Source organism: Lissotriton helveticus, chromosome 1_1 (genome assembly GCF_964261635.1).
Source record: "Lissotriton helveticus chromosome 1_1, aLisHel1.1, whole genome shotgun sequence".
Classification (NCBI taxonomy): Eukaryota; Metazoa; Chordata; class Amphibia; order Caudata; family Salamandridae; genus Lissotriton; species Lissotriton helveticus.
This window is the reverse complement of record NC_136057.1, coordinates 1,591,740,232-1,591,812,320: the sequence shown is the minus strand read 5'-3', so window position 1 is coordinate 1,591,812,320 and position 72,089 is coordinate 1,591,740,232.

The following is a 72,089-nucleotide window of genomic DNA, read 5'->3' as shown; positions in this document are numbered from 1 at the left end:
TCGTGTCAACTGTCTCCAGAAGATTCATCAAGATCTTGCGAGCTATGGTTACTTCTGCTGCGCTGTCTAGCATTGTCTGGGCCGACTCTCCGTTTTTCAGTTGTGTCCTCAATATCCTCGGCATATTTTATTATTTTAATACTAGCTACCTTCTTTCTTGGAAATTGTAATTTTTTACTTTGATGAGCAGGTTCCTTGTCTTTGGACTTGACGTGCTCTTCCTTGTGTTCTGACCGTCCTCTTCTTTCCGATTTCTGTGAGGAAGTCTGAAAATATCGAGAGGGACGTGTATCAATATCTTGATATCTGTCAGGTTTTCTCAATTTATCCCTATCTCTAAGGTTGTATCTTTTTTCAGAGTGCTCCCTCTGGGGAGACTTGCCACCTCGTTCTGGAGATCTATCTCTCCGTTGAGGAGACCTTCCTCTGGACTCGAATCGTTTTTCTTTGGGAGTGGATTGTTTATTTCCATCCCAACTCTTTTTTGGAGTGTTTAGATTATTTTTAATAAATGTTCTTTCAGGATTTTCAAGTAGTTGGGGTTTTACTGGTTTCCCACCCAAACTATCTCTACCTAGTTCTTCATAGGATTTTTCTATGATTCTGGCAAGTTCAAAAGGTTGTTCTGCTATATCTGTTTCTTTCAATTTCTGGCGGATCGCCACAGATGCTGCTTCTCCTTTTATGTTGGCTAATAATATAGCCGAGGCCTGCTTGAAGTCTTTCAGTAATTTCATACCCAGAGTTAAAGCAGGTTCTGGACCGTATTCATTTTGAATCTGTCTTAATATGTCTGGTATAACCGCCATGAACGGAACACCATGTGTTTTTGTGTATATCGAAGAAAAGACTGTGCCCCAAGTGTCACAGTCCTCCACATGTGGTGCGATCCCCATTGGAAGACAGATAGTCAGAATTCTGTGTTTCTCAGTAGGTGTAGTATCAGGAAATACTGCCTGTATTTGAGTGCTTTTTTGTGCTAACCAGAATGGAATTTGTTCCCGTTTTGCGGGTATTTTGCCAATGGCTGATTGTATATTTTGTGGTGTGATTTTATTTGTGTTCCCCTGGTGAGGGAGTGGTCTGTGGAATTTGTATTGCTGGTTGGACTGTTGAAGTCCACATTACATATTGGACTAATTGTCTAAGTATTCTAATTAGCAATTTTAGCTGATCTAAAAGTTCCTGGTCTAACATTGTTTCAATGTCTGGATGTGGTGTGTAGCTGGCTAGAACCGGCCACGTGGCTCCTGGTCTACCTAGTGGACCGAGCCTGCTGATGTGATTTTGATGTTTTAGGGCGCCATTAAACCAGAGCAGGTGCTCTTGGTAAGTTAGTGGGATTTCAACGTCCTCGAAAGGAGCGTATTTATCCGGAGGTTCCCCTATTTTGTAATAGTGGAATTCGTGTGTCACAGCGTGTGCTGCTGGAAAATTTATCCATGAATAGAATACCTCTGTCTGCCGATATTCATGGGCCTCTACCACGAATATTACTGTACCACCTCGTGATGATACTCCATTTTCTATAAGTTTTTTAGTTATAGTTCTTCTTACTTTTACCGGAATGATTATAGCATTCGGGTCTTCATCTCGGAGACTTGTGTCATCCGCTAGGAGTTGAGCTGCTAATCTAGCTCTCTCTGTTTCTTCTTCACTTTCCGTAATTTTTACTTACAGAAAGTTTTTTGTTGCAGATCAAGTTTCAAGGGAAACAAAGATTAGGTGCACAATATTTTGAAACACTGTATCCTTCCACCAAGCTCGGGTCCTGCGATGAGACAACGCCGGACAGAGCGGGGCCTCCTTTTTCCTGAGCTGGGTTCCAGGAGAGGTGAGGTACACTCCCTGTACTATTCAGATGTAAGAGACACCGTTTGGTACAGAGGAACACGATTTTGGACTATTTATGTATATCCTTTACAGATTGTCGTTACGTTCACTTTATGTATGCAGTAGCTAATGCTTAGAACTCTGGCCCTGAAGAAAGCCATGGGATCTTGTCCCTACCGGCTGAAACATGTTGGCCTTGTAAATGCAGTTATATGTTTAGACTGCTTCCTCTGCATTGTTCTTGTTTGTTTGAGGGAAAGGACAAATTACATTAGAGTTTTTCGCCTATTGATCCTTTTACCCCTTGTTTTCAACTCACACATCTTTTGATTTTTGCACTGCACTCGATCCCATCTTTATCATTTGTTCATGGGTACCTTAGCGATTGATGGTGCGACCCAATTGAGTAAGGGCGATGGATGGGTCTCATTGATCAAGAGACATACCACCCCATTTTTGGATGACCAAATGAGAACACTTGATCTACATACCTATTTGATGGGAATCCAACACATCTCTGTACGGGTCTTACCAACAATCTCAGTAGGTCCTTCGACAGGTTTGTCCTGGCACACATTCTGATATAGAGACTTATGTAGCCCTATTAGCGCCTAACTCACTTATGTAGGAGTTTTGCAGCAGCTCGGAGTACTTAAAGCTCCGTTATAGACCCCCGGTTCTTTTGTTGTTAGGACACTGTATCCTTCAACATTGACTAAACCAAAAACTAGTACATAGGAATCTCTTCCTACTAAGTTCCGGCGGATTTTAACCTTTTACCCACTCCAGACGTCTATTGGAGTTTTTACAGGAAAAAGGGTCTGTGTGAAAAAGCACGACTGAGTTACTCTAATGTCTTGCGTTAGATTATCGCCTTACCAAACTTTGGGCGCCATGTAGTGTAGTTCCTATATTCCCAATAGGCTCTGCGCATTGGAATAATATAAACAGCAGTGTGGACATAGGACTGAGGTCAACTAGGTCTCTACTGACTATATTAGACTTAATTAGTTTTGCCAGCTAGCTCAGAGGTCACTAGAAACTTTCTTGAATGTTCAGGAAAGAGTTAACTTGACAACTTTGCTCCCTCAGAATAAAGAGTGTATCTCTAGAGTCGTGTGAAAACAATAGACAATTATTTCACTCAGTCAATCGTGCATACTTAGTTTAACCAGAGTGCAGAGAAATAGAGAGACGGCGTTTTCAATAAAAGGTGTTATTTATTGAGCAGTCTTCTTTCTCATGCATGCAAGATAAATGAATTGCCACTATTGCAATACTTATCACAAAGTAAAGTGCGTACAGTAAAAGGAGTATTATGAAATAATACCGTAAAAGCATTGATATGGTTTCTTAGCCATATGATACTTTAAGATGGATAAAATATATACATACATAAAAACATTGACTACCGTCCTCAACTGGTGCTTCTAATCTACGCCTACCCCGGTGTACCTGACCTAAGCCTAATACGTGGGAAGGAGTAAGTAAGTAGCAGTTTAAGTTAAGTTGGGTTTTTGCCAAGGATCTGAATCAAGAATTCTCTTTAAGGGTTTAGTCAGCTCCGTACCTTGGTAATAGAATGTAGGAGGTCTTGTATCTCTCTCTCAGGACTCGATATCCCAGCAACCCGCAAGGGTGACTGGAAACACCGGAGCTGGATTTTCTCGGCTGGAATAAAAGACAGCGTCTTTCTCAGTGCGTCAAAAGGGAGGGGCGGCTTCCTTCGGCTCCTCGCATCAGCTGGGCTTCCAGCAAGTAGATAGCCGCTCTGCTCCAAACCACCGTGTGTTTGCTAAAGGCAACGTTGGTATATTTATACCTGAAAGGTGCCGGGTTTGGCGTAAGGTTGGACATAAGACGTCACCAAGAACTAACAGTTCTTTCTGACTCTAGGAGTTCTTGTGCAAATCAAAACAAGAGCAGGGGGATTTCCCGGGCTGCTGGAGGCTTGGTTTGTTTAAAGAACGCGTTGTACTTTCTAGGAGTCTAGGGGAGTAGCCATGCCGTATTTGGACTGCATGGGCTATTACTATGGATATGATTCTTATGTCTTTATAAGGATATTATTTATTATAGCCATATAAGGGCATAAATCGGGATATCGAATTAGGGTCCTAGATAGAAACACAACAACACAAGTTCTTTAAATTGAAGCCCAAACACGAGAATAAAAAACAAAAAGAGCAGCAAAGTGTAACAGATCTGTTGGTAGGCCGTGACATACCTGGGATGCAAACTCTGGAAGATCTGATGAAAGAAAATGAGTTGGCCAATGAACAACAGGACAGTATAGGAGTGGCGGGGGTAGTCCAAAAGAGTGCAGAGACATACTTCAAACCGGCATCCACTTTTTTACCACAAATGCCAACAGATATCATTGACACTTTCACAGATGTGGTCACGAAAGAACTTATGATGATGAGATTGAAAGATTGGGGAAGAAACAATCGGCAGAACTTTACCTATGTTTAGTCTCAGGCTATTGAAAGCTTAAAGGGGGACAATACAATTGTATGCAAGCCCTCTGATAAGGGCGGAAATATAGTGCTTCAGACGTATGAAGCATACAACAAGGAAGCCTTAAGACAATTGTCTGACGAGTCATTTTATGAAAAAACTAACAAAAGTGTGTATCTCTCAAGCATTAATAAATGTCATGCAATGTCAAAAAACTGGTATGAAAGAGGAATGATAATTACAGAGGAGTATTTATTTTTAAAAACTCCAAATCCCATCACACCGTGTTTTTATCATCTGCCTAAGGTCCACAAGGACGCAGTTACACCGCCTGGTAGGCCGATTGTTTCCTCACAATCCTGCCTCTTGGAGCATATTTCCATCTATATTGATCACTTTCTGTCCGAATTTGTACTGTCACTGAAATCTTACATAAAAGACACCAAGGACTTTCTTCAGGCTGTAGAAACAATACAGTGGCAGGAGGGAGATCTATTGATTGTCATGGATATAACGAGTTTATACACATGTATTGCACACCCTGATGGTATGAAAGCTGTCCGGTATTTTCTAGGGAACAGGCCAGTGAAATTCACACACCACAATGACATGGTGTTGGAATTCCTGGAATTCTGTTTACATAATAACATCTTTGTGTACCAAAGCCAATTTTATCGCCAAGTCTCTGGCACGGAGATGGGCACCTGCTTCGCCCCCAGCTACGCAAATTTATTCGTGGGCTGGTGGGAAGAGCAGGTGGCCTGAGCGGTGGATAACAGCAAATGGACCCGGAATATAGTCGTTTGGCATCGATATATCGATGACCTCTTCATTATTTGGAGAGGGTCGATCGAAACAGCTAAGGAATATATCGAAAGATTAAATGCAAACGAAGTAAATCTAAAATTTACTGCAGTCATAAGTTCTTTATCTGTAAATTTTCTGGATCTTGAGGTATGTGTAATAGATGGCAATCTTAATACCAGTTCCGTAAACCCACTGCGGGCAACTCAATATTACATGCACAGAGTAGTCACCCTCCAAAATTAGTGAGGAGTATCCCCTATGGGGAACTCCTACGTATCAAAAGAAATGATACAAGAGATATGGATTTTAAAACCCATGCTAGGGAATGCATGGACAGATTTAAAGCACAGGGGTATGAGGATTCTATACTCCAAAGTGCACTTAGGAAGGTCAATGGAATTCCGAGAAATCAACTGTTTAAAGACAAAACCAAGGTGGTAAAAGAGAGTAAATTTCGGATGATCACAACCTTTTCTGAAGAGGCAGGTGAGTTAAGGCAGATTCTTAAGAAAAACTGGAATCTTTTGAGATTAGATCCAGTTATAAGAATGGATATCCCAGCCCAACCACTATTAACGTTTAGAAAAGCTAGATCGCTGAGAGACTCTCTTACCAACAGTTACCAAAAAGTCCAAGTACCAAACCCGCTGGCCAATAAGTTGCAGGAATTTTATCCCTGCGGAAAATGCAAGGCTTGCGCAGGGAGTAAAAAGGTAAAAGTATACAAAGTTCCGGGACTGAAAAAACCGAAGATGATCAAGAAATTCCTAACCTGTAGCACACCATACACAGTATATTGCCTGATCTGTCCATGTGGGCTTAAATACATGGGAAGCACAATCCATGAAACTAAGAAGAGAGTTCTTGAACATACCAGGGCTATAAAAAACTGTGATATGGCTTGTCCAGTAGCCCGACAATTTCAATTAGAACACAAAAGTGACAGTAATCTTCTGAGATTTTTTGCTCTAGATCATGTTCCCGTACATCCTAGAGGAGGTGACAGGGTGATGACATTAAGGAGATTAGAGTCTCGATATATTATCGATTTACAAACTAGGAACCCTGAAGGTTTAAATACACATGAAGAATTAACAGTACATTTGGGAAAATGATTGTCTAGAAATTTGATGTTTTGTTGAGCAGTATACGAGAAGAGCTGATGAAATTCAATGGTTATGATTCTGTATGTTTGGGAAATAATTGAAAAAGTGCTAGTTAAAAAGAGAACACCCATTCAGGGTGGTATATGAAAATGTTAAGAAGAGACCATGCCCATCATGGGCTTTATGTAATGTGGTATTGTGCGGCATATGATATGCAGTTTCCTTTTTCCCTTTTCTATGAGGCATTGGAGAATTAGAAATCACGTTATACTGACCCATCTAAGGGTTTAATGTATTTAAACACAGATGCATTGATAATGAATTAACATGTTTAAAGATGGCGCCTGTATGCTTTTCAATACAGTCCTCTTTTTATGTTCATGCACTTGTTGAAAATGAAATGACGTGTATATACAAAAATGGCCATTTCGGGCGCGCCAATGTACCATCGACAAAGGCGACTGCCGAAATGCGTCTCGCTACTGAGAGTTCGGAATAAAAGCTTGGAACTCGCCCCTGTGAGTGCTTTCCTTTCTTGAAATACGAGGCAAGGTTGGATCATCGATAGTAGCGGGAGGCACCGCCCGTGAAAGCACCCGTTCCTGAGTGCAGACATTTGGTGCAAACCGAATGAGCTTGAAAATATATATATATATATTCACTGAAAAAACCATAGGTTATAGACCATATATAGTTAGGGATTAGCATTTAAAAAACCTTATTTTACTCACACAAAAGCATTGAAATTCCATACATAGTTAGTTGCACATTTGAGATGTCATCAGTGATGTCATCAGTGATGTCACTGACCATGTCATGAATGATGTAATATGTGACATCATCAGCAGTGGATTGCGGGTGCGCGATATATAGTTAGTGCAACTAACTATATATGGAATTTCAATGGTTTTGTGTGAGTAAAATAAGGTTTTTTAAATGCTAATCCCTAACTATATATGGTCTATAACCTATGGTTTTTTCAGTGAATTTTCAAGGTTTTTTAAATGCTAATTCCTAACTATATATGGTCTCTAACCTATGGTTTTTTCAGTGAATTTCAATGGTTTTTTAATAGCAAATATCATAAGCTGTCGAATGTCAAGTACGTGGTAAGTAAAAACATTTTCGTGTTTATGCACACTGATCTGCTTTGAATGCTGCCCCCCCCTCCCCCTCATTTCTATTAGGAGTACTCTCTCTTTGCAGATAGTGAAGGGTAGTTAACGCAGGCCTTTGCCCCCGTTGTAATCCGTCGTGCCTGCTTCTCTCTCCATTTGATTGATTGTTATCCAAGCATTTACTGTTTTAGAATTGGTTCTCTTTGGTTCATTCTCTATTTACAAACAAGCACAGAGTCGCAATACTCTGTTTAGTCTTTGCAGATAGTGAAAAATCGTGTTAAAAAACAAAAGGAATCGAGCAAAATCAGTAGGCCACTAATGGGATCTCTTTTTGACCTCGCTAAAATAGAAACATTAGGAACAACCCCTCATGAGAAATACGAAACTAGTGAGATGAACTGAGCTCCACACCATGATGGCTGCAAGACAGCTCGGCTCCGCCACCCACCCCGCCCAAAATAACGATAAACTCTATGCAAATATTACAAATATATACAACACACCAGCAAAGTAACAGGGTAAAACATTTTATTAAATAACTATTTACATAACTAATTTATACTTTTTGTTGCCCGATCCGGCTAGCTCAATCGATCGAGCATGAAACTCATGCACTCTGATAATTCAAAGTTTTGAGGAGTGCTTGTAACACTGTCTGAAGCCTATTTGCACTTGCTACAGCTTCACTATTCTCAATGTAAGTGGGGGCTGTTTGAGGACGTGACTGCATTTGAAAACAATGTGATGCGGTGCCACCCTGAACCGCTTGACGGAGGCCCCCGAGGGACGGTGTCATGGCGCGGACTCGGAGGGGGCGCTTGGCTCCGGCCCCCTCCGCAAGTCGTGTTGCCCTGGTGTGGCCTGAGATCGCCCCCGACATAGGTGGCCGGCTCCCGGGGTCAAGCGGAACTTTTTGCCTTTTGGTGACTCTTCCATTCTTGACCTTGTCCCACAATCCGTTTCACCTAAAGACACGCTGTAGTGGGGCGCCCCTTTACCGTTTCAGTTGCCATTCCGCCCGCGTTTGCTACACTGTGCCTCTTCCGCTATTCAGCTGTTTACCGCCTGCTCTTTTGACTACAGCGTCTCGCTCACCATGTACTTGAGTTGCTCCCGCTCTTGCGGTGCAGCGATAGGCGGCTGCCACAGGACTCTCAAAATGGCGGCCGGCTCTTCAGATTTGGGCGTGGTCCACTAAAATGGGCCTGCAACACCTTGGAACTCGGACGCTTGTCTGCTAGGTCTTGGACCCCATTCTCGAAAGCGTCCCCTCAGCCTTGAAGATTCTACAAAAGTCTTGGGGGCCCCCGACTCCCGCAGGCTTCTGGTGGGGAGCGGCTAGCATGATTGCTCGTGGAATGGCCACGACGGAGCTACGAAATGGTGGTACTCTCATGCTAACGCCAGCTTCAGTCTGAAACATCCAGAAACACTGTAGACTACCAATTCGATCAGTTCCGGTAGCGCCCCAACGTGACCCGGTAGAGAAGAACTTGCCCTCCCCTCTTTGACTGATGGTTCTTGTTGCCCGTCCCTTCTGTTGTCATTTAACAGAACTATTTAGCCTGCTGAAAGGGGTTGTGTTCCGACCGCTGGTTGGTGGAGACATTTTGACTATATTCTGGACCTGCGTTGTCGCGTAATGCGTCATATGACGCGCTGCGTTAGCGCATCCGGAAGTGCTCCGGTGCGCGAAGCGTAGCTTCCCGGAAGCGATCTGGGGCACGGCGCGCAGCGCGTAACGTAAGCATAACAGGTCATGTGACTTGTTAATAAAACTTTTCATTGGTTCATTTTACTTTTCTTATTCTAATGATGAAAGGCTTGGTCATATGACCTAAAAATTACGCTTTTTATTACTTTCGAACATTATTTTTTCTTAAACATATGTTATAATGTTCCAGGCTAATGTACTTTCCCGGAAAATTTACAACTGTCCTGCAAGTAAAATATATTCCTTTTTCGAGAAAAAGGGCGTTTCTTTGTCCCATGACGGAGCCGTTGAGCAAAAGAGGCTCGGCCTGCTGTCTTAGTCGCCGATACGCCTGAATATCAGATTCTTATCGATCACTTTATGTTGCAGAAGTAGAAACACAACAGCCCTTGACCATTTATCTTTACTGCGTTCCTGCGTATTATACCTTTTACCCTTCATGTAATTGGACTGCTTTATTTCACTTGCCTTTTACTGATTCTAAAACAGTGACTATTATTAAAAACGTTACCAATGTAAATACTACTACCATGTTTTCTTTTAAAAACCTTTATTGTGAAAATGTCAGTATACAAATACGGCCTATAACCACGTGGGCCGGCCACGGAGCAAACTGTAATCATATATGATGAGTAGACATTTACACTGTAGAGGAACGTAACGGGCGGGCCATTAGGTTGCAAGAACTAAGGTGTCTAACAGTTGCGGAATCGGTGGACGTACATTTTATAATTAAAATACGACAGAGCCAGTTACAATAAAATTATCTAGATATACATTTGCGGGCAAGTACCATGGGTGACGTTAATTCGAACTTTCAATAGTACAGTAATCAATAACACATCAGAACTTAATATCAATAGGGATGTCGAAATATTCAATCAATTCTCGTCCCCGCTCGCCATGTGCTTCAAAACTGCATACGTACCTCGTGATTTCAAGGTTCAGCAACCAGTACACAACAAGGAGTTACGAGTCCCATTTATTCCGGCGCCATTTTGGGCGAGGACGGGCAGGTCCAGGATATAGTCAAAATGTCTCTACCAACCATCGACTATGATGATGTTCATATGCTGTATTTATTAGAGTAACACTCATCTGTCCACATGAAATTAATTTGCCACAATCTAAACATGTCATTTTAATCTTTCCAAAGTTCTTCTAAATATTTGGGACCGTTTCCCTTGCCTCTGATGCTGTCAGTGCCACTTCTTTGGTGAATGTACTGGCAGGTCGGGGGTTCTCCTCCAAATCTCTCTTTTGTGCAGCACTATAATTAATCGGTGCCACCTCTCCATATGACGATGCATGGTATAGTTACCATAACTATATTTTTTTTCGGTTCCTCTGGAGAGTACATCGTGGCAGACGAGGCAGGTAACGTACCGGGCATTTACCTTTTTTGCATGTAGAGGAAAGGAAAAAAAATTCGAGCGTCCGAGTTCTAAGGTGTCCCAGGGCCATTTTAGTGGACCAGGCCCAAATCCAAAGAACAGGCCGCCATTTTGAGAGTCCTGTTGCAGCCGCCTGTCGCTGTAGCATCAAGAGCGGCCGAAACTCAGCTGAATGGCAACTGAAACGGTAAAGGGGCACCCCACTACAGCAGACGAGCCTCCACCTGGGAAGGCCCGTTCACGCCGCCTCCCCCCCCCCTTCGGGCACCCCACGCCGTTATTCGGAGCAGGATTGTAGGATGGCCACACCAGTGCGGCAATTTGCTAGACACCACCTCGGTGCCAACCGAATCTCAGCGCCTTGTGGTGTCTTCTATTCAGAAAACATTGTTGTGCTGCCTTCGGCCTATTCGCCGCAAGTGCGCACGCAACTCAGCTGCATAGAGAGTGAAACACCAAGGGGCGCCCCACTGCAGCCGAGGAACCTTCATCTTGGGGGCGACGCACAGCATCACATTGCTTTCCAAAAACTTTTTTTTCCCAAACGATGAAAGCCCCACCTTGTTTCTGGATGTTTCAGACTGAAGCTGGCGTCAGCATGAGAGCACCACCATCTCGTGGCTCCGTCGTGGTCATTCCGCGAGCAATCATGGCAGCCGCTCCCCACCGGAAGCCTGCAGGAGTCGGGGGCCCCCCAAGACTTTTGTAGAATCCTCAAGGCTGAGGGGACGCTTTCGAGAATGGGGTCCAACACCTAGCAGACAAGCGTCCGATTTCCAAGGTGTCCCAGGGCCATTTTAGTGGACCAGGCCCAAAAAGGAAAGAGCCTGCCGCCATTTTGAGAGTCCTGTGGCAGCCGCCTATCGCTGCACCGCAAGAGTGGGCACAACTCAGCTGAATGGCGGATTTTGACACAGTGTACCAAAAGCGGGCGGAATGGCAACTGAAACGGTAAAGGGGCGCCCACTACAGCAGACGAGCCTCCACCTGGGGAGGCTTGTTCACGCCGCCTCACCCCCCCCCCCCCCGGGGCGCCCCACGCCGTTATTCGGAGCAGCATTGTGGGATACCAAAACCAGTGCGGCAACTTACTTGACATCACCTGGGTGCCATCCACATCTGAGCGCGTTCTGCTGCCTTGGGACTATTCGCACAACAGACCGCTACTGACGAGCCACCCCCCGGGACGCCCCACGCCGTTATTCAGAGCAGCATTGTAGGATACCCAAAACCAGTGCGGCACCCAGGCAACATCACCTGGGTGCCGTCCAGAACTCAGGACGTTGTGCTGCCTTGGGACTATTCGCACAACCGACCGCTACTGACCATTGTTCCTTCTTTTTTCCTAAAAATGTTTAAATGTTTTTACTGTTTTTGTTGTGTTGTTTATATTTATAAGTTATTAAAGTTTTATAATCCTACTACTTTGTTGGAGTGCTATATATTTTTAATGTGACACATAATTGTAAAAACTTTGATGTACAAAGGGGCATCCCTGGAATCTTCCGCTTCAGGCTCGGTCCCCTCCCCAATCACAATACAGGATGGTTTTCAGATAGTAGGAACGCGTGTGGTGTGACGGATCTCATCGGGTGGGGGCCTTGATCTACTGTAACTCCTTTGAAGAGGGGTGATTCTTTACAGCTGGGGCCATAAAGTACATCTGCAGGGCTACCTGATAGCCTGGGACCGGCCTGGACAATCGGACACAGAGGAAGAGGAGTGTCAGAGGGTGCGGTAGTGAATAGGGCGAAAGGGAGGTGTCGGGCGGGCACAGAGTGTGATTCTCAGGGAAGAGCAGCGCAGATGGGGGGAGGTTTATTGCCCATGCATAAGACAGAGAGCGGGGGTGACCAGTGCCTGGGGGAGATGCTTGCGAGGGTGGGGAGCCATGCTAAGGATCGACAGCGTGCAGAGAGTGGGTCTGGTCAAGGCATCTAAAATGGCTGCCGTGCACGACAAAAGTGTTGCATTTGAAAAAAGGCAAGATGGCGCAGACAATGTTTTTCAACACTTCCTGATTTCCTTCGAATCGAACGTTAACAGACGTTATCTCTCCCACACTACCGGTCCCCCTGGGCTTAAACGCCGAAATGGTAGGGACTGCATCCCGTGGAGATAGGCCGAGACGTCACTCAGCAGAAAAAAACCTAAAAAAAAGTCTATAAACATACAATAAGTTAAAAGTCAATCATTCTTGTTTCCTTGTAGTACGCTCCCCAGTCCGCTTCCCGTTACGCTAACCAGGCGCACCCCACCAAAAAAAACGATTTAAAAAAAAAAAAAAATTGCCCCGCGGAGCCCTTTTAAAGCCTCCACATCAAACCTATGGGGTCAGGGAGGATCTACTATGCCCCCTTATGGTCATTTCCCCTTCGCTTTGGCCTCCTCTTGTCTCTCGATCCTACCGAGAGACAAGATGGCGGCCGCTCCGTACTGTTTGGAATGTTTACAGACACCGGAGAGCCAATCAGCTTCGCTTCGCAAAGCTCCGTAACGCGAACAGTACGCGAAACGGAGCGCTACCCGGGACGCTATCACAGATATATATCTTTTTTTAAACGTTAATTTCTCAAAATCCACTGCAGCACATATATTGAGACCCAGCAAAGGCACATCGGGCTACCGGTCCCTACAATTTTGCCAAGTTTCATGCAAATCCATTCACCCGTTCGATTTTTTTTTTTGCCCCGCGGGCCCCTTTTAAAACCTCCACATCAAACCTAGGGGGTCAGGGAGGATCTACTATGCCCCCTTATGGTCATTTGCACCCTTCGCTTTGGCCTCCTCTTGTCTCTCGATCCTACCGAGAGACAAGATGGCGGCCGCTACGGACTGTTTGGAATGTTTACAGACGCCGGAGAACCAATCAGCTTCGCTTCGCAAAGCTCCGTAACGCGAAAAGTACGCGAAGCGGAGCGCTGCCCGGAGCGCTGTCACAGATATATATCTTTTTTTGAACGTTAATTTCTCAAAATCCACTGGAGCACATATATTGAGACCTAGCAAAGGCACATCGGGCTACCAGTCCCTACAATTTTTCCAAGTTTCGTGCAAATCCATTCAGCCGTTCGAGCTAAAAGTGAGTCCAACCGCCCTATGGAAATTAACATGGGAAAAACGCGTTTTGGGACCCCCCTTTTTTCTCGGCCCCCCCTTGACAAACCCCCCCCAAAATTTTCAGGGGCTGCTCAGAAACAAAATGTTCCATTTTCCTGAAAATTTCAGCCAATTCCGTCCACAAACGCCAAAGTTATTAGACATAGAATTTTCAAAAATCCCATAGAGAAAAAATCCTAACTATATATACCTACTGGCGACCGCCAGTAGGTAATTTATATATATATATATATATATCAACTTGATGGAAAGAACAGCACTCACAGGGGGGTAAATCCACGCTAGGATTTATTCACACACTTTGTTGCAAACGCGTTTCGGCGGATCGCCTTCATCAGTGTTGGCGGCCGCCGCATTCTTCGCTCTTTTATTTTAAATCACTGTTATTTACATTGGTATTCAGGCAGTCAGTGATCCGCCATCTTTGAGTGGCTATTTTCCGATACAAGATATGACATTTCGCATCCATCACTGCACTTATTCAAATTCATAGGTGCAAATAGCTGCATAATGCTTCACAATTATAAATTCATTTTAAATTGATTTTACATTTCCCATAATTGCAACACATCTTCTACTTTTAGCACAGAGTTCCACCATATTAGAATGGTAAAGGTAAGCCATTCATTCCATTTGTAAATCAATTTTTAACATGTCATATTGTATATAACATCACACCCTGGATGGGCTATGGCTTCCAATTAATTATTAACCTTGTGCATTCTAATGACGTAAACATAATTGTGTGTTAAATGAGCCCTCAGATGGGCATTGTTCAGATTTCCTTATGGGTCTTTCCTTGCCTAACTCAATCCTTTTGTTTAATGTGATTATGTGTTCCGTTCACTGCCCTTCCATGTTCCTAACTATAAGTGTACCCCCAACTTGTCCCCACTGTTCAGTCCTAAGAGAGACTTTGTTACCATATCCAATATGTATCTTGATTCTAATCTGCATAGTTTTTCCTCCTTGTCACCACCTCTGATGTCCCGTTGTACATGATCAATTCAAAAGTATCAGAGTAGATCTCTGTTACTTTGATAGTGAGTTTGAAAATGCCTTGCAAAGGGGTAATTTTGATCTTTTTTATTTATTGCTCTTTGATGTTCTAGAATACGCATCTTTGCTGTGTGAATCATGCTTCCCACATACTTAAGGTCACATGGGCATATCAGGCAATACACTACATATGGTGTATTGCAATTCATGAATTTTGTTATGCGGACCGGTTCCCGTAGGCCTCGAAACGCATACAAGCTCACTTTTTTGCTGTTAGAGCAGGGCTTACATTTGCTGTAGGGGTAAAAGCCTGGTATTTGCATTCTGCTCCTTTGCAGTTTGGTAGGCGGTAAATAGCTTCCCACTAACTGATCTTTGATAGAGCGCATTTTTCCAAAGGTCAATGAAGGATTAGATGGTATGTCTTGTTGTATTACTATATCTGATCTTAGTATGCACCAGTTCCTTTCTATTATTTTCCTCAGATGACTTGCTTCATTGGAGAAGTTTGTGATCAAATGGAAGTTCCCCTTCCCATCACTCTTTTTGGTCTTATCCTCCTCTCTAAGGAGTTCTTTCCTATTCTTATTTTGTACTCCTTTCATGGCCTTTTTCAAAGCTCCTCTCTCATACCTCCTCACTTCAAATCTCTGTATGCTCTCGCATGCATCTTTTCGAAAGTCTTCTTCCCTGAAGCTATTTTTTTTAATCCTTAGGAGTTCTCGATAAGGGATCCTATTCATGAGATTACACGGATGGGTGCTTCTAGCATGCAGTACTGAAGTGCCTGCTGTAGGTTTCCTATATAGTGCCTCATGAACCTTGTTGTCTTTCACAAATACCTTTAAATCCAGAAAGTTAACTTCGGAGATGCTAATCTCACTAGTAAACCTTAAGTTTAAAGTGTTACAGTTAAGGAGTGTGATGTATTTCTTAGCTGATTCCTCCTGAGCCTGCCAAATTATGAAAACATTGTCAATGTAGTGTTTCCAGCTCACAGTTTACTCTACCCACTTATCATAGGTGTCCTACCATGCCACCTGCATCTCCCACCAGCTGAAGGAAGTGGCCCGATTAGGGTCACCCTGGTCACTCACGACCACCTCTCAGCCTTCCGTACCAAATGAAGAGCTGGTCAGACTGTAGAGAATACAAACCAATAATAGGTTATTCAAAGTACACTCAGAGCGGAGCCCATTCTGCCCAGTCGCTAGGAGTGCTGCAGAGGGACTTACATCAGCAAGCATAACGATACATTATGTACACTACGAAATCAATGAAAACACACCCACCATGGAATTTTTCAGGGAGATGCAGCTGGACAGTAAATTACAAAGAAGTAAGTTTCGATTCTGAGGCCTGGCACACCTAATCTACTATTTAAGGTCACTCTGCTTGTACCCACCACTAGACAAGTGGAAGAAGGCCTATGTCTAGAGGAAAGGTATGCACTAATAAGAACAGTGCATTAGCAGAACTCAGCTCTAAAGAAACATAACCTATAGAAGGCTGTTTCTCAGTAATGGCAAAGGATTCGTTTCGATCATAATACAAAATGGCACCCTTACACAAAATGGCGATGCGAATGCTAACTTACGTAAAATAACGCTAAAGCATATTTTTCTATTCTAACAGACCCTTCTTTTAGCATGAGCTCAACATTTTGTATAATAGTAAAATGATATGCAATTCAATAAATCATGAATAAATTGTTTTAGGAGCACTCCATATCTTCAGCTTCGGGAAGGGAAGCAGTAAGGGGGGAAGATGTTTCAAAAATACCCTCATCTATTTGTATGAGATCTTCTACTTCCTTTTGAATCATAGTTGTTGCATTAGTATCATGAATCAATATTCTCTTAGGAGCAAGAAGGGTGGTGAAATAGGAGCAACATAAGGGAAGACACTAGACCAGGACACAGCAAGGAATCAAAATCACAATGAAATGAATCACCTTTTCAAGGATCCAACCCCATCCAACAAAAAGTGACCAACTCCAGTTCCCACTCTCCATTCCATTTACATTTTCTAGGATGTCTAAAAGGGTTTGAATAATGGTCTTTTCTATATTTGTGATCACGACTACACACTGGTCTCCTACTACCACACACACACCACCGCTCTTAGCTGGAATTAAATCAATGGCATACCTAGTCTGCTCGGAATAGATCCGCATACTTTCCAATTGGGTGATGATGTCACACAAAGCTGCAACTGTGGAAGTAGACAGTATTTGCAGCTTACATCCAAAATATTCTCTAGCTTTTTCACCCCTGGCCATAGCAGTACCATCAAAGGTAATGATGGAGGAGAGAATATACCCGAAAATGATCCCATTACTGTAATAGTTGAATTCCAAATCTGATACTCCATCACAAAACTCCACAGTTAAAGTTCTTTTTACCCACCTTATATTTGGCTTACTGTGTCATGTATTCCTATAGGTTCTGAATCGATCCCCCTATTCCTGACCCTATTCTGGTTAAACTAACTATCAAGTTAACTAACAGTCAGCCCATGAGGCAAGAAAAGCCCCCATGATGCAGATACCGTTATCTGACGCAGTCACACTACGGCACAGGAACGTGTTATCTGATTAGGTCATAACGCTTGAGATCTAATTAGACAAGCGACATTCCTCCAGCCCCTGATAAGGCATACGACGTTCTCATAACAAATCAAACCTATGACAACCTGGAAAATCCGTGCGGCCATTGTTTTGATTTCACAGAGAACTTTAGTAAAGAATGTGCTAACGAGCAAGTCGTATGACATCTTTATTGACGTATCTATGTCCATCCTTACGTCAATCTCGGCACCTTTAAGGTATAAATATTGCCGATCTTGCCCTATGCAAACACACGCGTGGTGACGAGACGGAGCAGCCATACTTGCCGAAGCCGAGAGCAGAAGCAGACCCCGCTGGCAGCAGCCCCGCCTTCCTGACGCGCTGAGAGACGCGCTGCTATCTCAAGCCGAGAGACCCAGCACCGGCGCTTCTGGGCAGCCCTCGCAGGCAGCCTGGAATATCGAGAGCAGAGAAAGAGATACCATTCCTCATTCATCCTAACTTCCAGGTACAGAACTGAATAACCCCTCACAGAGAATTCTTTAGTTATTCACTTGGCAAAAACAAACTTAACTTAAACTGTAACTTTCTATTCCCGCCCACGCATTAGACTTAGGTCAGGTACACGGGGTAGGCGTATTTAGAAACACCAGTTGAGTACGTTTAGTCAAATGTATATGTGTATGTAAATATATTTTAATCATTTTAAACATCATATGGCTCAGAAACCATATCAATGTTTTTACAGTATTATTTTATACTATTGCTTTTAATGTATGCACTTTACTTAACTATAAGTATTGCAATAATATCGATCCATTTCTCTTGTACGAGAAAAGAGACTGATCAATAAATAACACCTTTTTATTGAACACGCCCGTCTCTTCCTTTTCTCTACAATCTGATGAGACTAAGAATGCACGTACTGACTGAGTAAAATAATTGCCTTGTGCTCACACGACTCTCGAGATTGACTCTTGATTAGGGGAGAGCAAAGTTGTCATGTTCTATGGTTGTCAGAAACTAAATCCCTTCTTGTCTAATCAGGGGAGTTAATTCTTTCCTGAACATTCGAGAAAGTTTCTAGCGAACTCTGAGCTACGCTGGCAAACCCAAAACTTAAGTCTAGTATCGACAGTAGTAGACCTAGTTAACGTCTGGCCTAGGCCTTTACAGCTGTAGGTATTATTCCAATGCGCAGAGCCTATTGGGAAGATAGGAACTACACTACATGGCGCCCAACGCGTTTGGAAAGGGCGATAAAACTAACGTAAGACATTTAAAGTAACTCAGTCGTGCTTTCTCACTCAGACCCCTTTTCCCAAATACTCCAAAGACGTCTGGAGTGGGTGAAAGGTAATATCCTCCAAAACCGCACAGGAGGGAACTCCTATGTAAGGTTCTTGGTTTAGTCAACGTTGAAGGATACACTGTTCCAAAATATTGTGCATCTAATCTTTGTTCCATAAGAAACCTGATCTGCAAACAAACAAAATAAGCTTCCTGTCGGTAAAATGGCAGAGAGTGATGATGAAAGAGAGGCAGTTAGATTAGCAGCTGAAATAGTAGCAGCTGATACTGCAGCACTAGATGCAGACGGGGATATAATACTCATCCCGGTCGCCAAAAGGAAATCTATAACCTTAAAACGTATAGAAAATGGACTGACACCTAGAGGTGGCACAGTCATATTCGTAATTGAGGCACACGAATATCGGCAGACAGAGGTATACTATTCATGGATACATTTTCCAGCAGCAAATGCTGTAACAAAGTACTTCCACTATTACAAAATAGAGGTACCACCCGACATTTACACTCCTTTCGAGGAGGTGGAAGTACCACTCAAATTCCAAGAGCATTTGCTCTTATTTGATGGCGCCCTAATACATAACAATCACATTACAAGGCTCGGTCCTTTAGGTAGACCAGGAGCAACGTGGCCGGTCTTAGCCGGATACACACCACACCCAGACATCGAAGGAATGTCTACAGGAGAGCTGTTAATACAGCTAAAACAATTACTAAAAATTCATAGACAATTAGTCCAGTATGTAATGCGGACTTCAACAATTCAGCCAGCGATTAAACTACCACAGCTGACCCCTCACCAGGGGAACACAAATAAAATCACACCACAGAACATCCAATCCTGCCTAGGTAAAGTTCCGGCTAAACGGGAACAAATACCATTCTGGTTGGCACAGAAAATCACCCAAATAGAGGCGGTGTTTCCTGACACCACCCCGCTAGAAAAACACAGGATTCTGACTATATGTCTCCCAATGGGAATCGCACCACACATAGAGGACTGTGACACTTGGGGTACAGTCTTTGCTTCAATCTACACAAAAACGCACGGTGTTCCATCCATTTCGGTAATACCAGATGTGCTAAAACAAATTCAAGATGAATACGGTCCAGAACCAGCTTTAACTCTTGGTATGAAATTACTGAAAGACTTCAAGCAGGTCTCGGCTATATTACTAGCCAACATAAAAGGTGAAGCAGCAAACGTGGCGATCCGCCAGAGGTTAAAAGAGACAGATATAGCAGACCAACCAGCTGAAATTGCCAGAATCATAGAAAAATCCTATGAGGAACTAGGTAGAGATAGTTTAGGTGGAATACCAGTAAAACCGCAACTGACTGAAAGTCCAGAAAAAATATTTTTTAATAATAATTCACCAAAAAAGAACTGGGATGGAAACAAACAATCCAATCCAAAAGAAAAGAAATTCCAGTCCCGAGGAAGGTCTCCTAGGCGAAGAGAAAAGTCTCCAAACCGAAGACAGAGGTCACCGCAGAGTGACCCTCTGGGAATAGATATAACCTTAGAAATAGGGATAATATTAAAAAACCTGATAGATATCAAGACATTGATACACGTCCCTCTCAATCTTTTCAGACTTCCTCGCAGAAATCGGAAAGAAGAGGACGATCAGAACAAAGAGAAGAGCACGCCAAATCCAAAGACAAGGAACCTGCTCAGCTAAAAAAGAAATTACAATTTCCAAAAAAGAAGGTAGCCAGTATCAAGGTAGTTAACAATGCCGAGAATACTGAGGACACAACTGAAAAACGGAGAGTGGGCTCAGACAATGCTAGACAGCGCAGCAGAGGTGAGCATAGCTCGCAAAGTCCTTATGAATCATCTGGAGACAGTGGACACGAATGAATATCTTCAAGTGGAAACTGCAGACACCAGAGTTAGCAAACCCCACAAGATATACGAGATAACATTACGTATAGAGGGAGATAAGACTATGAAAATAAGGGGACTATTTTGGGATAACCTCTCCAAGGGCTATGACATCCTTCTAGCTGAAAAAGACTGGCCACCAGAGTTTGTCAGGGAGTGCCCTCATGGCGAAGAAGTAATTATGCCTGCCTTCTCGAATCAAATCCAGATTCATAAAAAATACACACTTGCTAGAAAGTGGGCAGTGGCCTTAGCACCTGCTTTATATAAAAATCATGTAGGATGGGATGAGGATTCTCCTCCTCACAAAATCCAGTTAAAATCACAACCTACTGCACAAAGGCAGTACCCAATTAAGCAAGAAGCTAAAAAACAGGTAAATGAAATACTAGATCAGCTAGAATACCAGGGGGTGATTGAAACTTGCACCTCACAAATGAACAATCCTTTGTTTCCGGTCTCCAAACCAGACAATACATATCGTCTAGTTTTGGATTACCGACACCTTAACACATGTTGCAAAACCTTTGCAGTGCAAAACTCACACAGTGCTGCACTAATGAATAACATAGTGCGCAAAAAATACAAAACAACCTTGGACATCTCCAATGGATTCTTTTGTCAAAACATAGCACCAGAGAGCAGATATTTAACTGCATTCTCAGTAAATGGCACTCAAAAACAATTCTGTCGGTTAGCCCAGGGGTATAAGAACAGCCCGGGGGTATTCTCAGCGAGAGTAACAGAATTACTACAACTATATGATGATGAAGCATTATCTTATGTCGATGACATTTACTTAACAGATGATGACTTGGATACTCACTTGAAAAGAGTGAACACCATAATACTTGGGTTCGCGGCAGAGGGTTACAAATTCAACTTTGAAAAGTCTAGAATTGCCCATCTGACAGTCCTATTCTTAGGATATGAGTTATCAAGTGAAGGTAAAAGCCTGGCAGACAATTTCCTAGAGAAATGTGCCGTAATCCAAGCTCCTAAAACACTAAAAAACCTACAGTCAATTCTAGGCTTCCTAAATTTCGGAAGAACATACATTGCAAATTACGCAGAAAGGGTCAAACCCCTTTATGATCTAATTAAACCAGACTTTAAAAGATCCAATTGGACTCAAACACACACAGAAATTTTGAGATCCTTACAAACAGACATGCTAATTAAAACAAAATTAGAAACACGTGATAACACACGCAATCTTGTGATTCGAGTCATCCCAGGGAGATGCGGATTCACATACCTGACCTCTAATGAGGGAGGAAAGGTACCAATTGCATTCAAATCACACTTGTATACAGAAGCTGAACAGAAATTCAGCAATACAGAAAAAATCATTCGTGCAGTTCAAACCGCAATAGCTAGAGAAAAAGACATAGCTGACGGTAGACATATCACAGTCAGAACAGCAGAACCAGCCTTTGAGGCACTAACAACACCTTGTAATTTACCAACAACAACATTGAATCCGGAATGGATACAATGGGTGAATTCAATCACAACGGACAAAGTATACTACTACTTTGATCCAGAACTAGAAGAATTAAAAAATCTAAAATATGAAAAGACGTATCCTCTGCCAATCGACATTCTGCCTCTACGACATTACGCCTGTGTAATCTATACAGACGGACATGCTCAACCCTCCGTTTGGGGAGAACATGCATACAACCCCACATGTGAGATTACAAAAGAAGTGTGGCGCGGAGGTAAACTAAGACCTCTTAACAAAATCACACTCAGTAGAAACTAATTCAGAACTACAAACTGAAATAATAGCATTAAAAATGGCGCTAGATAATGCGGATCGCGAATTCCCAAAACTTATAGTGTCAGATTCATATTACTGCGTCAAAGCATATAACAAGGATTTGCAGACATGGATTCAGAACGGTTACAAAGATGACACAGATGCACCAATAAAGCAGAAATTGCTCTGGGAACAAATAGCTCTTTTACAAAAAGAACTACCAAAGACTCACGTGACACACTCACTGAGTCATCAGCGTGATGGCGTTCACGTTGTAGGGAATTCATTGGCTGAAACAGCCGCAGCGGCAGCCACTAAACCGGCTCCCGTAGATCGAAAAAAGCGTACATTAAAATACATTGACGGTGAAACAATGCTGGCGGTGAAAACGTCATCAAAAGGCGACTGCTCAGCGTTACCGATCAACTATCCACTCAATTATACATACATAATCGATGCAAACTCCGTCCCTTTTGCTCGAATCCCTGGAGTGGGGGATAGAGTGATTCCAAACATGGACAGGAGAAGCTTGTTAATCGCAGACGCACACATGGGCGAGGGTCTCAGACACCTCAAACTGAAAGATTCTCTGGAAGAATTACAATCACGGTACTGGTGGCCAGGCATGAGCCTGCATTACACCATGTTTGTAAAAAACTGCCCGAACTGCAACAGAGATCGCAGTGGGGAGAGAAACAGTTTAATACCTCGTCGTATCAAGGGAGATAATATCACCAGTAAAAAGCAGGGCTTGCGATTAACATATACAGGCTAGTTTCCACTTATAATGTAGATCACCAGCACTCGGCTGACGTCCGGACTGTTATACAAAGATTTGCGAGTCTAAATGGCATATACGCTAAGAGCATGCTACGTTCGACCATTGTTTTCACTCAAGCCCTCCGGCCGGGGGGGGGAACATGGCCAAATGAGCACAGCCCAGCGGGAATCTTCTCACTTCCTTCCTGAGGGTACGGGATGGTGTAAAGAAAAAACCAAGGCAGAAAGCAATCTATAATGGAAAGGATATTAGGTTCGGGAGCTGGGTGGGTCAAACATCTAATAAGTGTCCAACGTAGTCTAAATAACTTGCCAAGAAATTCTCTGAAGGGATTCAGTCCGTACGAATTATTGTTTGGAACTAGAATGATTATCTCTGACCTCGACAGTCAGACTTCAGTGGTTAAAGAAAAAAGCTTTGATGTCAAATACCGTTTGGCTATTTTGCAGGACTTAAACAAAACAAGAAAAGACCTGAGCAACATACAGCTGAAACAACAGCCAACAACCACTGAAGAATCACCACCTGTCCCAGCAAGACCTGTCTGGATTCCAAAAGTCGGGGATCTAGTCAGGGAGAAGATCGCGGTAAAGAAGGAATTTGGGCCTTCTTACAGAAAAGCAGTTCCTGTCTTGTCTGTCAACGGGACAAGATCAGTTGTACTACCGCCACTTGCTGGTAAAAAGGAGAACCGAGTTGTATCCATCGACCTGGTAAAACCACAACATGTGGCCGATAACAAACAGTAGGCCAAGTGGACTCCCAATAAGTAGCAGAACACCAAGGTTTGCTACCAGTACAGAGGTCCTAACAAAGAGGCTCATCACATTCGAAACGCCTACAGAAGAACAACAAGGACTATGCAACAATGCAATAGAACTCAGACCTCTGACAACCCAAATAAAAACATTTAGCAGAGACACACCAATCTACAATGAAGTACCAAGTGACAATGCAAGAAACAAAAATCCTGAAGCAATTGGAACAATTGACAGAACTGCATCCGGGTACTTCATCAACTTCGATGATTCCTCTGAAGGCTTCAGTGAATCAAAGACACAGCCATCATCAAAATCCTTTAAAGACAAAGCTAAGGAACTTTTGAACCAACTGAAAGAAACATATCTGATTTCTCCATGGATTGAATTTTGGGTGGGTTTTGGTGCATTTATCCTCATACTTTGGCTAATCATGGTATTTACTTTGGGACGCTTCATTGAGGGAAAATATGCTAAAATGGACACAGCAAGTCAGAACATCAACTTGGTCCTCAAACCACACACATCTTCACACGTCGAGAAAAGAGAACTTTCTTCAGCCAACTTCACAGCCAATCCGATACCTGGTGGGGTAGCCTGGGACAACACTGACTATGAAATTTATGGTCCGGTCGAGATCCTGAAATATCCACACCAAATCAAGATCTCCTTGAGTGACTTTGCAAAACCAAACTCATTTGCTGATGATTGGGACTTCGAAAACATTAATAACATGATGTCTGACTTAGTAATGTCTGCTAAATTTACAAAACATGATTATTTGCAAGGTTCCACAAATTATGACAGTATGTATTGCTATAACCACTATGGTAACCATTTTTTACATAAATCTGCACAACCTAGAAATGTTTTAAATTATAATCAATGGGAACATTGTGCTACACCTCCAAAAGGGAGCTCAAGAACCGTTTATGACAAATATTCATATTTTTCAGGTTTTAACACAAGTAATGCTGAAACATTTTATTTTAAATTGTCAAACAAGACAGGGATGAAAACCATGATAACCAACACAAAATTGATATATTCAGATTCATTCTTCGAAAAAATGAATACTTTTGGATTTGATTATTGGGACAAAAATGTTGATTTGAAAAGTGTTTGGGGTACAAAAGATTGGCAAGTACAGGGTTTAGAAGCTTTGTTAAGAGCCTGCATGATCCCAGAACAAATGATATTTTTAAATGACACTGTTCAACAAACCACCTGTCTTGGCTTAGCCAAAATCAAAGATTTAAATAAACCGTCTATTCCAAAGCCAACAATGTTTAGCAATAACTCTGATACAGATGAAGAGATAGACGTAAACCATATATTAAACCAAAACAGAACACATCCTGATTGGAAACAATGGTTGATCTGGCCCACAGATACAAATAACTGTCAAGATAGATTCCTGAACAAAACACAGGGTTTCAAAATGACCAGGCCAGACCCTAGATATCCCCAGAGACATCGCCCAGGGATAATAACAACCTACAGTGTGGGCAAATTATGCCTTCAATGGCTACAAACTTCCACACTGCCTGAAATTAAGCAACACCTAACTTTATTTACTGATGGTGCTGACTTGCGTGATTTCATAATGGGACCACGCAAACAGCGTCAAAAGCGTTTCATAGCAGCCTCTGTATATGCAGCATACAATGAGGCCTGGAAGGTTACTCAAATTGAGACAGCAGAGAGAATACGGGAAATTGACCGTATTAATTTGGAAAAATCACTTTCTGTAGTGGACAATGGGTTAATGACTCTGTCCTCCAGAATTTTTTCTTTGGACAGCATTGTGTCTTCAGCAATCGACATATTATCGCAAGACTTACTGTTATTACAACATGGTCAGTCACAATTGCGTTCTATTGTACAGCTTGGCTGGACGTTACAAAATCTGCGTTCAGGCTATGTGCCTTGGCGTTTAATCAACACAACGTCACTATTCCAAATCTTTAACCTTACTGATAGACAAATCGGTATGGCGCAAAAGGGTGCTGATTATACAATCTTGAGCATTGAAAAACTAGAAAGATTACCAATGACAATGTCAGAACGACCTGTCAGTGAATGGATAATCCACGGAATCATAAATATTCCAATCTCAACCTTCAGGTTTCAATACTGCCAAAAATATATACAGGCTGGCATGTACGAGAAATTGGGAAAGGGGTACCTTAAAACAACTTGGAACCTGCCCTATTCACATGCATGTGTCAGTAATAAAGGACAGAAAGTGTTTCTTAGTGGCAACAATTGTGCTATGTCACTAAGCGGCACGCTTCTGTGTAACGGAATTAGTTTGCATGGAGCCTGTGAAGGAAATTCATACAACCTTTCATGTCACCAGCAAGGCGCACCTGCAACTGAAATAGAACCATTCTTTCAAAGACTCTATAATGGGAGTTACATTCTTATTGTAGACCGCAGATGTTGTAGTCTTATGCCCGGGACTCCTTATCTTGTCACTACGACTGCGAAGGTCAAGTGCTGTGGACGTTCTTTGTTCCCCAGCTCCTTTCCAGACAGGGAGGCAAGGGCATGGCCCAGTTTGAAAATTACTTCTATTCGAATAGATACTTTAAGCAGAATGAAAACAGTGCTTCTTCAGACGCCTACAAGGCTCACGTCATCAAAAGAAACGTATGATCTACAAGTCGCAAGGACGACTGCAGAGATACATACATTATTATCAACTAATTCCCCCGTACATTTCGCGGAAATCCTGAGCGAAATCTTAAATATTTCTGATACCACTGGGGTCTCAAAGGTATTTAAGACAGTATTTTCGATGGCATTAACACCATTCAAAGCCATACTGGGTATTTTTCCAGATTTCGTCCATTCGATTTTTGCCGGACTTCCCCTGATCCTGGGACTAATTGCAGGAATCCTATTCTTAGTCCTTATTTTTCGTTATGGCAACCCATGTCACAGATCAAACTCTCGCGACAATGGAAGACACGATCCTAGCCATTGGATACCGGGACCGGATATCAAAAATCCTGGGACTCTCCCGGCTTAGAGACCTAAACATGACTTGGTTTCTATCATTTCGACCGATGTGGCAAAGGTGTGTTTTACCTGTATTGAGATGTCTGCTATGCGGAGAAGAATGCGTGTTAGACACCTGTCTGACGCTACAATCGGATGCGCCAGTGGATGCAGATACATTGTTGGTTCCTACCAAGGTTCACGCTTTGTGCTGCCCTCAAAGGCTGCCAATCCTGATGACGGCATTCCTGGAATCTTCACCACTGCGATTGAAGAGTAGTGAAGTTCAAGATGAAAGCAGCATCGAACAGGTACGACCTTCTGTCAGCAATGCGAATCAGAATGTCAATGGAGACAATCATGCGCACGAATGCATGGTTACACCTATTTCCGACTTAGTGGAACTTTCCCATGAAGCTGTTGACAGTTTTTTCGAAAGCCTTAATGATATGATGTTCTCTCCAGAACAGAAATAGAGACTTTTGAGCAAGCTCGCACACGGCGTTCCCTGAATTCGGCCTTCAACTTTAAAAATAAAGTCACATGAACAATTTTTCCCACCAGTTCACGGACAACAATTTTTTAGCAGCCCCAAATTATTTTTACAAAATTTTCGGGACTCTTATCTTCTGCTTAAAGTAAGAAACTATTCCTAGAGAACTAAGATTTCTATTTTTAGATACTTTATAAACTTTAGTTGCCCGCTGGTATGTTCACAAATATTTTATTATGTGATGAAATGGTCTCGGACTTTCTTTCTGTATAGCCATATTAAGAGCCATTTCATGTGTATTTCTCATATACCAAATAAGCAATAATGTCTACAAATGCGTGTTTACTTTAGCGTTTAATTCATAGCTAAAGTGCATACAATATATATGACTGCAATTTTTCAGTATATTTGAAAATTTCAAAATGCATTTATGTATTTTGGGGTGGTAAGGTATACACTATACTCTGTAGTATGTTGTACTATGTTATACTATGCATAGATTAGTAAATATGACCATAGTTAGCGTGGAGTGGGTGTCATGTATTCCTATAGGTTCTGAATCGATCCCCCTATTCCTGACCCTATTCTGGTTAAACTAACTATCAAGTTAACTAACAGTCAGCCCATGAGGCAAGAAAAGCCCCCATGATGCAGATACCGTTATCTGACGCAGTCACACTACGGCACAGGAACGTGTTATCTGATTAGGTCATAACGCTTGAGATCTAATTAGACAAGCGACATTCCTCCAGCCCCTGATAAGGCATACGACGTTCTCATAACAAATCAAACCTATGACAACCTGGAAAATCCGTGCGGCCATTGTTTTGATTTCACAGAGAACTTTAGTAAAGAATGTGCTAACGAGCAAGTCGTATGACATCTTTATTGACGTATCTATGTCCATCCTTACGTCAATCTCGGCACCTTTAAGGTATAAATATTGCCGATCTTGCCCTATGCAAACACACGCGTGGTGACGAGACGGAGCAGCCATACTTGCCGAAGCCGAGAGCAGAAGCAGACCCCGCTGGCAGCAACCCCGCCTTCCTGACGCGCTGAGAGACGCGCTGCTATCTCAAGCCGAGAGACCCAGCACCGGCGCTTCTGGGCAGCCCTCGCAGGCAGCCTGGAATATCGAGAGCAGAGAAAGAGATACCATTCCTCATTCATCCTAACTTCCAGGTACAGAACTGAATAACCCCTCACAGAGAATTCTTTAGTTATTCACTTGGCAAAAACAAACTTAACTTAAACTGTAACTTTCTATTCCCGCCCACGCATTAGACTTAGGTCAGGTACACGGGGTAGGCGTATTTAGAAACACCAGTTGAGTACGTTTAGTCAAATGTATATGTGTATGTAAATATATTTTAATCATTTTAAACATCATATGGCTCAGAAACCATATCAATGTTTTTACAGTATTATTTTATACTATTGCTTTTAATGTATGCACTTTACTTAACTATAAGTATTGCAATAATATTGATCCATTTCTCTTGTACGAGAAAAGAGACTGATCAATAAATAACACCTTTTTATTGAACACGCCCGTCTCTTCCTTTTCTCTACAATCTGATGAGACTAAGAATGCACGTACTGACTGAGTAAAATAATTGCCTTGTGCTCACACGACTCTCGAGATTGACTCTTGATTAGGGGAGAGCAAAGTTGTCATGTTCTATGGTTGTCAGAAACTAAATCCCTTCTTGTCTAATCAGGGGAGTTAATTCTTTCCTGAACATTCGAGAAAGTTTCTAGCGAACTCTGAGCTACGCTGGCAAACCCAAAACTTAAGTCTAGTATCGACAGTAGTAGACCTAGTTAACGTCTGGCCTAGGCCTTTACTGCTGTAGGTATTATTCCAATGCGCAGAGCCTATTGGGAAGATAGGAACTACACTACAACTGTACTTGCAAGGCATGCCCAGAGGGAGCACCTTCCCTAGAGCAACATCATCTGTACCATTATAAACATTTGAATAAGTACCATTGGAAAGAAAATATGATCCTGGACCTTGGTAATCTACAGGAGCATATCTTGTGCCCATTCCAAAAGTACTTGGATCCTTCTTTTTCACTAGAGACATTTTATTTTTTTTAAATATGATTCCAGAAAAATTGACATACAAAAATGCACAAGTACAATTTACTATCGGAACACATGCGGGATAATAACCAGCTATTCGAGTAACCGTTAAATCTTGGTAATGCCAACCCACTAAGGTAATGTTCTGCTATCTCATGTACAAATTATCACAATACGTGTTATTATCACACTCGCATACCCCTTTCCTCGTGGCTTTCTATAATACAAACAAGGACCATGATACCCCATACCAAACTCACCCCTTACCTCTATGAAGTGAGCTGGGCAAGTAAACGTATACTTGCCAAGTGACAATGGGTAAGCATTCCATAAACTTGTAACAGTTTCGGTGGGATAACAAGCTGTACCTGCTCCGAAAAATCTTTATGTGTGTCTAGAAATACATTACTCTGGCCTGTCCTTTTTGCGCAGACTTGGGAAATAACTTTATGTTTAGTACATGATGGTGCATCCTTATCACATTCCAAAACCCAGGACACCCCACCCAGAATCCATAGCAGTAAAATCACAAAAATAGCACTATATATCTTTTTCTTGGTAGACCAAAATATGCGTGTATGAGCAAGGGGAATCACTGGCTGCTCTTCATCAGCAACCATTCTGCCAAAGGGATGCATAGCAAATGATGAAGCAAAGGGGCAAAATGCCAGCACGAGAAATATACAAGTTCCCAGTGTCCGATACTTTCAGGGAGGTGGGAGCGCACCAGACACGCCCCAACGAAATTACCTTTTGCATGATGGTTCATGTAGTTCATTATTTCTCGCTCAGTTCAGTACAAAGTGTTCATAGCCAGTGCTGTATTATTAGTTTCAATTTGTATCCCTAGACACGTGTTTCATGATTCCTCAATCGTCAGTAGGAAAAAAAAAGCAAAGTTCATACGTTGCAGGGCATGCTGCCTTATCTCTCTGGACCAGTTCCACTCACAGCATGAAGGTGCAGGCTCCCGAGCTCGTCAGCTCACAGGAATTTGATACTTTCAGGGAGGTGGGAGCGCACCAGACACGCCCCAACGAAATTACCTTTTGAATGATGGTTCATGTAGTTCATTATTTCTTGCTCAGTTCAATTCAAAGAGTTCATAGCCAGTGCTGTATTATTAGTTTCAATTCGTATCCCTAGACACGTGTTTCATGATTCCTCAATCGTCAGTAGGGAAAAAAAGCAAAGTTCATAGGTTGCAGGGCATGCTGCCTTATCTCTCAGGACAAGTTCCACTCACAGCATGAAGGTGCAGGCTCCCGAGCTCGTCAGCTCACAGGAATTTGATACTTTCAGAGTGGTGGGAGCGCACCAGACACTCCCCATTGAAATGACCTTTTGCATGATGGTTCATGTAGTTCATTATTTCTTGCTCAGTTCAATTCAAAGTGTTCATAGCCAGTGCTGTATGATTAGTTTCAATTCGTATCCCTAGACACGTGTTTCATGATTCCTCAATCATCATTAGGGAAAAAAAGCAAAGTTCATAGGTTGCAGGGCATGCTGCCTTATCTCTCAGGACCAGTTCCACTCACAGCATGAAGGTGCAGGCTCCCGAGCTCGTCAGCTCACAGGAATTTGATACTTTCAGGGAGGTGGGAGCGCACCAGACACGCCCCAACAAAATTACCTTTTGCATGATGGTTCATGTAGTTCATTATTACTCGCTCAGTTAGTTTCAAAGTGTTCATAGCCAGTGCTGTATGATTAGTTTCAATTCGTATCCCTAGACATGTGTTTCATGATTCCTCAATCGTCAGTAGGGAAAAAAAGCAAAGTTCATAGGTTGCAGGGCATGCTGCCTTATCTCTCAGGACCAGTTCCACTCACAGCATGAAGGTGCAGGCTCCCGAGCTCGTCAGCTCACAGGAATTTGATACTTTCAGGGAGGTGGGAGCGCACCAGACACGCCCCAACGAATTTACCTTTTGCATGATGGTTCATGTAGTTCATTTTTTCTGGCTCAGTTCAATTCAAAGTGTTCATAGCCAGTGCTGTATGATTAGTTTCAATTTGTATCCCTAGACACGTGTTTCATGATTCCTCAATCGTCAGTAGGGAAAAAAATCAAAGTTCATAGGTTGCAGGGCATGCTGCCTTATCTCTCAGGACCAGTTCCACTCACAGCATGAAGGTGCAGGCTCCCGAGCTCGTCAGCTCACAGGAATTTGATACTTTCAGGGAGGTGGGAGCGCACCAGAAACGCCCCAACGAAATTACCTTTCGCATGATGGTTCATGTAGTTCATTATTTCTTGCTCAGTTCAATTCAAAGTGTTCATAGCCAGTGCTGTATGATTAGTTTCAATTCGTATCCCTAGACACGTGTTTCATGATTCCTCAATCGTCAGTAGGGAAAAAAAGCAAAGTTCATAGGTTGCAGGGCATGCTGTCTTATCTCTCAGGACCAGTTCCACTCACAGCATGAAGGTGCAGGCTCCCGAGCTTGTCAGCTCACAGGAATTTGTTACTTTCAGGGAGGTGAGAGCGCACCAGACACGCCCCAACGAAATTACCTTTTGCATGATGGTTCATGTAGTTCATTATTTCTTGCTCAGTTAAATTCAAAGTGTTCATAGCCAGTGCTGTATGATTAGTTTCAATTCGTATCCCTAGACACGTATTTCATGATTCCTCAATCGTCAGTAGGGAAAAAAAAGCTCGTCAATTCACAGGAATTTCATACTTTCAGGGAGGTGGGAGCGCACCAGCATGCATTGCAACCTATGAACTTTGCTTTTTTTCCCTACTGATGATTGAGGAATCATGAAACACGTGTCTAGGGATACGAATTGAAACTAATAATACAGCACTGGCTATGAACACTTTGAACTGAACTGAGCGAGAAATAATGAACTATATGAACCATCATGCAAAAGGTAGTTTTGTTGGGGCGTGTCTGGTGCGCTCCCACCTCCATGAAAGTATCAAATTCCTGTGAGCTGACGAGCTCTGGAGCCTGCACCTTCATGCTGTGAGTGGAACTGGTCCTGAGAGATAAGGCAGCATGCCCTGCAACCTATGAACTTTGCTTTTTTTCCCTACTGATGATTGAGGAATCATGAAACACGTGTCTAGGGATACAAATTGAAACTAATAATACAGCACTGGCTATGAATACTTTGAACTGAACTGAGCGAGAAATAATGAACTACATGAACCATCATGCAAAAGGTAATTTCGTTGGGGCGTGTCTGGTGCGCTCCCACCTCCCTGAAAGTATCAAATTCCTGTGAGCTGACGAGCTCGGGAGCCTGCACCTTCATGCTGTGAGTGGAACTGGTCCTGAGAGATCAGGCAGCATGCCCTGCAACCTATGAACTTTGCTTTTTTTCCATACTGACGATTGAGGAATCATGAAACACGTGTCTAGGGATACGAATTGAAACTAATAATACAGCACTGGCTATGAACACTTTGAACTGAACTGAGCCAGAAATAATGAACTACATGAACCATCATGCAAAAGGTAATTTTGTTGGGGCGTGTCTGGTGCGCTTCCACCTCCCTGAAAGTATCAAATTCCTGTGAGCTGACGAGCTCGGGAGCCTGCACCTTCATGCTGAGAGTGGAACTGGTCCTGAGAGATAAGGCAGCATGCCCTGCAACCTATGAACTTTGCTTTTTTTCCCTACTGTTGATTGAGGAATCATGAAACACGTGTCTAGGGATACGAATTGAAACTAATAATACAGCACTGGCTATGAATACTTTGAACAGAACTGAGCGAGAAATAATGAACTACATGAACCATCATGCAAAAGGTAATTTCGTTGGGGCGTGTCTGGTGCGCTCCCACCTCCCTGAAAGTATCAAATTCCTGTGAGCTGACGAGCTCGGGAGCCTGCACCTTCATGCTGTGAGTGGAACTGGTCCTGAGAGATAAGGCAGCATGCCCTGCAACCTATGAACTTTGCTTTTTTTCCCTACTGACGATTGAGGAATCATGAAACACGTGTCTAGGGATACAAATTGAAACTAATAATACAGCACTGGCTATGAACACTTTTAACTGAACTGAGCGAGAAATAATGAACTACATGAACCATCATGCAAAAGGTAATTTCGTTGGGGCGTGTCTGGTGCGCTCCCGCCTCCCTGAAAGTATCAAATTCCTGTGAGCTGACGCGCTCAGGAGCCTGCACCTTCATGCTGTGAGTGGAATTGGTCCTGAGAGATAAGGCAGCATGCCCTCCTACCTATGAACTTTGCTTTTTTTCCCTACTGACGATTGAGGAATCATGAAACACGTGTCTAGGGATACGAATTGAAAATAATAATACAGCACTGGCTATGAACACTTTGAACTGAACTGAGCGAGAAATAATGAACTACATGAACCATCATGCAAAAGGTAATTTCGTTCGGGCGTGTCTGGTGCGCTCCCACCTCCCTGAAAGTATCAAATTCCTGTGAGCTGACGAGCTCAGGAGCCTGCACCTTCATGCTGTGAGTGGAACTTGTCCTGAGAGATAAGGCAGCATGCCCTGCAACCTATGAGCTTTGCTTTTTTTCCCTACTGACTATTGAGGAATCATGAAACACGTGTCTAGGGATACGAATTGAAACTAATAATACAGCACTGGCTATGAACACTTTGAACTGAACTGAGCGAGAAATAATGAACTACATGAACCATCATGGAAAAGGTAATTTTGTTGGGGCGTGTCTGGTGCGCTCCCACCTCCCTGAAAGTATCAAATTCCTGTGAGCTGACGAGCTCGGGAGCCTGCACCTTCACGCTGTGAGTGGAACTGGTCCTGAGAGATAAGGCAGCATGCCCTGCAACCTATGAACTTTGCTTTTTTTCCCTACTGACGATTGAGGAATCATGAAACACATGTCTAGGGATACGAATTGAAACTAATAATACAGCACTGGCTATGAAAACTTTGAACTGAACTGAGCGAGAAATAATGAACTACATGAACCATCATGCAAAAGGTAATTTCGTTGGGGCGTGTCTGGTGCGCTCCCACCTCCCTGAAAGTATCAAATTCCTGTGAGCTGACGAGCTCGGGAGCCTGCACCTTCATGCTGTGAGTGGAACTGGTCCTGAGAGATAAGGCAGCATGCCCTGCAACCTATGAACTTTGCTTTTTTTCCCTACTGACGATTGAGGAATCATGAAACACGTGTCTAGGGATACGAATTGAAACTAATAATACAGCACTGGCTATGAACACTTTGAACTGAACTGAGCGAGAAATAATGAACTACATGAACCATCATGCAAAAGGTAATTTCGTTGGGGCGTGTCTGGTGCGCTCCCACCTCCCTGAAAGTATCAAATTCCTGTGAGCTGACGCGCTCAGGAGCCTGCACCTTCATGCTGTGAGTGGAACTGGTCCTGAGAGATAAGGCAGCATGCCCTCCAACCTATGAACTTTGCTTTTTTTTCCCTACTGACGATTGAGGAATCATGAAACACGTGTCTAGGGATACGAATTGAAAATAATAATACAGCACTGGCTATGAACACTTTGAACTGAACTGAGCGAGAAATAATGAACTACATGAACCATCATGCAAAAGGTAATTTCGTTGGGGCGTGTCTGGTGCGCTCCCACCTCCCTGAAAGTATCAAATTCCTGTGAGCTGACGAGCTCGGGAGCCTGCACCTTCATGCTGTGAGTGGAACTTGTCCTGAGAGATAAGGCAGCATGCCCTGCAACCTATGAACTTTGCTTTTTTTCCCTACTGACGATTGAGGAATCATGAAACACGTGTCTAGGGATACGAATTGAAACTAATAATACAGCACTGGCTATGAACACTTTGAACTGAACTGAGCGAGAAATAATGAACTACATGAACCATCATGCAAAAGGTAATTTTGTTGGGGCGTGTCTGGTGCGCTCCCACCTCCCTGAAAGTATCAAATTCCTGTGAGCTGACGAGCTCGGGAGCCTGCACCTTCATGCTGTGAGTGGAACTGGTCCTGAGAGATAAGGCAGCATGCCCTGCAACCTATGAACTTTGCTTTTTTTCCCTACTGACGATTGAGGAATCATGAAACACGTGTCTAGGGATACGAATTGAAACTATTAATACAGCAATGGCTATGAAAACTTTGAACTGAACTGAGCGAGAAATAATGAACTACATGAACCATCATGCAAAAGGTAATTTCGTTGGGGCGTGTCTGGTGCGCTCCCACCTCCCTGAAAGTATCAAATTCCTGTGAGCTGACGAGCTCGGGAGCCTGCACCTTCATGCTGTGAGTGGAACTGCTCCTGAGAGATAAGGCAGCATGCCCTGCAACCTATGAACTTTGCTTTTTTTCCCTACTGACGATTGAGGAATCATGAAACACGTGTCTAGGGATACGAATTGAAACTAATAATACAGCACTGGCTATGAACACTTTGAACTGAACTGAGCGAGAAATAATGAACTACATGAACCATCATGCAAAAGGTAACTTTGTTGGGGCGTGTCTGGTGCGCTCCCACCTCCCTGAAAGTATCAAATTCCTGTGAGCTGACGAGCTCGGGAGCCTGCACCTTCATGCTGTGAGTGGAACTGGTCCTGAGAGATAAGGCAGCATGCCCTGCAACCTATGAACTTTGCTTTTTTTCCCTACTGACGATTGAGGAATCATGAAACACGTGTCTAGGGATACGAATTGAAACTATTAATACAGCAATGGCTATGAAAACTTTGAACTGAACTGAGCGAGAAATAATGAACTACATGAACCATCATGCAAAAGGTAATTTCGTTGGGGCGTGTCTGGTGCGCTCCCACCTCCCTGAAAGTATCAAATTCCTGTGAGCTGACGAGCTCGGGAGCCTGCACCTTCATGCTGTGAGTGGAACTGCTCCTGAGAGATAAGGCAGCATGCCCTGCAACCTAGGAACTTTGCTTTTTTTCCCTACTGACGATTGAGGAAACATGAAACACGTGTCCAGGGATACGAATTGAAACTAATAATACAGCACTGGCTATGAACACTTTGAACTGAACTGAGCGAGAAATAATGAACTACATGAACCATCATGCAAAAGGTAGTTTTGTTGGGGCGTGTCTGGTGCGCTCCCACCTCCCTGAAAGTATCAAATTCCTGTGAGCTGACGAGCTCGGGAGCCTGCACCTTCATGCTGTGAGTGGAACTGGTCCTGAGAGATAAGGCAGCATGCCCTGCAACCTATGAACTTTGCTTTTTTTCCCTACTGATGATTGAGGAATCATGAAACACGTGTCTAGGGATACGAATTGAAACTAATAATACAGCACTGGCTATGAATACTTTGAACTGAACTGAGCGAGAAATAATGAACTACATGAACCATCATGCAAAAGGTAATTTCGTTGGGGCGTGTCTGGTACGCTCCCACCTCCCTGAAAGTATCAAATTCCTGTGAGCTGACGAGCTCGGGAGCCTGCACCTTCATGCTGTGAGTGGAACTGGTCCTGAGAGATCAGGCAGCATGCCCTGCAACCTATGAACTTTGCTTTTTTTCCCTACTGACGATTGAGGAATCATGAAACACGTGTCTAGGGATACGAATTGAAACTAATAATACAGCACTGGCTATGAACACTTTGAACTGAACTGAGCGAGAAATAATGAACTATATGAACCATCATGCAAAAGGTAATTTTGTTGGGGCGTGTCTGGTGCGCTCCCACCTCCCTGAAAGTATCAAATTCCTGTGAGCTGACGAGCTCGGGAGCCTGCACCTTCATGCTGTGAGTGGAACTGGTCCTGAGAGATAAGGCAGCATGCCCTGCAACCTATGAACTTTGCTTTTTTTCCCTACTGACGATTGAGGAATCATGAAACACGTGTCTAGGGATACGAATTGAAACTAATAATACAGCACTGGCTATGAATACTTTGAACTGAACTGAGCGAGAAATAATGAACTACATGAACCATCATGCAAAAGGTAATTTCGTTGGGGCGTGTCTGGTGCGCTCCCACCTCCCTGAAAGTATCAAATTCCTGTGAGCTAACGAGCTCGGGAGCCTGCACCTTCATGCTGTGAGTGGAACTGGTCCTGAGAGATAAGGCAGCATGCCCTGCAACCTAGGAACTTTGCTTTTTTTCCCTACTGACGATTGAGGAAACATGAAACACGTGTCCAGGGATACGAATTGAAACTAATAATACAGCACTGGCTATGAACACTTTGAACTGAACTGAGCGAGAAATAATGAACTACATAAACCATCATGCAAAAGGTAGTTTTGTTGGGGCGTGTCTGGTGCGCTCCCACCTCCCTGAAAGTATCAAATTCCTGTGAGCTGACGAGCTCCGGAGCCTGCACCTTCATGCTGTGAGTGGAACTGGTCCTGAGAGATAAGGCAGCATGCCCTGCAACCTATGAACTTTGCTTTTTTTCCCTACTGATGATTGAGGAATCATGAAACACGTGTCTAGGGATACGAATTGAAACTAATAATAGAGCACTGGCTATGAATACTTTGAACTGAACTGAGCGAGAAATAATGAACTACATGAACCATCATGCAAAAGGTAATTTCGTTGGGGCGTGTCTGGTACGCTCCCACCTCCCTGAAAGTATCAAATTCCTGTGAGCTGACGAGCTCGGGAGCCTGCACCTTCATGCTGTGAGTGGAACTGGTCCTGAGAGATCAGGCAGCATGCCCTGCAACCTATGAACTTTGCTTTTTTTCCCTACTGACGATTGAGGAATCATGAAACACGTGTCTAGGGATACGAATTGAAACTAATAATACAGCACTGGCTATGAACACTTTGAACTGAACTGAGCGAGAAATAATGAACTACATGAACCATCATGCAAAAGGTAATTTTGTTGGGGCGTGTCTGGTGCGCTCCCACCTCCCTGAAAGTATCAAATTCCTGTGAGCTGACGAGCTCGGGAGCCTGCACCTTCATGCTGTGAGTGGAACTGGTCCTGAGAGATAAGGCAGCATGCCCTGCAACCTATGAACTTTGCTTTTTTTCCCTACTGACGATTGAGGAATCATGAAACACGTGTCTAGGGATACGAATTGAAACTAATAATACAGCACTGGCTATGAATACTTTGAACTGAACTGAGCGAGAAATAATGAACTACATGAACCATCATGCAAAAGGTAATTTCATTGGGGCGTGTCTGGTGCGCTCCCACCTCCCTGAAAGTATCAAATTCCTGTGAGCTAACGAGCTCGGGAGCCTGCACCTTCATGCTGTGAGTGGAACTGGTCCTGAGAGATCAGGCAGCATGCCCTGCAACCTATGAACTTTGCTTTTTTTCCCTACTGACGATTGAGGAATCATGAAACACGTGTCTAGGGATACGAATTGAAACTAATAATACAGCACTGGCTATGATCACTTTGAACTGAACTGAGCGAGAAATAATGAACTACATGAACCAACATGCAAAAGGTAATTTTGTTAGGGCGTGTCTGGTGCGCTCCCACCTCCCTGAAAGTATCAAATTCCCTTGAGCTGACGAGCTCGGGAGCATGCACCTTCATGCTGTGAGTGGAACTGGTCCTGAGAGATAAGGCAGCATGCCCTGCAACCTATGAACTTTGCTTTTTTTCCCTACTGACGATTGAGGAATCATGAAACACGTGTCTAGGGATACGAATTGAAACTAATAATACAGCACTGGCTATGAACACTTTGAACTGAACTGAGCGAGAAATAATGAACTACATGAACCATCATGCAAAAGGTAATTTCGTTGGGGCGTGTCTGGTGCGCTCCCACCTCCATGAAAGTATCAAATTCCTGTGAGCTGACAAGCTCTGGAGCCTGCACCTTCATGCTGTGAGTGCATCTGGTCCTGAGAGATAAGGCAGCATGCCCTGCAACCTATGAACTTTGCTTTTTTTCCTACTGACGATTGAGGAATCATGAAACACGTGTCTAGGGATACGAATTGAAACTATTAATACAGCACTGGCTTGAAAACTTTGAACTGAACTGAGCGAGAAATAATGAACTACATGAACCATCATGCAAAAGGTAATTTCGTTGGGGCGTGTCTGGTGCGCTCCCACCTCCCTGAAAGTATCAAATTCCTGTGAGCTGACGAGCTCGGGAGCCTGCACCTTCATGCTGTGAGTGGAACTGGTCCTGAGAGATAAGGCAGCATGCCCTGCAACCTAGGAACTTTGCTTTTTTTCCCTACTGACGATTGAGGAAACATGAAACATGTGTCTAGGGATACGAATTGAAACTAATAATACAGCACTGGCTATGAACACTTTGAACTGAACTGAGCGAGAAATAATGAACTACATGAACCATCATGCAAAAGGTAGTTTTGTTGGGGCGTGTCTGGTGTGCTCCCACCTCCCTGAAAGTATCAAATTCCTGTGAGCTGACGAGCTCGGGAGCCTGCACCTTCATGCTGTGAGTGGAACTGGTCCTGAGAGATAAGGCAGCATGCCCTGCAATCTATGAACTTTGCTTTTTTTCCCTACTGACGATTGAGGAATCATGAAACACGTGTCTAGAGATACGAATTGAAACTAATAATACAGCACTGGCTATGAATACTTTGAACTGAACTGAGCGAGAAATAATGAACTACATGAACCATCATGCAAAAGGTAATTTCGTTGGGGCGTGTCTGGTGCGCTCCCACCTCCCTGAAAGTATCAAATTCCTGTGAGCTGACGAGCTCGGGAGCCTGCACCTTCATGCTGTGAGTGGAACTGGTCCTGAGAGATCAGGCAGCATGCCCTGCAACCTATGAACTTTGCTTTTTTTCCCTACTGACGATTGAGGAATCATGAAACACGTGTCTAGGGATACGAATTGAAACTAATAATACAGCACTGGCTATGAACACTTTGAACTGAACTGAGCGAGAAATAATGAACTACATGAACCAACATGCAAAAGGTAATTTTGTTAGGGCGTGTCTGGTGCGCTCCCACCTCCCTGAAAGTATCAAATTCCCTTGAGCTGACGAGCTCGGGAGCCTGCACCTTCATGCTGTGAGTGGAACTGGTCCTGAGAGATAAGGCAGCATGCCCTGCAACCTATGAACTTTGCTTTTTTTCCCTACTGATGATTGAGGAAACATGAAACACGTGTCTAGGGATACGAATTGAAACTAATAATACAGCACTGGCTATGAACACTTTGAACTGAACTGAGCGAGAAGTAATGAACTACATGAACCATCATGCAAAAGGTAATTTTGTTAGGGCGTGTCTGGTGCGCTCCCACCTCCCTGAAAGTATCAAATTCCCTTGAGCTGACGAGCTCGGGAGCATGCACCTTCATGCTGTGAGTGGAACTGGTCCTGAGAGATAAGGCAGCATGCCCTGCAACCTATGAACTTTGCTTTTTTTCCCTACTGACGATTGAGGAATCATGAAACACGTGTCTAGGGATACGAATTGAAACTAATAATACAGCACTGGCTATGAACACTTTGAACTGAAGTGAGCGAGAAATAATGAACTACATGAACCATCATGCAAAAGGTAATTTCGTTGGGGCGTGTCTGGTGCGCTCCCACCTCCCTGAAAGTATCAAATTCCTGTGAGCTGACGAGCTCGGGAGCCTGCACCTTCATGCTGTGAGTGGAACTGGTCCTGAGAGATCAGGCAGCATGCCCTGCAACCTATGAACTTTGCTTTTTTTCCCTACTGACGATTGAGGAATCATGAAACACGTGTCTAGGGATACGAATTGAAACTAATAATACAGCACTGGCTATGAACACTTTGAACTGAACTGAGCGAGAAATAATGAACTACATGAACCATCATGCAAAAGGTAATTTTGTTGGGGCGTGTCTGGTGCGCTCCCACCTCCCTGAAAGTATCAAATTCCTGTGAGCTGACGAGCTCGGGAGCCTGGACCTTCATGCTGTGAGTGGAACTGGTCCTGAGAGATAAGGCAGCATGCCCTGCAACCTATGAACTTTGCTTTTTTTCTCTACTGACGATTGAGGAATCATGAAACACGTGTCTAGGGATACGAATTGAAACTAATAATACAGCACTGGCTATGAATACTTTGAACTGAACTGAGCGAGAAATAATGAACTACATGAACCATCATGCAAAAGGTAATTTCGTTGGGGCGTGTCTGGTGCGCTCCCACCTCCCTGAAAGTATCAAATTCCTGTGAGCTGACGAGCTCGGGAGCCTGCACCTTCATGCTGTGAGTGGAACTGGTCCTGAGAGATCAGGCAGCATGCCCTGCAACCTATGAACTTTGCTTTTTTTCCCTACTGACGATTGAGGAATCATGAAACACGTGTCTAGGGATACGAATTGAAACTAATATTACAGCACTGGCTATGAACACTTTGAACTGAACTGAGCGAGAAATAATGAACTACATGAACCAACATGCAAAAGGTAATTTTGTTAGGGCGTGTCTGGTGCGCTCCCACCTCCCTGAAAGTATCAAATTCCCTTGAGCTGACGAGCTCGGGAGCCTGCACCTTCATGCTGTGAGTGGAACTGGTCCTGAGAGATAAGGCAGCATGCCCTGCAACCTATGAACTTTGCTTTTTTTCCCTACTGATGATTGAGGAAACATGAAACACGTGTCTAGGGATACGAATTGAAACTAATAATACAGCACTGGCTATGAACACTTTGAACTGAACTGAGCGAGAAATAATGAACTACATGAACCATCATGCAAAAGGTAATTTTGTTAGGGCGTGTCTGGTGCGCTCCCACCTCCCTGAAAGTATCAAATTCCCTTGTGCTGACGAGCTCGGGAGCATGCACCTTCATGCTGTGAGTGGAACTGGTCCTGAGAGATCAGGCAGCATGCCCTGCAACCTATGAACTTTGCTTTTTTTCCCTACTGACGATTGAGGAATCATGAAACACGTGTCTAGGGATACGAATTGAAACTAATAATACAGCACTGGCTATGAACACTTTGAACTGAACTGAGCGAGAAATAATGAACTACATGAACCATCATGCAAAAGGTAATTTCATTGGGGCGTGTCTGGTGCGCTCCCACCTCCCTGAAAGTATCAAATTCCCTTGAGCTGACGAGCCCGGGAGCCTGCACCTTCATGCTGTGAGTGGAACTGGTCCTGAGAGATAAGGCAGCATGCCCTGCAACCTATGAACTTTGCTTTTTTTCCCTACTGATGATTGAGGAAACATGAAACACGTGTCTAGGGATACGAATTGAAACTAATAATACAGCACTGGCTATGAACACTTTGAACTGAACTGAGCGAGAAATAATGAACTACATGAACCATCATGCAAAAGGTAATTTTGTTAGGGCGTGTCTGGTGCGCTCCCACCTCCCTGAAAGTATCAAATTCCCTTGAGCTGACGAGCTCGGGAGCATGCACCTTCATGCTGTGAGTGGAACTGGTCCTGAGAGATAAGGCAGCATGCCCTGCAACCTATGAACTTTGCTTTTTTTTCCCTACTGACGATTGAGGAATCATGAAACACGTGTCTAGGGATACGAATTGAAACTAATAATACAGCACTGGCTATGAACACTTTGAACTGAAGTGAGCGATAAATAATGAACTACATGAACCATCATGCAAAAGGTAATTTCATTGGGGCGTGTCTGGTGCGCTCCCACCTCCCTGAAAGTATCAAATTCCTGTGAGCTGACGAGCTCGGGAGCCTGCACCTTCATGCTGTGAGTGGAACTGGTCCTGAGAGATAAGGCAGCATGCCCTGCAACCTATGAACTTTGCTTTTTTTCCCTACTGACGATTGAGGAATCATGAAACACGTGTCTAGGGATATGAATTGAAACTAATAATACAGCACTGGCTATGAACACTTTGAACTGAACTGAGCGAGAAATAATGAACTACATGAACCATCATGCAAAAGGTAATTTCGTTGGGGCGTGTCTGGTGCGCTCCCACCTCCCTGAAAGTATCAAATTCCTGTGAGCTGACGCGCTCAGGAGCCTGCACCTTCATGCTGTGAGTGGAACTGGTCCTGAGAGATAAGGCAGCATGCCCTCCAACCTATGAACTTTGCTTTTTTTCCCTACTGACGATTGAGGAATCATGAAACACGTGTCTAGGGATACGAATTGAAAATGATAATACAGCACTGCCTATGAACACTTTGAACTGAACTGAGCGAGAAATAATGAACTACATGAACCATCATGCAAAAGGTAATTTCGTTGGGGCGTGTCTGGTCCGCTCCCACCTCCCTGAAAGTATCAAATTCCTGTGAGCTGACGAGCTCGGGAGCCTGCACCTTCATGCTGTGAGTGGAACTTGTCCTGAGAGATAAGGCAGCATGCCCTGCAACCTATGAACTTTGCTTTTTTTCCCTACTGACGATTGAGGAATCATGAAACACGTGTCTAGGGATACGAATTGAAACTAATAATACAGCACTGGCTATGAACACTTTGAACTGAACTGAGCGAGAAATAATGAACTACATGAACCATCATGCAAAAGGTAATTTTGTTGGGGCGTGTCTGGTGCGCTCCCACCTCCCTGAAAGTATCAAATTCCTGTGAGCTGACGAGCTCGGGAGCCTGCACCTTCATGCTGTGAGTGGAACTGGTCCTGAGAGATAAGGCAGCATGCCCTGCAACCTATGAACTTTGCTTTTTTTCCCTACTGACGATTGAGGAATCATGAAACACGTGTCTAGGGATACGAATTGAAACTAATAATACAGCACTGGCTATGAAAACTTTGAACTGAACTGAGCGAGAAATAATTAACTACATGAACCATCATGCAAAAGGTAATTTCGTTGGGGCGTGTCTGGTGCGCTCCCACCTCCCTGAAAGTATCAAATTCCTGTGAGCTGACGAGCTCGGGAGCCTGCACCTTCATGCTGTGAGTGGAACTGGTCCTGAGAGATAAGGCAGCATGCCCTGCAACCTATGAACTTTGCTTTTTTTCCCTACTGACGATTGAGGAATCATGAAACACGTGTCTAGGGATACGAATTGAAACTAATAATACAGCACTGGCTATGAACACTTTGAACTGAACTGAGCGAGATATAATGAACTACATGAACCATCATGCAAAAGGTAATTTCGTTGGGGCGTGTCTGGTGCGCTCCCACCTCCCTGAAAGTATCAAATTCCTGTGAGCTGACGCGCTCAGGAGCCTGCACCTTCATGCTGTGAGTGGAACTGGTCCTGAGAGATAAGGCAGCATGCCCTCCAACCTATGAACTTTGCTTTTTTTCCCTACTGACGATTGAGGAATCATGAAACACGTGTCTAGGGATACGAATTGAAAATAATAATACAGCACTGGCTATGAACACTTTGAACTGAACTGAGCGAGAAATAATGAACTACATGAACCATCATGCAAAAGGCAATTTCGTTGGGGCGTGTCTGGTGCGCTCCCACCTCCCTGAAAGTATCAAATTCCTGTGAGCTGACGAGCTCGGGAGCCTGCACCTTCATGCTGTGAGTGGAACTTGTCCTGAGAGATAAGGCAGCATGCCCTGCAACCTATGAACTTTGCTTTTTTTCCCTACTGACGCATGAGGAATCTTGAAACACGTGTCTAGGGATACGAATTGAAACTAATAATACAGCACTGGCTATGAACACTTTGAACTGAACTGAGCGAGAAATAATGAACTACATGAACCATCATGCAAAAGGTAATTTTGTTGGGGCGTGTCTGGTGCGCTCCCACCTCCCTAAAAGTATCAAATTCCTGTGAGCTGACGAGCTCGGGAGCCTGCACCTTCATGCTGTGAGTGGAACTGGTCCTGAGAGATAAGGCAGCATGCCCTGCAACCTATGAACTTTGCTTTTTTTCCCTACTGATGATTGAGGAATCATGAAACACGTGTCTAGGGATACGAATTGAAACTAATAATACAGCACTGGCTATGAATACTTTGAACTGAACTGAGCGAGAAATAATGAACTACATGAACCATCATGCAAAAGGTAATTTCGTTGGGGCGTGTCTGGTGCGCTCCCACCTCCCTGAAAGTATCAAATTCCTGTGAGCTGACGAGCTCGGGAGCCTGCACCTTCATGCTGTGAGTGGAGCTGGTCCTGAGAGATCAGGCAGCATGCCCTGCAAGCTATAAACTTTGCTTTTTTTCCCTACTGACGATTGAGGTATCATGAAACACGTGTCTAGGGATACGAATTGAAACTATTAATACAGCACTGGCTATGAAAACTTTGAACTGAACTGAGCGAGAAATAATGAACTACATGAACCATCATGCAAAAGGTAATTTCGTTGGGGCGTGTCTGGTGCGCTCCCACCTCCCTGAAAGTATCAAATTCCTGTGAGCTGACGAGCTCGGGAGCCTGCACCTTCATGCTGTGAGTGGAACTGGTCCTGAGAGATAAGGCAGCATGCCCTGCAACCTATGAACTTTGCTTTTTTTCCCTACTGATGATTGAGGAATCATGAAACACGTGTCTAGGGATACGAATTGAAACTAATAATACAGCACTGGCTATGAATACTTTGAACTGAACTGAGCGAGAAATAATGAACTACATGAACCATCATGCAAAAGGTAATTTCGTTGGGGCGTGTCTGGTGCGCTCCCACCTCCCTGAAAGTATCAAATTCCTGTGAGCTGACGAGCTCGGGAGCCTGCACCTTCATGCTGTGAGTGGAGCTGGTCCTGAGAGATCAGGCAGCATGCCCTGCAAGCTATAAACTTTGCTTTTTTTCCCTACTGACGATTGAGGAATCATGAAACACGTGTCTAGGGATACGAATTGAAACTAATAATACAGCACTGGCTATGAACACTTTGAACTGAACTGAGCGAGAAATAATGAACTACATGAACCATCATGCAAAAGGTAATTTTGTTGGGGCGTGTCTGGTGCGCTCCCACCTCCCTGAAAGTATCAAATTCCTGTGAGCTGACGAGCTCGGGAGCCTGCACCTTCATGCTGTGAGTGGAACTGGTCCTGAGAGATAAGGCAGCATGCCCTGCAACCTATGAACTTTGCTTTTTTTCCCTACTGACGATTGAGGAATCATGAAACACGTGTGTAGGGATACGAATTGAAACTAATAATACAGCACTGGCTATGAATACTTTGAACTGAACTGAGCGAGAAATAATGAACTACATGAACCATCATGCAAAAGGTAATTTCGTTGGAGCGTGTCTGGTGCGCTCCCAACTCCCTGAAAGTATCAAATTCCTGTGAGCTAACGAGCTCGGGAGCCTGCACCTTCATGCTGTGAGTGGAACTGGTCCTGAGAGATCAGGCAGCATGCCCTGCAACCTATGAACTTTGCTTTTTTTCCCTACTGACGATTGAGGAATCATGAAACACGTGTCTAGGGATACGAATTGAAACTAATAATACAGCACTGGCTATGAACACTTTGAACTGAACTGAGCGAGAAATAATGAACTACATGAACCAACATGCAAAAGGTAATTTTGTTAGGGCGTGTCTGGTGCGCTCCCACCTCCCTGAAAGTATCAAATTCCCTTGAGCTGACGAGCTCGGGAGCCTGCACCTTCATGCTGTGAGTGGAACTGGTCCTGAGAGATAAGGCAGCATGCCCTGCAACCTATGAACTTTGCTTTTTTTCCCTACTGATGATTGAGGAAACATGAAACACGTATCTAGGGATACGGATTGAAACTAATAATACAGCACTGGCTATGAACACTTTGAACTGAACTGAGCGAGAAATAATGAACTACATGAACCATCATGCAAAAGGTAATTTTGTTAGGGCGTGTCTGGTGCGCTCCCACCTCCCTGAAAGTATCAAATTCCCTTAAGCTGACGAGCTCGGGAGCATGCACCTTCATGCTGTGAGTGGAACTGGTCCTGAGAGATAAGGCAGCATGCCCTGCAACCTATGAACTTTGCTTTTTTTCCCTACTGACGATTGAGGTATCATGAAACACGTGTCTAGGGATACGAATTGAAACTATTAATACAGCACTGGCTATGAAAACTTTGAACTGAACTGAGCGAGAAATAATGAACTACATGAACCATCATGCAAAAGGTAATTTCGTTGGGGCGTGTCTGGTGCGCTCCCACCTCCCTGAAAGTATCAAATTCCTGTGAGCTGACGAGCTCGGGAGCCTGCACCTTCATGCTGTGAGTGGAACTGGTCCTGAGAGATAAGGCAGCATGCCCTGCAACCTAGGAACTTTGCTTTTTTTCCCTACTGACGATTGAGGAAACATGAAACACGTGTCTAGGGATACAAATTGAAACTAATAATACAGCACTGGCTATGAACACTTTGAACTGAACTGAGCGAGAAATAATGAACTACATGATTCATCATGCAAAAGGTAGTTTTGTTGGGGCGTGTCTGGTGCGCTCCCACCTCCCTGAAAGTATCAAATTCCTGTGAGCTGACGAGCTCGGGAGCCTGCACCTTCATGCTGTGAGTGGAACTGGTCCTGAGAGATAAGGCAGCATGCCCTGCAACCTATGAACTTTGCTTTTTTTCCCTACTGATGATTGAGGAATCATGAAACACGTGTCTAGGGATACGAATTGAAACTAATAATACAGCACTGGCTATGAATACTTTGAACTGAACTGAGCGAGAAATAATGAACTACATGAACCATCATGCAAAAGGTAATTTCGTTGGGGCGTGTCTGGTGCGCTCCCACCTCCCTGAAAGTATCAAATTCCTGTGAGCTGACGAGCTCGGGAGCCTGCACCTTCATGCTGTGAGTGGAGCTGGTCCTAAGAGATCAGGCAGCATGCCCTGCAAGCTATAAACTTTGCTTTTTTTCCCTACTGACGATTGAGGAATCATGAAACACGTGTCTAGGGATACGAATTGAAACTAATAATACAGCACTGGCTATGAACACTTTGAACTGAACTGAGCGAGAAATAATGAACTACATGAACCATCATGCAAAAGGTAATTTTGTTGGGGCGTGTCTGGTGCGCTCCCACCTCCCTGAAAGTATCAAATTCCTGTGAGCTGACGAGCTCGGGAGCCTGCACCTTCATGCTGTGAGTGGAACTGGTCCTGAGAGATAAGGCAGCATGCCCTGCAACCTATGAACTTTGCTTTTTTTCCCTACTGACGATTGAGGAATCATGAAACACGTGTGTAGGGATACGAATTGAAACTAATAATACAGCACTGGCTATGAATACTTTGAACTGAACTGAGCGAGAAATAATGAACTACATGAACCATCATGCAAAAGGTAATTTCGTTGGAGCGTGTCTGGTGCGCTCCCAACTCCCTGAAAGTATCAAATTCCTGTGAGCTAACGAGCTCGGGAGCCTGCACCTTCATGCTGTGAGTGGAACTGGTCCTGAGAGATCAGGCAGCATGCCCTGCAACCTATGAACTTTGCTTTTTTTCCCTACTGACGATTGAGGAATCATGAAACACGTGTCTAGGGATACGAATTGAAACTAATAATACAGCACTGGCTATGAACACTTTGAACTGAACTGAGCGAGAAATAATGAACTACATGAACCAACATGCAAAAGGTAATTTTGTTAGGGCGTGTCTGGTGCGCTCCCACCTCCCTGAAAGTATCAAATTCCCTTGAGCTGACGAGCTCGGGAGCCTGCACCTTCATGCTGTGAGTGGAACTGGTCCTGAGAGATAAGGCAGCATGCCCTGCAACCTATGAACTTTGCTTTTTTTCCCTACTGATGATTGAGGAAACATGAAACACGTATCTAGGGATACGGATTGAAACTAATAATACAGCACTGGCTATGAACACTTTGAACTGAACTGAGCGAGAAATAATGAACTACATGAACCATCATGCAAAAGGTAATTTTGTTAGGGCGTGTCTGGTGCGCTCCCACCTCCCTGAAAGTATCAAATTCCCTTAAGCTGACGAGCTCGGGAGCATGCACCTTCATGCTGTGAGTGGAACTGGTCCTGAGAGATAAGGCAGCATGCCCTGCAACCTATGAACTTTGCTTTTTTTCCCTACTGACGATTGAGGAATCATGAAACACGTGTCTAGGGATACGAATTGAAACTAATAATACAGCACTGGCTATGAACACTTTGAACTGAAGTGAGTGAGAAATAATGAACTACATGAACCATCATGCAAAAGGTAATTTCATTGGGGCGTGTCTGGTGCGCTCCCACCTCCCTGAAAGTATCAAATTCCTGTGAGCTGACGAGCTCGGAAGCCTGCACCTTCATGCTGTGAGTGGAACTGGTCCTGAGAGATAAGGCAGCATGCCCTGCAACCTATGAACTTTGCTTTTTTTTCCCTACTGACGATTGAGGAATCATGAAACACGTGTCTAGGGATACGAATTGAAACTAATAATACAGCACTGGCTATGAACACTTTGAACTGAACTGAGCGAGAAATAATGAACTACATGAACCATCATGCAAAAGGTAATTTCGTTGGGGCGTGTCTGGTGCGCTCCCACCTCCCTGAAAGTATCAAATTCCTGTGAGCTGACGCGCTCAGGAGCCTGCACCTTCATGCTGTGAGTGGAACTGGTCCTGAGAGATAAGGCAGCATGCCCTGCAACCTATGAACTTTGCTTTTTTTCCCTACTGACGATTGAGGAATCATGAAACACGTGTCTAGGGATACGAATTGAAACTAATAATACAGCACTGGCTATGAACACTTTGAACTGAACTGAGCGAGAAATAATGAACTACATGAACCATCATGCAAAAGGTAATTTCGTTGGGGCGTGTCTGGTGCGCTCCCACCTCCCTGAAAGTATCAAATTCCTGTGAGCTGACGAGCTCGGGAGCCTGCACCTTCATGCTGTGAGTGGAACTGGCCCTGAGAGATAAGGCAGCATGCCCTGCAACCTATGAACTTTGCTTTTTTTCCCTACTGACGATTGAGGAATCATGAAACACGTGTCTAGGGATACGAATTGAAACTAATAATACAGCACTGGCTATGAACACTTTGAACTGAACTGAGCGAGAAATAATGAACTACATGAACCATCATGCAAAAGGTAATTTGGTTGGGCGTGTCTGGTGCACTCCCACCTCCCTGAAAGTATCAAATTCCTGTGAGCTGACGAGCTCGGGAGCCTGCACCTTCATGCTGTGAGTGGAACTGGTCCTGAGAGATAAGGCAGCATGCCCTGTAACCTATGAACTTTGCTTTTTTTTCCTACTGACGATTGAGGAATCATGAAACACGTGTCTAGGGATACGAATTGAAACTAATAATACAGCACTGGCTATGAACACTTTGAACTGAACTGAGCGAGAAATAATGAACTACATGAACCATCATGCAAAAGGTAATTTCGTTGGGGCGTGTCTGGTGCACTCCCACCTCCCTGAAAGTATCAAGTTCCCAGTGTCCGTCTGAGCCTCACTGGTACATGCTCCTATTGTCCATCAAAACATTAGTGCTTTTGAGCACCGGGGGTGGAGTTTGCTCTGTTCTAAGCTTGGGTTACCACATCGACCAGGATAATGTACCCACAAGTGGATACTTTCAATCTATCCTGTCTAATATTCAAACAGTGCACAAGTCTCATATCACTTGAAACTAACTCTGTTGGTACTATAGCAAAGTACACCCTAACTTGAAGTCCATCCCTAACTAATCTGATTTCTCCTTTGGTGCACCGTTCCTCAGCCGAGGTCGCAGATTGTACCTAGTGACTCCAGGCACAGAAGGATCAGTGAAAATGGGCTCCTGGATAGTTCGTACTTACGGAGGAACTGCTGCATTCAGCACTTCATCATTTTACTCATCGGTTTTGGTCCAGGTCAGCTTGTCGTCACTGAAGGGGACAAACTGAGGCACCCACTCACACTCAGAATCCCCTAATCCATGCCTCACCTGATAATCGTAGGGCTAGGGTAGAGGTATCCTGTGACAATGAGTTGCGTGCACCCAGTTCTTACTGCCAGCTACCTTGATGGCTGTGCGTGTTGAAAGGAGGTCCTGCTCTGGTCCCTTCCACTGCGGCTCCAAATTCTTCTTCTGCTGGAAGTTGCGCACCAACACAAAATCACCAGGCTGAATATCGTGTCTGGGCCCCTATGGTGTAGCTGCAAGGGCTTCCCGGAGCAGTTGGTGAATAGAATGCAAACCTTCAGTTAACTGGCAAAGATAATCTATCAACAAGGGTACTCAATATCTGAAAACCGCCAAGGGCGCGGGACGCCCCTGACATTTGCTGGGCATCCAAACATGACCTCGTACGGTGGCAATCCTGTCCTACAATGTGCGTTGTTCTTGTCGACAAAAGAGCTAATGGTAAAGCATCTGGACAATGTAACCCTGTGGTCTACTGAATTTTTGCCAGTTTCAGTTTGAGAGTACCATTGAACTTCTCAACCAAACCTGAAGACTTTGCACCAATCACCAGGTGATTGGTGCAAAAAGAACAATTGATGGACAGAATGCAGAACAATGTCATACATTCATCCCAGTACAGAGATCTGGGCCTAAATCCATTGTTTTTTAGCTCACCATGCCATTCCAGTTGGGACCCAGCCATATGCAAATCAGTCTTGACCCTGTGCCCAATGGGAACAGTTCAGCCCGAACTTCCAGGTCAGGTCCTCCCTGAACTGGAAACAAGCATCCTAGGACCGGTTTCGGGCTTTCGGCCCTCATCAGCCAGCATAGCTTGACTCCAGTGGCATGGAGAGCATGGGACCCACGTCTGGGCATACCCGTGCCACTCGAAGTGACAAATGCAAAAAGAAAAACTAATGGACAAATGCAGAACAATGTCATTCAGTCACCCCAGTACAGAAATCTGGGCCTAAATCCATCATTTTTTTGCTCACCATGCCATTCCAGTTTGGACCCAGCCATATGTAAATCAGTCTTGACCCTGCGACCAATGGGAACAGTCCAGCCTGAACTACCAGACCAGGTCCTCCCTGAACTGGAAACAAGCATCCTAGGACCAGTTTTGGGATTTCATCCCTCATCAGCCAGGACAGCTTGACTCCAGTGGCATGGAGAGCATGGGACCCACGTCTGGGCATACCCGTCCCACTCTGGGTGACAAAGGCAGGTGAAATGGATGCAGGAGTGGTCGGTCCAGTGGAGTTCGGTGGTGTGGTCGAAGGCGACGTGGGTGCTTGTGGAGAAGACGGAGTCCAGCGTGTGGCCGCCGGCGTGGGTGGGTGCGGTGATGAGTTGTCTGAGGTCGAGGTTGGCTAGGTTGTCGATCAGGGTGGCGGAGTTAGCATCGTTGTTGCACTCGAGGTGGTAGTTCAGGTCCCCGAGGATGTAGTCCATGGAGGGGAGTGCATGGGTGCTGGCGAGGTCGGCGATGGAGTCGCTGAACTGAGCCCGGGTCCGGGGGGGGCTGTAGATGAGTTTTCCTCTGAGGATGGTGTTCGGGTCGGTGTGGATCCGGAAGTGTAGGTGTTCAGTGGTGTTGAGGGTGTCGTCTGCGTGGGTGGCAACCTTGAGGGTGGACTTGTGGACGATGGCTATTCCTCCTCCGGTTCCGTTGGCGCAATCCCTGCGGGTGATCCTGTAGCCGTCTGGGATGGCTATGGCTATGTCGGGCGCCAAGGAGTCGTTCCACCAGGTCTCGGTCAGGAAGGCAACGTCTGGGGCGGAGGTGTCGAGCAGATCCCAGAGCTCGACGGCGTGTTTGCGTGCGGAGCGGGTGTTGAGGTGTATGCACCGGAAGTGGTTGGGTCCAGTCCTTGGAGGTTTGGTGGTGCTGTCGCAGGTGAAGTTGCAGGTGAGGCAAAAGAAGGGTCCGTGGGTCCTTTTTGGGGTGCCTGGAAGCAGGTGTGGTTTGGGCCGGCGTTGAGTGCGTGGAGGCTGCTGGCGTCGTAGTGGAGTCTGGTGTCGTGGCGTTCGCGGGGTCCAGGAGTTCCGGCGCTGGGCGCGTTCCAGTTGCGGACGGGCGCAGACGGGCTTGCCTTAGGCTTCGTGCAGCTGCCATAATTTTAAGGGGAGGTGGGAGGGAGGAGCAGCTGGGAGGCAGGGGTTAACGAATGGGCACGAGGGCGGGGCCACAGCTGCAGTAGCGGCGGGAATGGCGATCAGGGGCACGGGGCGAGGAAAGACAGTGCCCAGCAATGGGCATCAGAGACCGAGGGTGCAAGGCTCTGGTGGAGCTGAGCTGTAGCGAGGCGGGGAGAGACCTGGGGTCGGGCACAATCAGGGGAGCAGAGGGCAAGAAAACCGAGTGCAATCAGGGGAGCAGAAGGCAAGAGAATGGGCACTGTCAGGGGAGCAGAAGGCAAGAAAAAACGAGTGCAATCAGGGGAGCAGAAGGCAAGAGAACGGGCACAGATAAGAATGCGGGCACAAGGGGTAGACAGGCAACAGCGGTCACAGACACTAGAAGACAGTATGGGCAGTACAGGGAAGACAGACAGACAGCGACAGTGATACAAACCTAAGGCCTACCACTGGCCACCAGGGATGAGGTGCAGGTGGTAGCCTGTGGGTGGAGGAGGGCCTCAACTTCTACAGCAGCGGCAGCTGGGGCAGGATCAGGACACACAAGCGGAGCTGTGTGGTGGGGGAGCGACCTACCAGCAAGGTCAAGGGTCGCTCTACTCACCGTGCAGAGGCCAGCCTATATGGAGAGGTGGGAGGGAGGAGCAGCTGGGAGGCGGGAGGCAGGTGCAGCGAATGGGCAGTGAGGGGGCGGGGCCGCAGGGGTGCAGCAGCGGGAGCGGCGAGGGCAAAATCAGGGGCAGCGAAGGGGAACAAAAGGCAAGAAAACGAGCACAATCAGGGGGCAGAGGCAAGAATAAAACGGCACAATCAAGGGGGCAGAGGCAAGAAAACCGGCACAATCGGGGGGCAGAGGCAAGAAAAAACCGCCACAATCAGGGGGGCAGAGGCAAGAAAAAAATGGCACAATCAGAGGGGCAGAGGCAAGAAAACTGGCACAATCGGGGGGCAGAGGCAAGAGAAAATTTGTACAATCAGGGGAGCAGAAGGCAAGAAAAACAATCAGGGGAGCAGAAGGCAAGAGAACGGGCACAATCAGGGGAGCAGAAGGCAAGAAAAACTAGTGCAATCAGGGGAGCAGAAGACAAGAAAAACAATGCAAGCAGGTGAGCAGAAGGCAAGAAAAACGAGTACAATCAGGGGAGCAGAAGGCAACCCGTCCTTTCGTCTCATCTCCCGTTCAGGAGATACAGTCAAGTTTATCAATCTCATCACTCTCACAAGAGAGTGACAGTAAGGTGGCTGGATTCATAGTGGCACATCTTTTGATGGTGATGTGTTTAGCGAACAATGTTAATTCATAGCAAGTCAGACGTGCACTGGTGAGGTGCTGTGTCTTTGTCTTATTCAAAAGTGTTTCCACAGCATGGGTTCCATAATTGCGAGGTCAGTATCAAGTATGAGTCCAGCCGATTGTCTTATCGAGACGGCCACATCCGCGACTGCTCTTAGACAGCTTGGGAGCGCTCTTGCGACAGGGTCAAGAACAGCAGAGAAATAAGCCCACAGCTGTTGCTTATCTCCAAATTTTTTGTTAAAAAATAGAAAGAGCACAACCAGTCATTTCATGGACGTACAAAACAAACTGTTTGTTATAGACTGGGGTGCCAAGTACTGGAGACGAACAAAGCGCAGTTTTCAATTGCTCAAAAGACTGCTGACATTCAGGCGTCCAAGGCAAGGGCTCATGCACGTCTTTAGTGGTTAGTGCAAGCAAGTGTTTGATTAGTAAGTAGTAGTTAGGTATCCGCTGCTGACAGTAGGAAGTGATACCTATGACATCTTCATGAGTCTGTGGGATTGGCATTTTAACAATGCTACTGATGCCCTCGGGTCAACCTCCTACCCTCCTTCAACAGTAGGTGACCTAAGTAGGTGACCTCCTGTCAACAATCCTGAAAAGTCGAAAGAGAAACTTTATGTCCATGCTGAGTTAAATGTAGCAATAACTTAACTATACTGTCTTTACAACCCTGTTCTGTGTCGGAAGCAATAAGGGGATCATCAACATACTGCACCAATACATTATCTGTGGGAAGTGACAAGGAATCCAACTGACCTTTTAAAGCTTGGCTATAAATGCTTGGACTCTCTGTATAGCCCTAAGGAGCTCGACAGAACCTAAAGCTCCTACCAGCTAGGGTGAACCCAAACAGATCTGCTATCTGGATGAGTAGGAATACTGAAGAACACGTTTTTCAAATCAATGACAGAAAACAATTTAGCAGTGGAAGGAATCATTGTCAAAGAGTAGTAATGTCAGGGACCACTGGAAACTGGGAACCACTATTTTATTAACTTTGTGCAAATCAATTACAAAATGGTAAACATCTTCATGGTCATCAGATGAACCCGAAGGTGTCCGTTTAAGAATGGGAAGAATAAGGCTATTACAAATATTGGCAGTCGCCTCCCCAACCTCTCCCTTCGTGATCAAATCCTGAGTAATTTGCAATAAGGCTAGCTCTCCTGCCTGTGGTATTTTATACTGAGAGATATGGGGTAAAATAGCACCATTCTTAACTTGTATCAAACTGGAGGTATCTGCAGCAGTCCCACGTCTGTATCGCTTGTTCCCCACAGAGTGGGTGGCACAAAACAAATTCAACAGGAAGAGGTGCATCTTTAGACAGACACTGTTTAGCACATACTACATCTCGGCTCATTGTCATATAAACACCTGCCAGGGAACAATAAATAGTAGCATGCAGTTTCTTCAACAAATCTAAACCCATCAAATGTTCACCACAGTCGGATGTCAACAAGAATGGCGAATCCACAGTGAAAGGACCAATGGTCAACGCAAGGGGTCTTGAAATGGGGCTTACAACCGTACACCGAAAAAACCTACCAAAACATTATTATGGCCAGACAGAACTGCCCCAGGGACCATATTTTCAAAAACTGAAATTTTCATCGCACCTGTGTCCACCAAAAATTCCTTAGTCGAACCTTGCAGTTCCGCTGTTACATAAGGGCCATGCTGGTCTACAGTTATCGGAATTGGTCTCCCACTTTGTCCCTGTCTGTCCTAGCTCTCAGACATTCTTGTCACTTCCTACGTATGATAATCATCACGGTAGTACTCTCCTTCATGAGGGTAATCAAAGTAATTATATTCAGAACGACCCTGTGAGACTGCAGCGTTCTGTGGCCTATCAGCTCCACCAGCTCCACGACCCTGTCAACGAGAACCTTGTCCTCTAGGGACTGCTACCTACTGCAAAAGCACAGGACTTTGTCCCGCCTCCTTACAGTACACACACTGATTGGGACCCAAAGGCGTCGTATTTGACTGCCTACTAGTGCGTGGTAGCTGTCGGGCAGGACCACTATGTCCTCTGCCATTCCCTCTAAAAGCCTGCTGTAACAACACCTTTGTCTTTAAAGATGTATGCCTTTTCTCTGTCCTCTCCTTTTCCTCATTATCCCTATGCTCATAATACTGTGCCATATTCAAAATAACAGAGGGGGAAGAGGTGGACCAAGTACTTTCAGAGGCCTGTAATCAAGTCGCAATTTCAGGAAGCAAATTAGAAACAAATCTATTAACAAACTGCCGAACACCTCCATCAATAGACAAATCATGCCCATTGTAATCCAAAAACATACCTTCAAATTGACTGAAAAAATCAGACACACTCTCAACTTTCTTTTGTTGACAAGCCAACAGTTTATCCTAGTCTATTTTTCTTGGCGGTATAAGGGAATGCATATACTTAATAATTCAACCTGGCAATAAGTGTGGCAGGGGTGCTAACAGCCCTTGTAAACCAATGCTAAAGCATATTATTCTATTCCAACACAGCCCACAAACAAGTTTGCATAGCTGGGGCGAAGCAGGTTCCCATAGCCGACCCTTGATTTGTTTCTACACAATCTCCTGAAAGATAAACATATTGTTATGTAGACAGAAGTCTAAAAATTTGAGTATTATTTCACTGTGCTCTGCATATGTTAGAAAACAATTCATTAGAAAAAATCTATTAGACTCAAATCCTTTTTCATGTGCTATACTCATAAACAGATTGACCACATCGAGAACTATCATGAGGAAATCTGGTTTCCACATAATCCCTTCAATATGCTTAAGAAAGTCCTTTGTATCTCTCGTATATGACGTTAGCTCTAACACAAATGGGAATAAGAAAAAGTCCACATATCTGGACATATTTTCCATTAAACTCCTGATTGAAGAAATGATAGGTCATCCTGGTGGGTTTAATCTGTCTTTATGCACTTTTGGTAGATTGTGGGTATGCGTGGATGTGGTGTGGATAGAAACTTGTATTCTTCAATGGAAAGCATTCCCCTTGTATGTAATTTCAAAATCAAATTTTCATATGCCATGATACTGTCCGTATGTTCCGTGATCATGATAGGGACATCCTTTTCTTGATTATTCAGTTGTTTGTATGCTTCCTTACAATAGTTCTCTTTCGTTTGCAGCACCACATTTCTGCCCTTATCTGAGGGTTTCACAGCTATTAATTCATCTGCTTCCAAATCTCTTAATGCCTGTTTTTGTGCAAATGCAATATTCAACATATTTTTTGTTTTATCAGTTTGTTTGCATAACTTCAGAAGATCCTGATTTACTCCTTCTGCGAAGATGTCTATTGCATCTGTAGGTTTTTGTGGGTAGAACCTTGAGGTAGGTTTAAATGGGCTCGGGTATCCCATTTATGTGATCCCCAAGTGTTCAATCCGATCCATATCATCCAGTCAAGTTCTCATTTGTTGTGGTTCCTCACCATCTAATTCCTCCAGGACGGCCACGGTATCTGGATCCTCTCTAGTCAGGACATCCAAACCTGTCTGACTCACTTCTTTTTGCTCTTTTTTATGTTCAACTACCTTCATTTTGAAGTTTTGGATCAGTTTTATTTTTCTAATATACTTAAACATATCAATTCTTGTCTGTACATATTCAAAAGACTTTGTTGGGCAAAATGTTAGTTCCAATTAGAGTACTGAATCTTCCACCAAGTTAATTTCCTGGGTGACAGATTGATGATAATTAAATTCTCTTTTTCAGCTATTACATTCATTGTCTGTACCTCGTATTTCGTTTGCTGCAGGTGTTCTTGTTTGTATTCCTGTTTCCTTTGTTTCCACCCGCCCCTCCTCGTTGTTCTGTGGCTCGTGGTTCTGATAGTCTCCCTTTGCCTCCTCTCAACTGTGGAGCAGAACTATATATATATATATATATATATATATATATATATATATATATTCCAAGGCAATCTTTCTTCAATAAGACAGATTAGAGGCAGCACGTCGGGGCTTTTTTACTACACCATTTATTAAGAATTCGGGCAGACGCGTTTCGGAGTGATCCTTTTTCAATGCCCATATAGTATTCATTTGTGCCTCTGTTGTTCTCAGTCCCACAGTAGTCCTTTTATGCTTTCACTAAAGTAGTGTTGGTGTCCGGCAAAATGTTGAACGGAGTCACACGCCTCCTCACGGGGACTGCATCTCCCAGCATGCCATGCCCTCGTCATGCTGGTCGGTGACTCTGTTTCTCGGCAATGTTCATTTTCTATTCATGAATCCGATCTGTAACGCTTGCCAGGTGGGGGCTGTAACACTCGTTCTGGGCTTCGGTATTGATATCCCACAGTCCCTGCCCCGCAGTTCCATTGGCAGTGGGAGTGGAGATGCTGGTAAAGTAACGATATCCCTTCATTACAGTATGAACCGCCATTGGCAGCAGCTCCACACTGTCTCGGTTGTGCGAAGGCGGTCGGGAAGTCTCCGTACAAACCAACGACTTCCCTAACACTTAAGAGAGTGCTTTCCTCGCGTGCCGGCGGGCGCACGCTATTTATTCCAAGGCAATCTTTCTTCAATAACACAGATTGGAGGCAGCACATCGGGGCTTTTTTACAACACCATTTATTAAGAATTCGGGCAGACGCGTTTCGGAGTGATCCTTTTTCAATGCCCATATAGCATTCATTTGTGCCTCTGTTGTTCTCAGTCCCACAGTAGTCCTTTTATGCTTTCACTAAAGTAGTGTTGGTGTCCGGCAAAATGTTGAACGGAGTCACATGCCTCCTCATGGGGACTGCATCTCCCAGCATGCCATGCCCTCGTCATGCTGGTCGGTGACTCTGTTTCTCGGCAATGTTCATTTTCTATTCATGAATCCGATCTGTAACGCTTGCCTGGTGGGGGCTGTAACACTCGTTCTGGGCTTCGGTGTTGATATCCCACAGTCCCTGCCCCGCAGTTCCATCGGCAGTGGGAGTGGATATATATATATATATACATATCAATGCTCCAACTGCCAGTCCCACCAAGTGAGCAGCACTTAGACACGCACTAAGGTGGCAAGCCTTTCATTCAGGGTACAGGTAGGTTCAGTTTGTAGTTTCAATCAAACAGCCAGAACGCGATCTTTGCCTGGCGCGTTTCGAAAGTCTATCTTTCTTCCTCAGAGGCAATCGCTGTAAAGGATGCGTGCTCCGGTCTCCATTCTTAAATGGCAAAATCACGCCCCCAGATGGGCCGGTCCAATGACCCTCAGCATTATGGATAATGGAGTCCCTGTAATTACAACCGTGGATGGTGCACTAATTTCTGTTACATTTCAAGCCCTTGGATGGGCCACCACAAACTGCGCCTGCCTTCAATCCCAAGTTTGTGTTCCCTTTGCACGGCTCGACGAATGCCCCGCTGCATGGCCCCCTCTCTTCGCGGGGTAGAGCAAGCTCGACGGCTGGGTCGCCGCCTAATATCAATGCTCCAACTGCCAGTCCCACCAAGTGAGCAGCACTTAGACACGCACTAAGGTGGCAAGCCTTTAATTCAGGGTACAGGTAGGTTCAGTTTGTAGTTTCAATCAAACAGCCAGAACGCGATCTTCGCCTGACGCGTTTCGAAAGTCTATCTTTCTTCCTCAGAGGCAATCGCTGTAAAGGATGCGTGCTCCGGTCTCCATTCTTAAATGCCAAAATCACGCCCCCAGATGGGCCGGTCCAATGACCCTCGGCATTATGGATAATGGAGTCCCGGTAATTACAACCGTGGATGGTGCACTAATTTCTGTTACATTTCAAGCCCTTGGATGGGCCACCACAAACTGCGCCTGCCTTCAATCCCAAGTTTGTGTTCCCTTTGCGCGGCTCGACGAATGCTCCGCCGCAAGGCCCCCTCTCTTCGCGGGGTAGTGCAAGCTCGACGGCTGGGTCGCCGCCTAATATCAATGCTCCAACTGCCAGTCCCACCAAGTGAGCAGCACTTAGACACGCACTAAGGTGGCAAGCCTTTAATTCAGGGTACAGGTAGGTTCAGTTTGTAGTTTCAATCAAACAGCCAGAACGCGATCTTCGCCTGACGCGTTTCGAAAGTCTATCTTTCTTCCTCAGAGGCAATCGCTGTAAAGGATGCGTGCTCCGGTCTCCATTCTTAAATGCCAAAATCACGCCCCCAGATGGGCCGGTCCAATGACCCTCGGCATTATGGATAATGGAGTCCCGGTAATTACAACCGTGGATGGTGCACTAATTTCTGTTACATTTCAAGCCCTTGGATGGGCCACCACAAACTGCGCCTGCCTTCAATCCCAAGTTTGTGTTCCCTTTGCGCGGCTCGACGAATGCTCCGCCGCATGGCCCCCTCTCTTCGCGGGGTAGTGCAAGCTCGACGGCTGGGTCGCCGCCTAATATCAATGCTCCAACTGCCAGTCCCACCAAGTGAGCAGCACTTAGACACGCACTAAGGTGGCAAGCCTTTAATTCAGGGTACAGGTAGGTTCAGTTTGTAGTTTCAATCAAACAGCCAGAACGCGATCTTCGCCTGACACGTTTCGAAAGTCTATCTTTCTTCCTCAGAGGCAATCGCTGTAAAGGATGCGTGCTCCGGTCTCCATTCTTAAATGCCAAAATCACGCCCCCAGATGGGCCGGTCCAATGACCCTCGGCATTATGGATAATGGAGTCCCGGTAATTACAACCGTGGATGGTGCACTAATTTCTGTTACATTTCAAGCCCTTGGATGGGCCACCACAAACTGCGCCTGCCTTCAATCCCAAGTTTGTGTTCCCTTTGCGCGGCTCGACCAATGCTCTGCCGCATGGCCCCCTCTCTTCGCGGGGTAGTGCAAGCTCGACGGCTGGGTCGCCGCCTAATATCAATGCTCCAACTGCCAGTCCCACCAAGTGAGCAGCACTTAGACACGCACTAAGGTGGCAAGCCTTTAATTCAGGGTACAGGTAGGTTCAGTTTGTAGTTTCAATCAAACAGCCAGAACGCGATCTTCGCCTGACGCGTTTCAAAAGTTTATCTTTCTTCCTCAGAGGCAATCGCTGTAAAGGATGCGTGCTCCGGTCTCCATTCTTAAATGCCAAAATCACGCCCCCAGATGGGCCGGTCCAATGACCCTCGGCTTTATGGATAATGGAGTCCCGGTAATTACAACCGTGGATGGTACACTAATTTCTGTTACATTTCAAGCCCTTGGATGGGCCACCACAAACTGCGCCTGCCTTCAATCCCAAGTTTGTGTTCCCTTTGCGCGGCTCGACGAATGCTCCGCCGCATGGCCCCCTCTCTTCGCGGGGTAGTACAAGCTCGACGGCTGGGTCGCCGCCTAATATCAATGCTCCAACTGCCAGTCCCACCAAGTGAGCAGCACTTAGACACGCACTAAGGTGGCAAGCCTTTAATTCAGGGTACATGTAGGTTCAGTTTGTAGTTTCAATCAAACAGCCAGAAATGTAACAGAAATTAGTGCACCATCCACGGTTGTAATTACCGGGACTCCATTATCCATAATGCCGATGGTCATTGGACCGGCCCATCTGGGGGCGTGATTTTGGCATTTAAGAATGGAGACCGGAGCACGCATCCTTTACAGCGATTGCCTCTGAGGAAGAAAGATAGACTTTCGAAACGCGTCAGGCGAAGATCGCGTTCTGGCTGTTTGATTGAAACTACAAACTGAACCTACCTGTACCCTGAATTAACCCCTTCGACGCTCATGACGAGCTGGGCTCGTCATGAGGTAGCCTCCTCGCACGCTCATGACGAGCCCATCTCGTCATGAAACATGCGTTTTTAAAAATCTCAGCACAGGAGCGGAATTTCGCTAGCGCGCATGCGGTTAAAGGCTTGCCACCTTAGTGCGTGTCTAAGTGCTGCTCACTTGGTGGGACTGGCAGTTGGAGCATTGATATTAGGCGGCGACCCAGCCGTCGAGCTTGCACTACCCCGCGAAGAGAGGGGGCCATGCGGCGGAGCATTCGTCGAGCCGCGCAAAGGGAACACAAACTTGGGATTGAAGGCAGGCGCAGTTTGTGGTGGCCCATCCAAGGGCTTGAAATGTAACAGAAATTAGTGCACCATCCACGGTTGTAATTACCGGGACTCCATTATCCATAATGCCGAGGGTCATTGGACCGGCCCATCTGGGGGCGTGATTTTGGCATTTAAGAATGGAGACCGAGCACGCATCCTTTACAGCGATTGCCTCTGAGGAAGAAAGATAGACTTTCGAAACGCGTCAGGCGAAGATCGCGTTCTGGCTGTTTGATTGAAACTACAAACTGAACCTACCTGTATCCTGAATTAAAGGCTTGCCACCTTAGTGCGTGTCTAAGTGCTGCTCACTTGGTGGGACTGGCAGTTGGAGCATTGATATATATACATATATATATATTTTTTTTTTACAAAAGACGCCGCACTCAGCAACTCCAATTCGTAAGTTTATTCAGTGCCCAGTCTAACACCAACGTGTTTCAGCCTAGCGGCCTTGCTCACGGTAGGTGTAATTACTCTCCTGCACCTGTTTATACTTTTTTTCATGTCTACTACTCCCATTGCCCTCTGGGACATGTAGTGTTTCATGTTATACAGGAATTCACCTTTGTTAGACATTGTTCTAATTGTAAGTGGGATACATTTCATTAATATTTTGAATCTGCACATTTCCAAAAATAAATGCATATAGTACAATTACATATATTCAAATGTAAAGGTCTTGGTCATTTCTCATTATAGCACAGTTCTTTGGTTGTACCAATTATGATTTTCATTTCATCGTTTATGACGTTTCATCAAAGTATAGTACTTAAAACCATAACAACATTACCAAGAATTCGATATGTATCATAGTGCAAAAAAGGATGAACGGTCTAGTACCCATTTTTTATCTCCAATTTTTTCAAAATATGTACTAAAAGGTCTTATGCATTTTTCCCGGTAACCCTACTCAAATAGTTTGTTCTTGGGGCCCTATAGTTTGTTTTTATTCTAACATATCTATACAAACGGGAAATAAATAAGAGTTGGGAAATTTTGACCGTGCGAAAATATCTAGAAGTGGACAGAGTCCCAAGAGGATTACGAATATTTATAATGCCAACCCATCCAGACACAAGAATGGATTTACTAGAGGAGTGGGGAGCAAACAACATGGAGTGCAGTAAAAATATGATGCAAATCTTAATAAAGCATTCAGAAAAAGACCTAGAGGAAATACATACTTTGATAAAGGATATAAAGGAAAAAATAACAGCCAAAAAAGAAAAAAATGATTCGGATAAACTTCGTAAGGAAATGGAAGACCGTTTGGAAAAGTATGAAGATGAAATCCAGCAACGTAAACAATGTAAATTTCAAAGGGATGAAGCGGATTATAAAAATGGCCAAATTCTGACCTTTGCTAGGAGATTCGATGCCCTCAAAAGAAACTACACAAAAGGACAGTTTCAAATAGAATCTGGGAGTGAATCAGATGTAAGCATAATAGACAGAGATACAACTAAAAGCTCAAAAGGAAGGACCTCCGCTTCTACTCTCTCTTTTTTAGAGGAGATGCATCTGGTCAATCTAGACCAGAACATATCACGGAATCAAGGACAGAGCAGAGGAAGGGGCAGGGGCAGAGGCAGAGGTTTTGGCACAAACACCACACAATCTTCAGGAGCCATAGGAAAACCCGAAGATCCAAACACAAAAAGAGCTTACCCTTTGAGAAACCGCACCAAGAGGAATTAATATCTGAAGATCTGGTGGTGAATTTGTCGGACTATGTATTAACACCAACGGAACATCGAGTACTCAATAAAGGCCTCTCTTTCTGCCCACAAAAACATTTCAATTATACAGACACAAAAATTGACATCTACAAGTATGTTCGAAAACTAAAACTGGCGAAAATATATGCTGACAAAAAAAATCCAACATACAAGTTGATGAAATCCCAAATGAACCGGCAAATGAAAATTCAGCTCTCACAATAGAATTAATACCGCACCTGAAAAATCTCCATGACTTAGCGAACGAGCTATCTGAGGATGAGAGCACAGAGATCACAGTATTGGAAGATCTAGAAATAAACACAAAAAAACACACAAGCAGTGGATGTAGAAAAAAATCAAAATTCTGTCCACAACTCGCCCCTGGAAATAAAATTGATTCTTTCTCAGATGCAGTCATGGAAGAGATAGGCAAAATGGAAAAACTAAGGAACTCTAAAAAAGGTAGAGAAAATGTGTCAACTTGTGAAAATAAAGCACTTCAAGATCTTGCAAACAACATTAAAATCATAATAAAGCCCGCGGATAAGGGCGGTAATATTGTGATACAAAATGTAGAAGACTACAAAAAGGAGTCCTATCGTCAACTTCTTGATGGAAGTAAATACAGAAAGCTGGCATCCAATCCAATAAATAAGATGACTTTTGAGATTCGCAGAAATTTGGATGAATGGCACAATCACAAACTATTGAATTCTGAGGAATATAAATTTTTATATAAGGAAAATCCAACCATTCCAACGATATATTTTTTGCCAAAAGTGCACAAGACAATGATTAACCCTCCAGGAAGACCTATCTTATCTTCTTGCGACTCGGCATATGAGAACATTGCATCCTACATTGATCACTATTTGGCTCGCATGGTGTCAAACTTGAGCTCTTACATTCAAGATACAGGAGACTTCCTTCGCATCCTCTGAAACACATTCTGGAATCCATCATATTTACTGGTTACAATTGATGTAGTATCATTGTACACGTCTATAGAACACTCAATTGGCCTGAATGCATGTGCGTATTTCCTAAAACAAAGAAACATCTGCGAATTGGAACATTCTGCCATGCTACTAACCATGATTCAAATGTGTTTAAACAACAACATTTTTCTTTTTAATCATGAAATATATCATCAATTGTGTGGCTGTGCCATGGGCATGGCTTTCTCCCCCAACTATGCGAATTTAACAATGGGTTGGTGGGAGAAGGAGATTGCATGGAGTGCGGAATATGGCGACATATTGGAAAAGATCGTTCTATGGACTAGATATATAGACGATCGCTTCCTGATTTGGAACGGAAGTAAGGAGGACTTTATTACATACTTTGATCACCTAAACAACAACAACATTGGGCTGTCCTTCACCTATAATATGAGCTGCCACAAAATTGACTTCCTGGATATCTGTGTCTATATAGATCAAGGTCAAATTCAAACGACTCTATACAGGAAGAAAACCGCAACAAACAGCATCCTACATGCTGAAAGTTTTCATCCTCAGTCAGTAATTCGAAGTATTCCATATGGAGAATTTGTAAGGATGAAACGCAACTGTTCTGAAGAGGAAAATGCTAAAAAAGAAATTGGAGAAAGCATTAAGAGGCTCAAAGGAAGAGGGTTTGTAGAGAAGAAGGGTGGTCCAAAGGAAAATCCAAGACTATGTCAGTTTTCACGTAGTTTTTGTAAGAGAAACACACTCAAAAAACCTCTGGACCTCTTGAGTTTTAAACAGTAAAGTCTTTAGGGGGATAGTGAGTGTGTTGACAGCAGTTCTTTCATATCATTAGGCTGAATCCTTGCTCATATGAATTTAGTCGAAAGTCCATTTTATGTAGAAAAGGCTCTTTATTAATTTTTAGTAAAAACATGAACAGCCGACACGTGTTTCGCCCCCTATGGGGAGTCGCGCCAGGGCTTTTTCAAGGCTGTAAGGAATCAAAATTACATAAATATGTTTAATACAGATTGTCTAAGGACTAGCCTTTGACCCCAATACAAGTGAGTGAAGTGTTTCGGAGAGAGGAAAGAAAAAGTGATTGAAGTGGGACATAGAGGTTGCCATTTTATTAGTCCATTACTTTCATGCAGAATCTAGTGTGTCAAAAGAGAGAGAGTGCTTTTTTAGAGGTTTGTAATAGCACTTCTAATTTAAAGTTTTCTGGCTGTTAGTCAGTGTAGAAGGGAGCCGTGATGGCAAACTTAGGGCATAGAAGAGAAGGTCAAAATGCCAAAAGAAAACAAAACATTCACCTATGTGATTTTGATAGGTGTTTTAGGAATTATCTATAGGGAAAATGAATGTGATTGAGTTTTGTATTGACGAGATTCAAGAAAACAAATCAGATAAAAGAAACCCATGTAATTCCAAGTGATAAGATTCTCATACCAGAAAAGAATGAGACAGAAAAGAGGAAAAAAGGAAAAAAAAGGACTCCCAAGTATTACTGCATACCTATTTACAATTCAGTTCACTCATTGCATTTCTTCATCATTATTTGTACAGTTTTCAAAGGAAGAGGGTATCGAGAACAAGAATTAAAAAGATGCACCAATAAAATTGAAAATTTGTCACGTACAGAGATCCTTATCAAAAAACCTAAGAAGTTAAAAGAAGAAGAACAAACTCAACAAATTCCAAGACTGATCCTGTCATATACCAAGGAGTCTCATAAAATACGCCAAACTGTGCTAAAATATTGGACCATCTTAAAACAAGATGCAGATATGGCAAACCTAATAGGCCCGAATCCTCAGATCACTTTCAGAAAAGCGCCATCAATAAAGGATACATTAATTCAGAGCCATTTCACCCAAAAAAAGAAAACTCCGAATTGGCTGGATAAACAACAAAATGGTTTCACAAGGTGCCAGGTCTGCAAAGCATGTAAAATTGGTGTAAATAAGAAGAACATAAGAGACCCAGAAGGAAGGCTAATTGAAATTCATAAGAAAATTACATGCTCAACAAAATTCGTGGTGTATGCCATCCAATGTAACCGTGGAATGCTTTACATAGGCAGCACCATTTGCAATCTGAAAAAGCGAATATTGGAGCATATAAGGGTGGTCAAAAATAAGGACTTATCGTATGCCACAGCGAAACATCTTCTGTCATGCCAAAATGGAGATTGGCGGAAAATGACTTATTTCGCGATTGACACTGTGGAAGATCATGAAAGGATGGGAGATCGGGAAAAGAAACTCCGACAACTTGAATCGAGATACATAATTAGACTACGGACAAAGAACCCAAGAGGCAGGGCTTTAAGTGGGCCGGGTCTCAAGGGGTCTGAGCACCGGCAGTTTTTTTCAGGGGGCTTCAAAACGGGTCTCTATCGGGCTCTGTTTTGAGCCCTGGCACAGGCGGTCCGTTTTTTCCCCAGACTGCAGTGACAGCAGTTTGCTGTCACTGCAGTCTGGAAAAAAGTGCCAGGGTGCTAGAGCCTGATAGAGACCCGTTTCGAAAAAGCAAGCACATCGATGTGCGCTGCTCACACTGCACACTTCTCAACTTGTGGAGAAGTTACGGCATGACGTCATGCCCGGTGAGCGTTGTAGGGGACGGGAAATCCTTAAAGAAAGTCATTTTCTCTCTGGATTTTCCTTCTCTTTTTTAAACTGCAGGAGCAGCAACGTTGTGTTAGGGTCACCAGGGCTTTAAGTGGAATTGTTTTCAATATTATATGTAACAAGTCATAGTTGCCACTTATTTATTTTATGCAACTAAGAACCATTGACAAAGCCAATAGTCCTGACTTGTTGTAGGTATGATGTTACTTCTTGTATCTTATATCTGGATGCAATGACAGAAACAGCAAAATACATGTTGGTCGGCACACTATGCTAAGCACAGATTTTGAACATAAGTGTTTTAAAGCTACGCCCCTAATTACACTGTCCACGCCCCTTTGAGAGACCCCCCAGTTTTTTCATCCCACTTAAAGCCCTGCCAAGAGGCATGAACTTCGATGAAGAGCTTTATGTACACTTAGAATAAAAACAAACTATAGGGCCCCAAGAACAAACTATTTGAGTAGGGTTACCGTAAAAAATGCATAAGACCTTTTAGTACATATTTTGAAAAAATTGGAGATAAAACATGGGTACTATACCTTTTTTGCACTATGATACATATCGAATTCTTGGTAATGTTGTTATTGTTTTGAGTACTATACTTTGATGAAACGTCATAAACGATGAAATGAAAATCATAATTGGTACAACCAAAGAACTGTGCTATAATGAGAAATGACCAAGACCTTTAAATTTGAATGTATGTAATTGTACTATATGCATTTATTTTTGGAAATGTGCAGATTCAAAATATTAATGAAATGTATCCCACTTACAATTAGAACAATGTCTAACAAAGGTGAATTCCTGTATAACATGAAACACTACATGTCCCAGAGGGCAATGGGAGTAGTAGACATGAAAAAAAGTATAAACAGGTGCAGGAGAGTAATTACACCTACCGTGAGCAAGGCCGCTAGGCTGAATCGCGTTGGTGTTAGACTGGGCACTGAATAAACTTACGAATTGGAGTTGCTGAGTGTGGCGTCTTTTGTCATAAAATAGTTTCTGGCCTCTGGTCTGGCCCAACGCTGGCACCCCCTGGTGAGCGTGCGATCCTGTGAGGAGACCACATTGCACCCAAAAAAAAATAAAAAAATAAAAAATATATATATATATATATATATATATATATATATATATACACACACAACAAATGCCCTGGAGCTTCAGGAGGGCACACAGCAGCAATCCAGCCATTCGGCTTTCACCTTTAACTCTCCTCTGTGTTCCAGATTGTGTATTGTTCGCCTGACGTGTTTCAATGCCACTGTCACGATTCGCTCCCTATGTTCTCGTGTCCACCACCAGGGGGCTGAACTGTGGGACTCTCCAGTGTTCTAATATGCTTCCTGACACTCCCCTGCATGCATATCTGGACTTCCAGCCATTTGGACACTATTTGGGAATTGACATCCATTCCCAATCCATGCCGGGTTTTGTGAAAGCCAGCCTGCTTAGACTTAAAGCCAGCCTACTCATGCCTGAAACTCCATTACCCAGAATTCCCTGCTCACAGCTTTGTCTCCACCCCTGCAGGCCAAGGATGAGTGGAGGAATTCAGTTCACCTGTGGCTGGCTGCTGCTAGCCTGCTCACACCAGCTGCATGTGATTACTGTGAGCTCTTTGAAGCCCCAGCTCCCTTCAGGCAAAGGTTGGTCATTGTAGCTGTTTACTGGTGAGACCAATCCTTGTTTCCAGAGTTCCCTGAGCTTTTGCTATTCTTATTTCCAGTGTTTCCTGAGCTTTAATTATGCCTTGTTCCTGACCTGCTGCTGTTTTCCCTGTTCCTGAATTAGCACTGCCACCTGCAGTGCTACCCTGACCCCATAGCCTTAGTATTCCTTGTTCCTGAACTGCAGCAGTTTCCCTTCTCCTGAATTAGCACTGCTTGCAGTGCTAACTTGTTTCCTGAGTTCCTGAGCTATAGCTATTCCCTGTACCTGAATTAGCACTGCCTGCAGTGCTACCTTGTTTCCTGAGTTCCTGAGCTATAGTTATTCTTTGTTCCTGGACTTAGCTATTTCTTGTTCCTGATTTGCACTGCTTGCAGTGCTCTCTTGACTCCTTGTTTCCTGAGCTGTAGCTATGTCCTGTTTCCTTGAACCAATTTTGCCTGCAGTGCTACCTTGACTCCTGAGCTCTAATAATTTCCCTGTTCCTGAACTAGCACTGCCTGCAGTGCTACCTTGACTCGTGAAGCTTTGGTAGTTCCCTGTTCCTGAACCAGCACTGTCTGCAGTGCTGCCTTGACTCCTGAGCCTTAGCTCACTTCTTGTTCCTGCCCCAGCACTGCCTTCTATGCTACTTTGTTTTCTTGATTCCTTAACCTGCACTATTCTAGTATACCCTTGTAGCCTTCCCTTCTGTATATCCGTTTCCAGTCCCTGCCTTGCTTCCAATTTCCTTGGTTCCAGTTCTAGTTTGCTGCCTTTCTATTCTGCTGTCTTACTTCTGTTACCTTGTATGTTTGTTACCTGCTTTCTACCAAGTGTGCCCTGTCATTTCCTTCCTTTCCTGTTAAGCACTCCTCCTTGCTAGCTCCTTGACTATTGTGCTTGTGTTTAGTTCTACCCCTTTGCTGTTACTGCCTTGCGCGTTCCTGTTTGATCGCCAGGATCCGTGGGCTCAGCTGACTACCTAGGTGGTGTATGTTGTTCACTGTTAGTTTTGTCTTTGAGTTACATTAATACCATCACCATAGGTATAAGCTCCACAGACCCTGCCTCTGCATGCATATCCTACATGTGGGTATTTGCAGTCAGTATCTGTAACAGCAATTGCGGGTAAGAAACTTACTGAGCTTCAGTCTTACCATGTGGAGCTCCTGAGTGCTTTAGCCCACACCCCCCTTTATTGTTAATGTTGTATTATATATATGTCTTGCACGTCCGTCCTGGGTGTAGTTAGTCTGAATGCTAAATTGCCTCGTGAGGGCTCTTCCTTTCTGAGTCTTACCCATCTTGTTCACTTGTACAGGCTTCCCCTTTGGATCCCTTTTTCTCCTCTGACTCCCTGTATGATCCTGGGCAGCGCTGTACTCCTTTCTGTGTATGTCTTCTACCCAGTTCCCAGTCCTTGTCCAAGTCCCTGACTGTGTTCCCCACATAGTCCCGGACAGTCCCTGACAGCCGTAGCATCTTCCTCAGAGGCCCACAAGAATTTGCACAGGAAAGGTTCTCTTTTATGTTTACTTTTTCACGTGCATGTTTATTTCCTGTTCCTTTAGTAGATTTTGCATAGTACAGTCAATGGCATGCTGGGATATGTATTTTCCCTCAAGCAGTCAATCTTCCCTCATTGGGTTCCTGTAAAAAATTCAAATTGAAAGTCATTATCACATCCTTGGTAGGATTCCGGGCGCAGAGAAAGGTTACTCTGAGGCTCACCCGCCCCCCCTCCCCCCTCGACAGGTGACTTACTTGCATTTGTGATCCTTCTGCCCGACAGTGAGAACTGTAAAGCTGAATAATTGAGTTAAGTAAAAGTCTTTTATTGTTCAAAGAACAACCCGTGCAAGTGAACTGTCTTGCTGTAGTAGCGGGTGGTGCGCTGGACCCTGGGGCCGCTCACTTAATGATTTTTATACTGATATGACATTTTGAAAAAATAAAGCCTGCCTGGCTGTGACCACTATATGTGTATCACAGCCTCTCCTAAGGCTTTCCTAACCATGCTGTAACGTGCTAACTGTGGCGGCCGGAGTCCATGAGTCAGCTGACTTTATAAAAAATGTATGGTACAGGCCTGAGGCAGCTGAGAGCCGTGTTGGGGCCTCTCACATACTGTTACAATCTGGGTCCGGATCCCACATGGGACAGAGAGAGCAGCCTGGATTTCAGTGATGCCACCAGTTCACTAAGAGCTCCTCTCACCATCGTGAGTCGTTACTGTCACTCGAGAAATCTACTTTTGCATTTAATTGCGCGTCTGCACATTGCTGCCAAGGTTTCAGATTGCTATGTGTCTCATTTTCATAATTTCATTGTAATTGAGTCAGCCGCTGCCAGTGTTTGCAACAGTTTTAACATCATCTTATAGTTTTTTTTTGCTTTACTTTTTGCTCACAAGAAAGTGTCACTCATAGTCGTTCAAATGTCACTCATAATTACACTAAAATTATGAAAATGTCACACAGCAATCTGAATCCCTGGCAGCTATGACAATTAACATGCACAATTAGCACTCTATTTTCTTGTATTGGCTCTAAGGACAGCTCGGGCCCTTTTCTTAAAGTTTTAAGGCCCCGCCTCAATTGCCTGACCTATTAGCCCCCATCCCCGTAGTTAGGGTCCAGTTGCACTCCTGCCCCAACCTATTCCGAAAATCTAGTATTGAGGGCCTTAAGTGTTTGGGTCTTTCTTCTGTGCAGGAGGGCAAAAAAAATAATAATAATAATAATCTGCAGCGGACAAG